This window comes from Lissotriton helveticus, chromosome 4_1 (assembly GCF_964261635.1).
Source record: "Lissotriton helveticus chromosome 4_1, aLisHel1.1, whole genome shotgun sequence".
NCBI classification, from domain to species: domain Eukaryota; kingdom Metazoa; phylum Chordata; class Amphibia; order Caudata; family Salamandridae; genus Lissotriton; species Lissotriton helveticus.
Window position 1 is genome coordinate 522,511,510 of NC_136063.1, and position 72,089 is coordinate 522,583,598.

At 43.5% G+C, this 72,089-nt stretch overlaps 5 long non-coding RNA genes across 5 annotated transcripts; 1 reads left to right on the plus strand and 4 right to left on the minus strand.

Moving 5' to 3' along the window:
- Window positions 1-13,191: 13,191 nt before the first annotated feature.
- Window positions 13,192-13,790, minus strand: LOC144827223 (uncharacterized). Its single transcript, XR_013610084.1, has 3 exons — window positions 13,661-13,790; window positions 13,519-13,577; window positions 13,192-13,440 (listed from the first exon to the last, which is right to left on the minus strand). It is a non-coding gene; the product is annotated as an uncharacterized LOC144827223 (long non-coding RNA).
- A 4,770-nt stretch (window positions 13,791-18,560) lies between these two features.
- On the minus strand, window positions 18,561-19,159 carry LOC144827224 (uncharacterized). The gene is made up of 3 exons (XR_013610085.1): window positions 19,030-19,159; window positions 18,888-18,946; window positions 18,561-18,809 (listed from the first exon to the last, which is right to left on the minus strand). It is a non-coding gene; the product is annotated as an uncharacterized LOC144827224 (long non-coding RNA).
- A 4,770-nt stretch (window positions 19,160-23,929) lies between these two features.
- On the minus strand, window positions 23,930-24,528 carry LOC144827225 (uncharacterized). Its single transcript, XR_013610086.1, has 3 exons — window positions 24,399-24,528; window positions 24,257-24,315; window positions 23,930-24,178 (listed from the first exon to the last, which is right to left on the minus strand). It is a non-coding gene; the product is annotated as an uncharacterized LOC144827225 (long non-coding RNA).
- Window positions 24,529-29,299: 4,771 nt separating this feature from the next.
- On the minus strand, window positions 29,300-29,898 carry LOC144827226 (uncharacterized). Its single transcript, XR_013610087.1, has 3 exons — window positions 29,769-29,898; window positions 29,627-29,685; window positions 29,300-29,548 (listed from the first exon to the last, which is right to left on the minus strand). It is a non-coding gene; the product is annotated as an uncharacterized LOC144827226 (long non-coding RNA).
- A 2,448-nt stretch (window positions 29,899-32,346) lies between these two features.
- On the plus strand, window positions 32,347-32,945 carry LOC144827227 (uncharacterized). The gene is made up of 3 exons (XR_013610088.1): window positions 32,347-32,476; window positions 32,560-32,618; window positions 32,697-32,945. It is a non-coding gene; the product is annotated as an uncharacterized LOC144827227 (long non-coding RNA).
- Window positions 32,946-72,089: the final 39,144 nt, after the last annotated feature.

A 72,089-nucleotide genomic window follows, 5' to 3' on the forward strand; every position in this document is an offset into this window, starting at 1 on the left:
GTTTTCTCACAGCCCTGAGGACGTCCCATCTTGGGACGAAACGTGTCGGCTGTTGAAAGTACATTGTGAATTATGAAAATCTGTCGAAAAGAATTAAAGAAATTACTGAAAAAACTGAGAAGACGTCTCTATGGAATATAATTCATTGTGATTTGTTGTTGCTTATATTTGGTTTTGTATACATGTGATCATTACGCTCCTTCCTTGTTTTTTTCAATTTAACTGGGTTGTGGGGAGGTTGGCGGTACCTCCTAATGGGGTCGAGCGTTTCTATCAGACATTATTTTTGCAAAATTGCCCTGTAGAGTGACAGATTCAAACCCTATATCGCCTAATCCGCATTAGCAGTGTGCAAGAACCTGTTTACAATTTTTTTTTTGCATTGAGTCAATTAGGTTGATGGGCCTGTAATTCGGCCGGAGGGCACGATCTCCCTTTTTAAAAACAGTCACAATTTCTGCTGGCTTCCATGAATGAGGTATATCCATACCTGATAGTATACTATTGGAAAGTAGGTTAATATAAGCTCCCCACACTTTGAGATCTTCTTGAAATATATCACTAAGTATCCTATCCGGACCTGGAGCACGGCCAGAGATACTGGAGCTAAATGCTATTTCTGTCTCCCTAAGCGAGAAATGGAGATCGTAAGATTCAAGTGTTCCCTCCCCCACAACTACAGGGTCTCTGTCATTAGGCATTCTGGATTCATCTGTATATAAACTACTGAAATGTGCAACCCACTCTTCTGGCTGAATACCAAATTCCAACATAGGTTTCATGCCCCTGGACACAATGGCTGCACTGTTCCAAATCTCCCTGGTGTCCCTATTGACCAGGGCATCATGCAAATCTGCCCACAGTGATTCTTCCCACTTTTTTTATTGCATTTTAAGTACCGCCTTATAGCAGGCCCTAGCTTTCATAATCTGAGCCTTGGATTTAGATTTAATTGCATCCAGAAGCCCCCCCTTTGCCACTCTACATGCCTTGGCATACCAGGATTCGGATTTGGGACTAGGATTCTTCTTCCGTCTATTTTTACCCAAAGTGACTCTAATTATCTCCCTTATCTTCTCATGTGTATGGGGTCATTTTTTCATTTCTCAGTGTAGTGGGGAGTTTAGATAAGAGGTCAAGGTCCGCCTTGATATGTCCTTTTACAATAGTTAATAGATCAGGATTTTTGACTACCCAATTCCATTTCATTGTTCGCAAATTATTTACCAGACAAAGTTCCCCCATGTAACTATGCTCCATATTCTCAGGGCGGGATGTTTCTTTGACCCTAAGCGATAGGCTAAGTACATTATGATCACTATTGGAGCAATCGATCACCTCCATGTCCATGACCGTAAGCCATAAGTCAACTTGGACTAGAATATAATCGATTCTGCTGCAATGGGCCAATATATTAAAGGTAGGTTTACCCTGGCAGTCAGAGCTACACCTGCCATTAGTGGCCCTCAGATCATGCTCAAGGGTAAGCGACAGAAGTTGACCTGCTTTGGTTGTCCATTTTACATTGGGTAAATCCAAAATAGGAATACCCCATTGGTTATCCAAGTCAGTAGTTAAATCATTGGGAGCAGCCACTATTGGCTCAAACGTTGTATTCAGATAGTATTAGATCTCGTGAAAACAGATTCAGGAGTTGGTGTTCTAGTTGATAAATTACTTGTGTCTCGCTATTCCTGCCCTCTACCCTATTGTAAATATTTATAAGTTTTATAGACAATCCTGAGGGGAACCTAAGTCAAAGGGCAAGGATATCTTTAGAGCTACACGGCAAAGTTCCAATAGTACACGAAAATAAAGTGTTAACCCATATGCCCAATCCTCCAGAGGGTTTTCCCTTTGTGCTCTTGCTTGCATTAACACAGTAAGATGTATAGCCATTTCTGTGAGCCCGTGCAAGACACCAGGTCTCTTGGAAAAGGCACGCATCAAAGGTGTATATGAATTCACCACATTGGACATCAGGTAAAAGTTTGGTCAATCCTGCAACATTCCAAGAAGCTAATCTCACCACAGACTCCTTAGCCAGTTCTTTCTCACATGAAGTGGATACGATTTTTGGGTTACTGACAATTAACATAGTATCAGTCTCTAGCCTTGTTGACGATTTTTACCCTATTTCGCAGGACTTTGTCAATCCATGAACAGTCTCCCTGTTCCTAGAAAAATCATCTCCTTTTTCCATAGGTGCCAGCAATAAATTCACAGCCCCCTCACTCCCACAAACACCCTCATTACAAGAAGTATTACGCTCCATTTGAACTGGTCTCGCTCTGTTATCAGGGGTCAGCAACTTTTGGATCTCACACTCCACTTGGTTCTTTGGATCAGATATATATAGTTAATCACATGCTTCAAGGTCGGTTAGTGCAGCAAACCTATTCTCCTGCCTTAAACTGTGCCCCCTGAGTACCCCATGTATTCATCCAATCCAAAGGGTCCCACAGTTGAATTCTACCTCCTGATTCCAGTATACGCGGAGATCTATAGAAATAGGCAAGTGATGGAACAGTAAACTGGGAATTCTTAAACAGCACATTACCCAGGTACTGTAATAGGGATCTCACCACAAAGTCATTATTAAAATTCAAAAACACACAATCTCCCATCAGATTCTTCTTTACAGGCCCCACCCACTCTGTCCTTCTGGCCATCATCATTTGATTTTGAAAACACCTAACTCTGCCCCCAACTTCATTGAGATGATTTGTTAACCAATGAAGGGCTTTTGCCATTTGTTGTTCTGTGGATTATGTCTGGCCCTCCCTCAATGGGGGTACATTCCCTAGTACTAATACCAAAGGAGCCGCATCTCCCTAGTTGGATCTATTAGACCTGCGTTGGTCAGCTCGCCCACTCCACCCTGATGAAGATGGTTCCTGACCTGCACTAGCTATATTGGACTGATAAATCTGCCTATTTGTTGTAACTTCCCCTGATACATCCACCTCAGAGGTATCAGAATGTGGTTGGGGAGCCCGAGTATGTGAGACAGTACCGGTATGAAGTTCAGAATTAGTAAATTGGTTAACCAAACCCACCTGAGAGGTATCAGATTGTTGTTGAGGAGCCTGTGTATGCGAGATAGTACTGGTATTTGTATCAGAATTAGGATGTAGGTAGTTAGCCAAGCCAGTACAAAGAAAGGACTTTTTTGAGGTACAATCATCGGGTGTGCTCTAAGTGGAGATGATGATATTTGCGACTCAGATTCAAGGGGGGGATTAATCCTGGTATGCATTCCCTCTAAGTCACGAAAATTGTGTGTAGCCTGAGACTCCAGGTCAGCTAACTGCTCCTCAATCTTGCTTAATCTGAGTGAAATGGGATTCAACAGGTTTGCCACCAATGTTACCATTTTATGACACATATTCTCATTCATCAAGGGGGTCTCAATCTGGTTGGAGATCCAGGGAGGATTTACTCCACATGGGAGAGCTTCTATTTCATCGCTCCCTCCAGTTCTTAATAATGTGGAGACCTTTGCAGATTTCAGCCTCTGTATCGCTGCCCCTTTTTCTCTTCACTGACATATCAGTTCGGGCTCCCACAGGCTTTGTTACAGCAGTACCCCTAGTAGATGCTCTTGTAGCAGTGGTCACCGGAGGTAGCAATTGGGGTATCACTCCCATAGATGGCTCCGCTACGACTTCCTGGACTACTGAGAGTGAATGATAAGGGGTTTTAGAAGACATATCACCCCTTAAGGAGGTTCTTTTGTGAGGAATAGGTTCCAAGGACAGCCGGTGTTCAGTCAATTCTATTTCATGTGCTAAGACTGATATGGCCCTCGCTAAAAAGGAATCAAGTGTTCCAACAATACCCTCTACTGGTTGCTCCCTCAGTCCCTTCCTCGTATTCATCATAGGGCTCAATGAAACTAGTGCTCAAAAGGAGAGGACAAAACAAGAAACACAAATATAGCAGTAAACAGTACCTTTGTACAATCTACCACGTTAGAGGGGGTGCCCAGCCCCCCTTGGCCCAGGCGCTGCCCGCGCACGTCTTGCGCAGTGGGAGCCCGCTAGGGATTTTATCGCGCCTCCTGGCGCTGCGGGAGGGCGTCGTTGGTGGCGTCAGAGGCCACAGGATCGTCTGGGAGTTGGAGTCCCGGCTCCCGGCTCTACTTCAGGCCCACTCTTTCTCCTTAGCACCAGCAAGAGGTAACAACAGCTACGGCGGTCCTGCGCAGCAGGAGCCCACTAGGGATTTTATCGCACCTCCTGGGGCTACGTGAGGGCGTTGTTGGTGGCGTCAGAGGCCATAGCGTTGTCTGGGGGTTGGAGTCCTGGCTCCCGGCTCCACTTCAGGCCCCCTCCTTCTCCTTAGCACCAACAAGAGGTAACAACAGCTTCGGGTGTCCCGCGCAGCGAGAGCCAGCTAGAGATTTTAACACGCCCCCTGGCGCTGCATAAGGGCATCATTGGTGGCACCATTCCTCTAATGCAGACGCTCAAAAAACTTTCAAAAGACTAGTTACTCAAGTACTTAATTCAATTTACCTTTGTTTAAGAGACATTCTTTCTGCACCTCACAAAGACGAAAACACCCATGGGTGCCCAGACACAAACATCAATCAATCAATCAATCAAAACATTTATAGAGCGCGCTACTCACCCGTGAGAGTCTCAAGGCGCTGAAGGGAGGGGGGGTGCTGCTACTGCTCGAATAGCCAGGTCTTGAGGTGCCTCCTGAAGGTGAGATGGTCCTTGATCAGTCATAGGAGTGCGGGGAGGTAGTTCCATGTCTTGGCGGCCAGGTAGGAGAACGATCTTCCTCCGGCTGTGGCTTTGCGGATCCGTGGGACGATGGCGAGGGCGAGGCTGGCGGAGCGGAGCCGGCGGGTGGGAGTGTAGAACGTGAGGCGGTTGTTGAGGTATTCGGGGCCCATGTCATGGAGAGCTTTGTGTGCGTGGGTGAGGAGCCTGAATGGGATCCTCTTGTTGACGGAGAGCCAGTGCAGGTCTCCCAGGTGGGCGGATATGTGGTTATGGCAAGGGATGTCGAGGATGAGCCATGCGGAGGTGTTCTCTATGCGTTGTAGTCGTTTCTGGAGTTTGGCGGTGGTTCCTGCGTATATGGCGTTACCGTAGTCCAGTCGGCTAGTGACGAGGGTCTGGGTGAACATCTTTCTGGTTTCGGTGGAGATCCACCGGAATATTTTTCGGAGCATGCGCAGGGTGTTGAAGCATGATGACGAGACGGCGTTGACTTGCTTGGTCATCGTGAGGGTGGAGTCCAGGATGAATTCCAGGTTGCGTGCATGGTCCGAGGGTGTTGGTGCAGAGCCCAGTGCTGAGGGCTACCAGGAGTCGTCCCAGGCAGAGGGGGATTGTCCGAGGATGAGGACCTTCATCTTGTCTGAGTTCAGCTTCAGGCGGCTGAGCTTCATCCATTCTGCGATGTCTTTCATTCCTTCCAGTAGGTTAGTTTTGGCGGTGGCTGGGTCTCTGGTGAGGGAGAGTATCAGCTGGGTGTCGTCGGCATTGGAGATGATATTGATGTTGTGTTTGCGTGCGATGGCGGCGAGGGGGCTCATGTAGATATTGAAGAGCGTTTGGCTGAGCAAGGATCCTTGGGGTATGCCGCAGATGATTTTGGTGGCTTCTGAGCGGAAGGGAGGGAGGCGGACTCTCTGGGTTCTGTCGGAGAGGAACGAGGTGATCCAGTCCCGGCCTTTCCTTGGATCCCAGTGTTGAAGAGGCGTGTTATTAGGGTGTGATGGCAAACGGTGTCGAAGGCTGCCGAGAGGTCCAGGAGAATGAGGGCGGCTGTTTCTCCGTTGTCCATCAGGGTCCTGATGTCATTGGTGGCTGCGATGAGGGCGGGCTTGGTGCTGTGGTTGGCTCGAAAATCGGATTGGGAAGGGTCGAGCGAGTTGTTTGTCTCGAGAAAAGCAGTCAGCTGTTTATTGACGGTCTTCTTGATGACCTTGGCCGGAAAGGGAAGAAGGGAGATGAAGCGGAAGTTCTTGAGGTCCTTGGGGGCTGCTGTGGGTTTCTTCAGAAGGGCGTTGATTTCTGCGTGCTTCCAGGTCTCGGGGAAGGTGGCTGACGCGAACAAGATGTTTATGACATTCTGGAGATGGGGTGTGATGATGGTGTCGGCTTTGTTGATGATATGATGGGGGCATGGGTCCGAGGGGGACCCGGAGTGGATGGAGTTCATGACATTGGTGGTTTCTTCAGTGCTGATGGGGGTCCAGGTGCTGAGGGTGGTGGTGGGGGTCGTTGGTTCAGTGACTGGAGGCGGAGTCTGGGGTCCGAAGCTGTCGTGTATATCTGCGAGGAACGTGGCGAGGGATTGCAGAGTTCTTGCGATGATGTGATGTCATTGTTGCTGGCTCTGGGGTTGGAGAGTTCTTTGACGATGTTGAAGAGTTCCTTGCTGTTGTGGGTGTTGTTGTCTAGTTGCTCTTTGAATGATATCCTTTTGGTGGTGCGGATCAGCTGGTGGTGTTTGCGGGTGGCGGTCTTGAGGGCTGTCATGTTTCCTGTAGTTTGTTCGTGGCCCCAGGTTTTTTCGAGGGTTCGGCAGTACTTCTTTGATTCTTTGAGGGAGTCTGTGAACCATGGAGTTTTCCTGTAGCCGGTCATGCCTGGGGGGTTCTTCAGAGGTGCGAGGTCGTCGGCACAGTTGCTGATCCCACTGTGTGGGGTTGTGGGCTGCGTCGTTGGTTTCAGCGGTGTTTGTTGGTGGGTTCTGGCTCAGCGATGAGAGGAGCTGGTCTGTGCTGATTTTGCTCCAGTGTCTGCGGGGGATTTGTTGCGTGCGTTGATGGGATGTATTCTTTTTGAAGGTGAAGTGGATGTATCTGTGGTCGGTCCAGTGTAGTCTGGAGGAGTGGCTGAAGGAGACGTGGTTGCTGGCGGAGAAGATGGGGTGGAGCGTGTGGCCAGCGATGTGGGTTGGGGTGTTCACCAGTTGTTTGAGTCCGAGGTTGGCGAGGTTGTCGAGTAGGGTGGTGGTGTAGTTGTCGCTGTTTTTCTCCAGGTGGAAGTTAAGATCTCCTAGGAGTATGTATTCTGGTGAGGCAAGGGCGTGCAGGTGATGAAGTCGGCGATGGTTTCACTGAATTGCGTGCGTGGGCCCGGGGGTCTGTAGATGACATCAGACATCAGACAACAAAGCACAGACTACAGCCACCCGACACTGCACCATAGACAATGTACAACAAAAGAAAGACCCAGACAACAGATATCTCTCCCAAAGACTATTCTACATTCTACAAATGCTTTTCCAGTTATGTACCCTTATATTTTGTATGCCCTTTCGTTAGGTGCTTTTGAGCTCTTCCAGAAGCAAATACGTACATGATTTTGTAAGCTCTACTTCTACAATCTTGCAACAAAAGCACAGAGACCTCTCTCAACTCACCTACATCTACACTGAACGAGTGCTAGTATTCCTCATGCACTACACAGCACACTTCTACATAGCACCTGGTATCAGCATATGAGCAGCATAGGTAACAAAACTATGAAGAGATCATGCTATGTCTGCACGCTGATACCTCATGCAGTAGATGCAGACTGGCTGAATCTGCTTCTTCTGTGCCTTCCCCACGAACCGAACTTGAACCTCCGGGATAGGTGCCCATTTTCCCCGAGTTTACTGCGAACTCTTCTGATCTACTTGTTCTACGCACTAGATGTGAATTGTGCTTATGAGACTGCAATACCATGTCCTGACTGGTACACCACATGGTAATAATAGCCCCTCACCCGTCCTGATGAAGACCCGATAGCAAGGCGTCAGCATCTGCCTGTATTCAGCACCGGGTCGAAACGTCGACAGCTCTCTTTCTGTCAGTTCCCTCCCACATTTATCATTGATTGATGGCATTTTTGGAAGCATGACACACTTTATGTCTAATAATTTGACTTTATTAGTTTAACACCTTTTTCGAATCGATTGATTGTACTGGCTAATGGATATCATTGATTGATTATTGCTAAAGTCATGATTTCTTTCCTGACACCTCCCTTCACACCTTCACTTTCCCCTCCTTTACCTATCTGGGGCACTAACTGTGTTTGAATTTTAGCATTGTCTGTTAGACTGTTTACTATTGAATATATGTGCACATTGTGAATAAACAACAATGTAGCAGCACTCTCTAAAGTTTTATGAAAAAAAAATTGAATTATTGTTGCATATTATTCTGGACCGTGTTCTGGGACCATTTTATCTGTACTATATACTTACCCAGGTCCCAGTGACTTTTTTTGGGTCAACCCGTGTTTACATAACACCTAATTGATATCAGCAAAGGATGAATTGATTAATCACGTCTGTATTGATTTATTGTAGGATGTTGCTTCTTTAACATAACTAAGAAGTGATACCACCATCACTCCGACTGGATCCACATGCAATCCTCTTTATGTGGCGATTGATTGTCTATGAAGTACCATTTAAACTTCAGTTTAAGGAATTACATTAATTTATATAAGATAAAAGTAAAACATCAACATGTGTTCTAATGTATGCTTATTAATGTAGTTTGGGTTCACATATAAAGAACTACGATTAATAAAAATTTTGAGCTTAAAAGAAATAATTTTTTTATAAAGACAAAATAACGTATTTCTGATTGATTTCTTCACACTTTTTTTGAAGAAATACCCACAAACCCTTAATATGAAACGTATTATACTGATTTATTATTCATTAGTGCTAATTAAAATTGAATAATTGATACGTATATGTAATTGCTTTGGGGATGTATATTGTTAGAATGTGTGATCCTTTTCATCTAGGAAATAAAACAGCTGTAGGGCACTTACTTTTCCTTTCCCATTGAGACATGGCACATCTGATTACAGTTAAAATGCATCAACGAATTCCAAAAATGTGTGTTTATCACATTCCGTTCAATGTATAAGATTTGCAAGTTAATATGCCTTTAACTCTTTAGGTTTTTTTGTTGAGGATGTGTTGTATGTGCCAGCTTTACATCGAAAATATATTTTAGTCCACAAAATGAACAGCACATCTAATGCTTTCTAAACAATGTATTTCTTTACATTTATGACCAAATAGTGGTATCTATGGTTAAATGCATTTTGATGTTTTGTTTGTTAAGATTATGCTCTCACATTATCTCTGTCACAGTTTTTCTGAAAACCGAAGTGACAAATCCAGTCCTCCAAGTCCGCGATCTGCACATGGTTTCAGGATATTCTACGTGAATATTATAGCAATATGATATGTGCCATTGCCCCAAATGGCAAACATTCATATAGTCTCTGTTCATAGTGTAAAAATGTAGGTTTTCTGGCTACAGGCTTGAAATATCAGTATGTAGCGCCTATGGTAGTTTCAATGTTTTCACAGAAGAGACTGTCCAGCATATGTAATATTGGGGTACACGACGCCAAGTTTAATGTGACATTCAGGGCATAATTTAGAGTTCTGTGGATGGAATAGTCTGTCACAAAAGTGAAGGTTATCTCGCCCACCGTATTACAAGAGCATCTTAGCGTATGGCACCTGTAATACAGCGGGTGGGATCGCTGTCACACTTGAGAGGAGTATTCCATCCACCAAACTCAAAATCAAGCTCTTAGTCAGGACAGGATCCAAAGCAATATGTCTTCTTTAATGAGCGGTGATGCCTTTAATCAGGGTTTTGATATTTGCATATCCTTACAAGATGTGTATAGGAGCGCTGTTATACAGAATGTCCAAGTGTTATCAACAGCTGCCTCCTTGAATGTCATCATTGGAATATTGGTGCTGATGCTGAGATGAAGTAGAAAGTGAGCCTGTGTGTAAGAGAGAAGAAATGGAAGCAAGGTGCTGCAGTCTTGGTGCAAATGACCGTGGGATATTATGATGCATGTAACACCTGGGTAGCTCATAAAGTAGAGCGTTACAAGGGACTTATTGTGGTTTATTATGAGAAAGGCCCTAGGATGCTGAGAACATAAACTGTGTTTCAATCAACCATTCAACCACCTGCAATACTAAGACTGCCAATGGAGGGGTGAACCCTGGGGTAAATACTGCCCTGGTAAATCATCATTCAGTATTTGACAGCACTGGGGTAATGGAGTTATTTCTTGTTTCTGATTGCAGGTAGGACGGACCGAAAGTGAAGAAAGAATGTACTGCATAGGAGGGCGTTGAAAATTGGAACAGACATTAGCAAAACTCCTATTATTAAAACGTGGTTAGAGAAAGACTGGGCTTCCAGAGACAAAGCTCTCCTACCAAGAGGCAGTAGTCTCACTTTAGAATATTCAGGACATGTTGAATCACTCATGTTTGGAGATAGACTTCCTTGAACTTCACTGGACCTGACTCATAGTCCACGCCAGACTGACTGGTTTCCATCGGCGGCTCCTCCGCAAGTTCGGAGGAACGTCACCTCACTGGCTCAGAGCCAGGATCTGAAAAATAAAACAATATTTTACTAATGTTTTATTTTTCTGTGGCTGGCTCTGAGCCAGCATGTGCTGATAGGGGCAGGGCAGGGCCATGGGACTGGGGAGGGGGAGTTGTGTGTCCTAAGTGTGCATGACTGTTTGACCGACCGCCCTAGGCTGGCCACCAGACATGCGCACTTAGGTTTCTCTGACTCAGCTGTATTGTACAGCCAGGTTAGAGCGGAGCGTAAAACCAGCCTGCTCAGGCCAATCCCCACGGTGCTCTCATACTATCAGAGCAGTGTCTGGATCGGATGGGGAGTCTGTTGTCCCAGGTACTGCCGGGAGCGGCAGAAAGGAGGACCACCCGAAGTGCAAGGTGGCTTCAGGAACAGGTCATTTTTAAATGTAAAAAAGTAACCTCCCCTCCAAATCCCTGACCAACGCTTCTGCTGCCCTGACCCCCGCCCACTCCATAGTGACAGTAGCTACAACTGCCGGTTCCCTAGCCAATTTACCTGCACTTTAAGAACCTTCATAACTTTAAAATACTATATCATTACCTGCAACTGGATGAAATGTGATGTTACAGTGATTTCTGGAAAAGCAGTTCTTTTTCAGAATTTAGGAACTGTAAATGTAACAGGTCAACTGTGGCAAAAAGTCCACTGTAGATACAAACTATGATTGGCAATGGTTTACAGCACTTTATATTTGAATATTACAAGGACAAGTCTTTGTAAAAAATATGTCTAAACATCAATAAATACACTGACTGAGTCCTCCTTGTCTTATTAAGATAATTTAATCTAAGATATTTGTGGTGTGCCTACCATATATCATCGCTTAACAAGTATTAATCGAGATTGTACAGTAACATAGTCAGGTAGAAGAGGATGGAAACTCACAGTGGTGGAATTTGTGTGCACCGTAAATTAGAGATGCATTCAGGACCCTGGATCACCATTTACTCTATTTTTCTCGGCTTCTTAATTTCATCACATTAGACCATACACTGATTTCTGGGTGCTGGCGGTCGTCTTCTATTTTTCCAACTAGGGTTCTTAAAAAAATTGTATATCTATTTCAGTAGGATTCCGCCTACATTTGGAGCAGACTCACATTCCTCAAATTTTCTTTGTATTCTTAAAGAATTCCAAGGATACTCCTGGAACGATGACAGTAGCTGTTTTCCAGGCGTTCTCACAGGCACAAGCAATTCTCGTTTAACACTTTAGCCGCGTCCGTTATTTAGAAGCAGTGCGGCGGTTCCGCAGAGTGGGCGGGCCGCGTCGGCCGTTGGTCGTTCGCAGCACCAGCGAGGTAGTGCTCGCGACGGCCAATGTAGTAGAGTATTGTAGAGTACAGTTGCATAGAATGGAGTAGGGTAGGGTGTCCTACAGTAAAGCACTGTAGAGTGGATTGTTATACACTGGCCTGGAGTGAGTTAAAGTGTTGTGCAGTGGAGTAGATTGGAGTGGAGTGGCATAGCATAGTGTGGAGTGAAGTAAAATAGAATGAATTTGCATATTTTAGAATAGAGTGGCATGGAGTGGAGTAGAGTGGAGTGCTTTAGCAAAGAGTGGAGAAAAGTGTCATAAACAGCAGAGTTGAGTGCTGTGTCATAGACTGTTGAAAAATCCCATAGAGTGGAGTAGAGTGTTGTACAGTGGAGTGTACAGGCACAGAGTGCAGCACAGTGTTGTGCAGTGGCATTCAGTGTAGTAGAGTGGACTTGTATAGAGGGGAGTAGAGTGTGGTAGAGTGGATCATCACACAGTGGAGTGTTGTACAGTGGCGTAGAGTGGGGTAAAATGTCATACAGTATAATTGAGTGGATTGGTGTTGTACAGTGGAGTAAAATATCATATAGTAGAGTGGAGTGTCATACAGTACAGTGCAATGGAGTGGAGTAGAGTGGCATGGCATGCACTCTAGTAAAGACTCATAGAGTGGAGTGGCTATCATACAGTGGAGTAATATGGCATGTCGAAGAAGGAGGTGAAACTGCCATAGAGTGGAGTAGAATGGAATGGAATGAACTGGAGTACAGTGTTGTACATTTGGGTGAGATAGAGTACAGTAGAGGGTGGTAGAGTGTGGTACAGTGGAGTGGCATAGAGTGTTGTAGAATTAAATGGTATACAGTACCATTGAGTGGAGTGGTGTACAGTGGAGTACACTGGAGCACAGTGGAGTAGTGTGTTATATAGCAAAGTAGAGTAAATTGTGGTGGAGCATCATAGAGGGAATTGAGTAGAGTGGAGTAGTAGAGTGTGACATAGTAGCACAGAGTGGACTACAGTATTGTGCAGTGATATAATCTGGAGTACAATATTGTATATTAGAGTAGCATCAAACGCAACCGAGTTTGGTAGAGTGTAGGGACGTAGAGTTTCATAGAGTGGATTAGAAGGTCAGAGAGCGGAGTAGACTGGAGTGGTATAGGCTGGAGTGATATAGAGTGCAGTGTCATACAGTGTCATATCATAGAGTATTTTATCATAGAGTATCATGGTATAGAGTGTCAGGGCATAAAGTGCTGTGCTGTAGAGTGGGTGGTCGATTACAAAACAATTAAACATTCAATTACTTAAACATAAAGGTACACCCACAACATAAGTATCATTTAGATTGCATTTAATTCAACTATTCGCAATGGTTTCCTACAGTTTCGCATATATTATATTTCATATTCATACAATACATGGTAAATTACGTACAATTCTTCAATTAGTGCTCGGTGATTGTCAGAGAAGAAAGGAAATTTAAAGGAGGGTAGGGTGTGTTTGGAAAAGAATAAGGGACAAAGAAAAGGAATTGTGTCCTATAAACAATTCTGTCTTATTCACAGAGCATTTCCAGTCATGTTACAGATCACAGTTGTTCCCTAGAAATACACTATACACGGGAGCTGAGTTTAGCAAGTTTTCGGTAGGGCGTGTATGTGTTGATGATGTTGTCGACGTTTCGACCCCCAAGTTAAGGGCGGGTGGGTCCTCAGTTTGGGGTCTTCCTCAGGACAATTAAAAACAGTGACATTGAGCACCTAGGAAAACAGAAATGTGTATCACTAGATGGAATCATTTGAAATTAAAAAACAGGGCAAAAGTCACGGTGTACCTACATGAGCAGGCGTTCGAGTGGTGTCCCTTCTGAATTAGGACTCGCGCCTGTAGAGTTGTTCTATAGAGGAAATAGATTAAGATTAGGAAGGATATTGATGGCAGGTCGTGGTAAATCAGCCCGAGATAGAAAACATGACTTACTGAGTTCGCCAGTCTTTGAAGAGCATTAGTCTCTTACAGGCGTCATAGATGACGAAACTGGGACAGTATATCCGTGGGTGTGGCGTGCGTCCTACATCCACCGGGCGATAGAATTCAAAGTGTAGATAAGTTACACCATCTGAAAGAACACAGAGATACTGTACTCCTTCATATTTCACCTCATCGTTGAAGAGAGAATTAAATAAAGGTTATTAGTCCGTCAAAAAAAAAAAAAGGAGACCAGAAACCCTACTGGTCGACATCATGCCCGCCTCAGACTATGGAGGACAAAAGAGGAGCCAAATCTCTTAGAGGTGGTATCCCATGCGCATTATTATAAAACGATTAGGAGACCAGCCGACATCCGTAGTGGATACACTGTGTGGATATTATGACAATCATTAGTCCATAACTAGAAAAGTGGGGCTGCCTGAGTTAACCAAGACCGTGAGCGCTACTCCCCGATACTTGGTTGTTCTGACATTGTGATTCGCAAAACAGCGCGGAGCGGACATACCTGTGTTACTGCTGACGGATCGTTCACAGTGACAGCTCGCAGGCGCTCGTAATCCCATACAAATAGCGGGCGTGTCTAGGGGGCGTGTCCCGGCACCTCGCGGTGCTGCCGCTGGCTGCTGCGCGGCTGGAGGACTACGTGGGGCGCATGCGCCGGACTAGTGACACTGTTTACACTACGGACCCGGGATTCCCTGGTTAGATGTCTAAAGGTCTGGTTGAGTTACTATATTACACATCGGTGTCTTTACAACCCGAAAAAGTCACGAACATTATGACAACGCACTGATAATTCATCAGGTGAACATACTCTTTACACATCGGTGTATATACAATCAGACAACACCACGGACATTCTGACAACGCACTGAGTTAAGGAATCGGGTGGAATAACTCTTTACACATCGGTGTACATACAATCAGACAGACCCACGGACATTGGGATAGCGCACTCATTTGATCGGTGGCAGAGTTCAATATGACGGTATAATCGCATAAAGGGAGGCTCATTAGGCATGGGTACTGTGGAAAACAATGGCACTTACAGAGTGAAACGACAATATATGCACATACAAGTATGTATTTAGGGACCCATGATGGTATTATAACATATAGTAATACTAGTGTTCATGTCCATATCACTCCTCAACCTCCTGAGGGATGTTAAGTGGAAGATCTAACACATTATTCTCTAAGTATAGATAGCTCATGTACTTACACTTCCTGCATCGCTATATCATCAACCCATTGATACATTTGTGCAGTTCAAAACAGAGTTCCTGTCCTGGGTCATCCACACATTATGGTTTCACATCTTACTGGTCGGGTACAAGTCCAGCTAATTGCGAGTAAGTCGCATCAAGTTCATTAAGGCCATTGTCAACAGTGTCCAAAGTATACATCCATTTACACTCCCTAACATTTAGTAGTGAGTTCAAATTGCCACCTCTGGGTCCCACCGTGATTTTTTCAATCACCAGCCATTTGAAGGATTCAGGGGTATGTGATTTAGACATGAAGTGTTCCACCAAGGGGGAGCCTGGTGTTTGGCACCTTATCCTGCTGCAATGTTGCAGGATCCGCTTTTTGACATGTTGTTTAGTTTGTCCGATGTATACCAGATCACAAGGACATATGATGGCATAGATAACGTCACTTGTGTTGCAGTTCGTCATTGACTTCAAAGTGACCGTGTGGTTACGATAGTTCCAAACCTTAGTTTCCATTGTCTGTGGGCATGCTTTGCACTTCGTACATTTGAAATGTCCGACCACTTGGGGAAGGTTCCATATGCTTTGCAGAGTGGGGGGGGCCGGAGTTCCTAGGTAGGAGGATACCACTTTATCCCTGATATTTTTAGCTTTCTTGAAAGCATGCATCGGCAGTTGTTCATGGTTGATCACATCAGATACCATATTCCAATGTTTGTTTACCGTCTTCTTAATCAGATTACTCTTCGTGCAGAAAGTCGTAACGCAGATAATCCTTTCGGGATCCACGGGACGCTCTCTGGGTTTCAGCAGGTCTTCCCTCGGGCTGAACCATGCCCTCTTTCTTGCTCTTGTCACCAGTCGTCTTGGGTATCCTCTTTCCATTAGTCTCCTGATCAAAAGATCCGACTCTAGGAAGTAGTCTTCTTTGAGTGAACAGTTCCTCCTTATCCGGAGAAACTGGCCAAACAGTAGATTGTCCCGTAGGCTTCTTGTATGGTGGCTCGTGTATCGTAGGAGGCTGTTCCGTTCGGTGGGTTTTCGAAAGAGGGTGGTGTGGAGGTGACCATTCTGGACTTTGATGCTGATGTCTAAAAAGTCAATGGAGGTCTTACTCATGCTCATGGTAAACTGAATGTCCTGAGACTGGTTATTCAGCCATGTGAAGAATCTGTTGAGTTCCACTTCACTCCCAGTCCATAGCATCAGCACATCATCAATATACCTGCGCCACATCCAAATGTTGGTTTCATATGGATTTCTCATGGTAAGGATATGGTCCCGTTCGAATTCTGCCATATACAGTATAGCTAGGTCAGGAGCAAAGGCTGCCCCCATCGCTACTCCCTTGCTCTGGAAGAAGAATTCATCCTGAAAGATGAAGAAATTTTTCTTCATTGCCACCTCCAGGAGCTGAATGATGAAATCCGTTGGTACCTGAGTTGGTTGAGTTCTTCTGTCCAATGCCTTTCTCATGGTTTCCAAAGCAGGGTCCTGGGGAATGCTCGTGTATAATGAGACTATGTCTAGTGTCACCAATACTTGTTTGTCCTGATCAAAGGCAATATCATCTACTTGGTTAATGATCTGCATGGTGTCTCTGACATAGGTAGGGGTCCCAGTTGCTAAGGGTTTCAAAAAAGTGTCTATGTATTTACATAGCGGTTCCAAAAGGGAGCCACAGCCCGATACAATGGGGCGTCCAGGTGGTTTTGTCATGTCCTTATGTATCTTGGGTAGCGTGTAAATCGTAGGTGTTCTTGGCTGTGCTACATTCAAGTACTCGTATTCTTTCTTGCTCAGGAAACCCTCGTCCCGACCCTTCCCTGTAATCTCTTGTATCAATCTCCTAGTCTCCCTTGTGGGGTCGGCGTTAGTTACGGTATAACTCACCCCATCTCGAAGTTGTGTATAAATCTCATCTTTGTAGTTCTGGACATCTTGTAGGACTATCGCCCCTCCTTTATCCGCAGGTTTGATCACCAGTAGCTTGTTCTTACTCAAATTATCCAGGGCTCGTCTTTCGCCTTGTGTGATGTTATGTTTAACATAGGTGCGTGTGGTACAGATATTCATCACATCTCGCATCACCATGTTTTCATAAGCAAGGATCCGATGTGGTGTCTGGTGAGTTCTGGGGGTGAAGGTTGAGGGAGGTCGTAGTCCAGTTACTGAGGTTGTAGTTGGAATAGGAGAGTGCAGGAAGAAGTGCTTCAGCCTGATTTTCCGAAAGAAACGGGTCAGTTCAGATCTTATATTGAAATGGTTCGGGTAGGATGTAGGCACAAAAGATAATCCTTTATTCAACACACTGGATTCCTCCGGAGTTAGAACATGTTGAGAGAGATTAACAATTGGGCTTGATTGGCTTACCACCTGTAAGTCTTGCGTCTCGTGCTGATTTCTCCGTGGGGCTCTGGTTGGAAACGGACTTGTTTCTGTGGGTTCTCTGGTCGCTGGGTAGTTCCCCCTCTGGCTCGGGTTGGCCAAGATTGGCCTCTGCCTCTGTTCTGATAGTTTCCTCGCCCTCGGGGCGGTCGCCATTGATTCCCCCCTAAAAAAGGGTGCCAATCTGGTTGTGGTTGATACCATTGGTCCTGATAACTGTCGTAGGACGAGGGGCCGGGGGCTCCTGAGTCACTGCCTGAGCTATAGGACGAGTCTGAGAAGTTGGTGAACTTCCTTCTGCCCCTGTAACCAACTCTGCCCCTGTTGGTGAACCTTCCTTGGGTGTCTTGATTATAATAATCCTCTGCTAGATAAGGGTAGGTCTTCTTCTTATCGTAGTTAGCGATGTCTTTGCTAAGTTTGTCCAACTTCTTGGATTGAGCTTCGATGTCAAATTGGTCCAGAGTTTTCTCAAGTTTCTCTAGAGTGTCTCTCGCGTTGGCAAACGCACTATGACTCTTGATCTCGGCCTTGAGTGTGTCAATTTCCTTCATGAGAGTTTCAACCTGTATCTTGGCTGTATCAATGCCCAGCACCATCCAGTGGCGCGAGCATGTGTTTGCAACGAAGCTAAATCCCTCCTTGAACTTGGGATCGTCCACAAATATTGCCGGTTCGTTTTTAACTTGGAGTCCAGTGGGTATTATATTGGCTTGTAGATATTGAGTCAGTGCATATCCATGCAGTCTGGTGCGGACCAATTTCTTCTCCAGTCTTTCCAGTTTGACAATCTTCTCATTAAGCGATTGGTCCAGAAGTGTGGTCTTGTTTGATAGGAATACCTGCCCCGTATCCCCTTCCAGAAGGTTTTGAATATACTCTTCAGTATAAGATAGGGTTTCACGGTCACTCATGATATACCCTAGTTCATTAATTTACAGATTAGAACCCTCGCAGATAGATACCTGCTCTTAAGAGTGGTAGGTAATAATGGGGTAAACCCTTACCTCATCGACCTGGGTCAGTACAATGTTATAAAAAAGGGTGGTCGATTACAAAACAATTAAACATTCCATTACTTAAACATAAAGGTACACCCACAACGTAAGTATCATTTAGATTGCATTTAATTCAACTATTCGCAATGGTTTCCTACAGTTTCGCATATATTATATTTCATATTCATACAATACATGGTAAATTACGTACAATTCTTCAATTAGTGCTCGGTGATTGTCAGAGAAGAAAGGAAATTTAAAGGAGGGTAGGGTGTGTTTGGAAAAGAATAAGGGACAAAGAAAAGGAATTGTGTCCTATAAACAATTCTGTCTTATTCACAGAGCATTTCCAGTCATGTTACAGATCACAGTTGTTCCCTAGAAATACACTATACACGGGAGCTGAGTTTAGCAAGTTTTCGGTAGGGCGTGTATGTGTTGATGATGTTGTCGACGTTTCGACCCCCAAGTTAAGGGCGGGTGGGTCCTCAGTTTGGGGTCTTCCTCAGGACAATTAAAAACAGTGACATTGAGCACCTAGGAAAACAGAAATGTGTATCACTAGATGGAATCATTTGAAATTAAAAAACAGGGCAAAAGTCACGGTGTACCTACATGAGCAGGCGTTCGAGTGGTGTCCCTTCTGAATTAGGACTCGCGCCTGTAGAGTTGTTCTATAGAGGAAATAGATTAAGATTAGGAAGGATATTGATGGCAGGTCGTGGTAAATCAGCCCGAGATAGAAAACATGACTTACTGAGTTCGCCAGTCTTTGAAGAGCATTAGTCTCTTACAGGCGTCATAGATGACGAAACTGGGACAGTATATCCGTGGGTGTGGCGTGCGTCCTACATCCACCGGGCGATAGAATTCAAAGTGTAGATAAGTTACACCATCTGAAAGAACACAGAGATACTGTACTCCTTCATATTTCACCTCATCGTTGAAGAGAGAATTAAATAAAGGTTATTAGTCCGTCAAAAAAAAAAAAAGGAGACCAGAAACCCTACTGGTCGACATCATGCCCGCCTCAGACTATGGAGGACAAAAGAGGAGCCAAATCTCTTAGAGGTGGTATCCCATGCGCATTATTATAAAACGATTAGGAGACCAGCCGACATCCGTAGTGGATACACTGTGTGGATATTATGACAATCATTAGTCCATAACTAGAAAAGTGGGGCTGCCTGAGTTAACCAAGACCGTGAGCGCTACTCCCCGATACTTGGTTGTTCTGACATTGTGATTCGCAAAACAGCGCGGAGCGGACATACCTGTGTTACTGCTGACGGATCGTTCACAGTGACAGCTCGCAGGCGCTCGTAATCCCATACAAATAGCGGGCGTGTCTAGGGGGCGTGTCCCGGCACCTCGCGGTGCTGCCGCTGGCTGCTGCGCGGCTGGAGGACTACGTGGGGCGCATGCGCCGGACTAGTGACACTGTTTACACTACGGACCCGGGATTCCCTGGTTAGATGTCTAAAGGTCTGGTTGAGTTACTATATTACACATCGGTGTCTTTACAACCCGAAAAAGTCACGAACATTATGACAACGCACTGATAATTCATCAGGTGAACATACTCTTTACACATCGGTGTATATACAATCAGACAACACCACGGACATTCTGACAACGCACTGAGTTAAGGAATCGGGTGGAATAACTCTTTACACATCGGTGTACATACAATCAGACAGACCCACGGACATTGGGATAGCGCACTCATTTGATCGGTGGCAGAGTTCAATATGACGGTATAATCGCATAAAGGGAGGCTCATTAGGCATGGGTACTGTGGAAAACAATGGCACTTACAGAGTGAAACGACAATATATGCACATACAAGTATGTATTTAGGGACCCATGATGGTATTATAACATATAGTAATACTAGTGTTCATGTCCATATCACTCCTCAACCTCCTGAGGGATGTTAAGTGGAAGATCTAACACATTATTCTCTAAGTATAGATAGCTCATGTACTTACACTTCCTGCATCGCTATATCATCAACCCATTGATACATTTGTGCAGTTCAAAACAGAGTTCCTGTCCTGGGTCATCCACACATTATGGTTTCACATCTTACTGGTCGGGTACAAGTCCAGCTAATTGCGAGTAAGTCGCATCAAGTTCATTAAGGCCATTGTCAACAGTGTCCAAAGTATACATCCATTTACACTCCCTAACATTTAGTAGTGAGTTCAAATTGCCACCTCTGGGTCCCACCGTGATTTTTTCAATCACCAGCCATTTGAAGGATTCAGGGGTATGTGATTTAGACATGAAGTGTTCCACCAAGGGGGAGCCTGGTGTTTGGCACCTTATCCTGCTGCAATGTTGCAGGATCCGCTTTTTGACATGTTGTTTAGTTTGTCCGATGTATACCAGATCACAAGGACATATGATGGCATAGATAACGTCACTTGTGTTGCAGTTCGTCATTGACTTCAAAGTGACCGTGTGGTTACGATAGTTCCAAACCTTAGTTTCCATTGTCTGTGGGCATGCTTTGCACTTCGTACATTTGAAATGTCCGACCACTTGGGGAAGGTTCCATATGCTTTGCAGAGTGGGGGGGGCCGGAGTTCCTAGGTAGGAGGATACCACTTTATCCCTGATATTTTTAGCTTTCTTGAAAGCATGCATCGGCAGTTGTTCATGGTTGATCACATCAGATACCATATTCCAATGTTTGTTTACCGTCTTCTTAATCAGATTACTCTTCGTGCAGAAAGTCGTAACGCAGATAATCCTTTCGGGATCCACGGGACGCTCTCTGGGTTTCAGCAGGTCTTCCCTCGGGCTGAACCATGCCCTCTTTCTTGCTCTTGTCACCAGTCGTCTTGGGTATCCTCTTTCCATTAGTCTCCTGATCAAAAGATCCGACTCTAGGAAGTAGTCTTCTTTGAGTGAACAGTTCCTCCTTATCCGGAGAAACTGGCCAAACGGTAGATTGTCCCGTAGGCTTCTTGTATGGTGGCTCGTGTATCGTAGGAGGCTGTTCCGTTCGGTGGGTTTTCGAAAGAGGGTGGTGTGGAGGTGACCATTCTGGACTTTGATGCTGATGTCTAAAAAGTCAATGGAGGTCTTACTCATGCTCATGGTAAACTGAATGTCCTGAGACTGGTTATTCAGCCATGTGAAGAATCTGTTGAGTTCCACTTCACTCCCAGTCCATAGCATCAGCACATCATCAATATACCTGCGCCACATCCAAATGTTGGTTTCATATGGATTTCTCATGGTAAGGATATGGTCCCGTTCGAATTCTGCCATATACAGTATAGCTAGGTCAGGAGCAAAGGCTGCCCCCATCGCTACTCCCTTGCTCTGGAAGAAGAATTCATCCTGAAAGATGAAGAAATTTTTCTTCATTGCCACCTCCAGGAGCTGAATGATGAAATCCGTTGGTACCTGAGTTGGTTGAGTTCTTCTGTCCAATGCCTTTCTCATGGTTTCCAAAGCAGGGTCCTGGGGAATGCTCGTGTATAATGAGACTATGTCTAGTGTCACCAATACTTGTTTGTCCTGATCAAAGGCAATATCATCTACTTGGTTAATGATCTGCATGGTGTCTCTGACATAGGTAGGGGTCCCAGTTGCTAAGGGTTTCAAAAAAGTGTCTATGTATTTACATAGCGGTTCCAAAAGGGAGCCACAGCCCGATACAATGGGGCGTCCAGGTGGTTTTGTCATGTCCTTATGTATCTTGGGTAGCGTGTAAATCGTAGGTGTTCTTGGCTGTGCTACATTCAAGTACTCGTATTCTTTCTTGCTCAGGAAACCCTCGTCCCGACCCTTCCCTGTAATCTCTTGTATCAATCTCCTAGTCTCCCTTGTGGGGTCGGCGTTAGTTACGGTATAACTCACCCCATCTCGAAGTTGTGTATAAATCTCATCTTTGTAGTTCTGGACATCTTGTAGGACTATCGCCCCTCCTTTATCCGCAGGTTTGATCACCAGTAGCTTGTTCTTACTCAAATTATCCAGGGCTCGTCTTTCGCCTTGTGTGATGTTATGTTTAACATAGGTGCGTGTGGTACAGATATTCATCACATCTCGCATCACCATGTTTTCATAAGCAAGGATCCGATGTGGTGTCTGGTGAGTTCTGGGGGTGAAGGTTGAGGGAGGTCGTAGTCCAGTTACTGAGGTTGTAGTTGGAATAGGAGAGTGCAGGAAGAAGTGCTTCAGCCTGATTTTCCGAAAGAAACGGGTCAGTTCAGATCTTATATTGAAATGGTTCGGGTAGGATGTAGGCACAAAAGATAATCCTTTATTCAACACACTGGATTCCTCCGGAGTTAGAACATGTTGAGAGAGATTAACAATTGGGCTTGATTGGCTTACCACCTGTAAGTCTTGCGTCTCGTGCTGATTTCTCCGTGGGGCTCTGGTTGGAAACGGACTTGTTTCTGTGGGTTCTCTGGTCGCTGGGTAGTTCCCCCTCTGGCTCGGGTTGGCCAAGATTGGCCTCTGCCTCTGTTCTGATAGTTTCCTCGCCCTCGGGGCGGTCGCCATTGATTCCCCCCTAAAAAAGGGTGCCAATCTGGTTGTGGTTGATACCATTGGTCCTGATAACTGTCGTAGGACGAGGGGCCGGGGGCTCCTGAGTCACTGCCTGAGCTATAGGACGAGTCTGAGAAGTTGGTGAACTTCCTTCTGCCCCTGTAACCAACTCTGCCCCTGTTGGTGAACCTTCCTTGGGTGTCTTGATTATAATAATCCTCTGCTAGATAAGGGTAGGTCTTCTTCTTATCGTAGTTAGCGATGTCTTTGCTAAGTTTGTCCAACTTCTTGGATTGAGCTTCGATGTCAAATTGGTCCAGAGTTTTCTCAAGTTTCTCTAGAGTGTCTCTCGCGTTGGCAAACGCACTATGACTCTTGATCTCGGCCTTGAGTGTGTCAATTTCCTTCATGAGAGTTTCAACCTGTATCTTGGCTGTATCAATGCCCAGCACCATCCAGTGGCGCGAGCATGTGTTTGCAACGAAGCTAAATCCCTCCTTGAACTTGGGATCGTCCACAAATATTGCCGGTTCGTTTTTAACTTGGAGTCCAGTGGGTATTATATTGGCTTGTAGATATTGAGTCAGTGCATATCCATGCAGTCTGGTGCGGACCAATTTCTTCTCCAGTCTTTCCAGTTTGACAATCTTCTCATTAAGCGATTGGTCCAGAAGTGTGGTCTTGTTTGATAGGAATACCTGCCCCGTATCCCCTTCCAGAAGGTTTTGAATATACTCTTCAGTATAAGATAGGGTTTCACGGTCACTCATGATATACCCTAGTTCATTAATTTACAGATTAGAACCCTCGCAGATAGATACCTGCTCTTAAGAGTGGTAGGTAATAATGGGGTAAACCCTTACCTCATCGACCTGGGTCAGTACAATGTTATAAAAAAGGGTGGTCGATTACAAAACAATTAAACATTCCATTACTTAAACATAAAGGTACACCCACAACGTAAGTATCATTTAGATTGCATTTAATTCAACTATTCGCAATGGTTTCCTACAGTTTCGCATATATTATATTTCATATTCATACAATACATGGTAAATTACGTACAATTCTTCAATTAGTGCTCGGTGATTGTCAGAGAAGAAAGGAAATTTAAAGGAGGGTAGGGTGTGTTTGGAAAAGAATAAGGGACAAAGAAAAGGAATTGTGTCCTATAAACAATTCTGTCTTATTCACAGAGCATTTCCAGTCATGTTACAGATCACAGTTGTTCCCTAGAAATACACTATACACGGGAGCTGAGTTTAGCAAGTTTTCGGTAGGGCGTGTATGTGTTGATGATGTTGTCGACGTTTCGACCCCCAAGTTAAGGGCGGGTGGGTCCTCAGTTTGGGGTCTTCCTCAGGACAATTAAAAACAGTGACATTGAGCACCTAGGAAAACAGAAATGTGTATCACTAGATGGAATCATTTGAAATTAAAAAACAGGGCAAAAGTCACGGTGTACCTACATGAGCAGGCGTTCGAGTGGTGTCCCTTCTGAATTAGGACTCGCGCCTGTAGAGTTGTTCTATAGAGGAAATAGATTAAGATTAGGAAGGATATTGATGGCAGGTCGTGGTAAATCAGCCCGAGATAGAAAACATGACTTACTGAGTTCGCCAGTCTTTGAAGAGCATTAGTCTCTTACAGGCGTCATAGATGACGAAACTGGGACAGTATATCCGTGGGTGTGGCGTGCGTCCTACATCCACCGGGCGATAGAATTCAAAGTGTAGATAAGTTACACCATCTGAAAGAACACAGAGATACTGTACTCCTTCATATTTCACCTCATCGTTGAAGAGAGAATTAAATAAAGGTTATTAGTCCGTCAAAAAAAAAAAAAGGAGACCAGAAACCCTACTGGTCGACATCATGCCCGCCTCAGACTATGGAGGACAAAAGAGGAGCCAAATCTCTTAGAGGTGGTATCCCATGCGCATTATTATAAAACGATTAGGAGACCAGCCGACATCCGTAGTGGATACACTGTGTGGATATTATGACAATCATTAGTCCATAACTAGAAAAGTGGGGCTGCCTGAGTTAACCAAGACCGTGAGCGCTACTCCCCGATACTTGGTTGTTCTGACATTGTGATTCGCAAAACAGCACGGAGCGGACATACCTGTGTTACTGCTGACGGATCGTTCACAGTGACAGCTCGCAGGCGCTCGTAATCCCATACAAATAGCGGGCGTGTCTAGGGGGCGTGTCCCGGCACCTCGCGGTGCTGCCGCTGGCTGCTGCGCGGCTGGAGGACTACGTGGGGCGCATGCGCCGGACTAGTGACACTGTTTACACTACGGACCCGGGATTCCCTGGTTAGATGTCTAAAGGTCTGGTTGAGTTACTATATTACACATCGGTGTCTTTACAACCCGAAAAAGTCACGAACATTATGACAACGCACTGATAATTCATCAGGTGAACATACTCTTTACACATCGGTGTATATACAATCAGACAACACCACGGACATTCTGACAACGCACTGAGTTAAGGAATCGGGTGGAATAACTCTTTACACATCGGTGTACATACAATCAGACAGACCCACGGACATTGGGATAGCGCACTCATTTGATCGGTGGCAGAGTTCAATATGACGGTATAATCGCATAAAGGGAGGCTCATTAGGCATGGGTACTGTGGAAAACAATGGCACTTACAGAGTGAAACGACAATATATGCACATACAAGTATGTATTTAGGGACCCATGATGGTATTATAACATATAGTAATACTAGTGTTCATGTCCATATCACTCCTCAACCTCCTGAGGGATGTTAAGTGGAAGATCTAACACATTATTCTCTAAGTATAGATAGCTCATGTACTTACACTTCCTGCATCGCTATATCATCAACCCATTGATACATTTGTGCAGTTCAAAACAGAGTTCCTGTCCTGGGTCATCCACACATTATGGTTTCACATCTTACTGGTCGGGTACAAGTCCAGCTAATTGCGAGTAAGTCGCATCAAGTTCATTAAGGCCATTGTCAACAGTGTCCAAAGTATACATCCATTTACACTCCCTAACATTTAGTAGTGAGTTCAAATTGCCACCTCTGGGTCCCACCGTGATTTTTTCAATCACCAGCCATTTGAAGGATTCAGGGGTATGTGATTTAGACATGAAGTGTTCCACCAAGGGGGAGCCTGGTGTTTGGCACCTTATCCTGCTGCAATGTTGCAGGATCCGCTTTTTGACATGTTGTTTAGTTTGTCCGATGTATACCAGATCACAAGGACATATGATGGCATAGATAACGTCACTTGTGTTGCAGTTCGTCATTGACTTCAAAGTGACCGTGTGGTTACGATAGTTCCAAACCTTAGTTTCCATTGTCTGTGGGCATGCTTTGCACTTCGTACATTTGAAATGTCCGACCACTTGGGGAAGGTTCCATATGCTTTGCAGAGTGGGGGGGGGCCGGAGTTCCTAGGTAGGAGGATACCACTTTATCCCTGATATTTTTAGCTTTCTTGAAAGCATGCATCGGCAGTTGTTCATGGTTGATCACATCAGATACCATATTCCAATGTTTGTTTACCGTCTTCTTAATCAGATTACTCTTCGTGCAGAAAGTCGTAACGCAGATAATCCTTTCGGGATCCACGGGACGCTCTCTGGGTTTCAGCAGGTCTTCCCTCGGGCTGAACCATGCCCTCTTTCTTGCTCTTGTCACCAGTCGTCTTGGGTATCCTCTTTCCATTAGTCTCCTGATCAAAAGATCCGACTCTAGGAAGTAGTCTTCTTTGAGTGAACAGTTCCTCCTTATCCGGAGAAACTGGCCAAACGGTAGATTGTCCCGTAGGCTTCTTGTATGGTGGCTCGTGTATCGTAGGAGGCTGTTCCGTTCGGTGGGTTTTCGAAAGAGGGTGGTGTGGAGGTGACCATTCTGGACTTTGATGCTGATGTCTAAAAAGTCAATGGAGGTCTTACTCATGCTCATGGTAAACTGAATGTCCTGAGACTGGTTATTCAGCCATGTGAAGAATCTGTTGAGTTCCACTTCACTCCCAGTCCATAGCATCAGCACATCATCAATATACCTGCGCCACATCCAAATGTTGGTTTCATATGGATTTCTCATGGTAAGGATATGGTCCCGTTCGAATTCTGCCATATACAGTATAGCTAGGTCAGGAGCAAAGGCTGCCCCCATCGCTACTCCCTTGCTCTGGAAGAAGAATTCATCCTGAAAGATGAAGACATTTTTCTTCATTGCCACCTCCAGGAGCTGAATGATGAAATCCGTTGGTACCTGAGTTGGTTGAGTTCTTCTGTCCAATGCCTTTCTCATGGTTTCCAAAGCAGGGTCCTGGGGAATGCTCGTGTATAATGAGACTATGTCTAGTGTCACCAATACTTGTTTGTCCTGATCAAAGGCAATATCATCTACTTGGTTAATGATCTGCATGGTGTCTCTGACATAGGTAGGGGTCCCAGTTGCTAAGGGTTTCAAAAAAGTGTCTATGTATTTACATAGCGGTTCCAAAAGGGAGCCACAGCCCGATACAATGGGGCGTCCAGGTGGTTTTGTCATGTCCTTATGTATCTTGGGTAGCGTGTAAATCGTAGGTGTTCTTGGCTGTGCTACATTCAAGTACTCGTATTCTTTCTTGCTCAGGAAACCCTCGTCCCGACCCTTCCCTGTAATCTCTTGTATCAATCTCCTAGTCTCCCTTGTGGGGTCGGCGTTAGTTACGGTATAACTCACCCCATCTCGAAGTTGTGTATAAATCTCATCTTTGTAGTTCTGGACATCTTGTAGGACTATCGCCCCTCCTTTATCCGCAGGTTTGATCACCAGTAGCTTGTTCTTACTCAAATTATCCAGGGCTCGTCTTTCGCCTTGTGTGATGTTATGTTTAACATAGGTGCGTGTGGTACAGATATTCATCACATCTCGCATCACCATGTTTTCATAAGCAAGGATCCGATGTGGTGTCTGGTGAGTTCTGGGGGTGAAGGTTGAGGGAGGTCGTAGTCCAGTTACTGAGGTTGTAGTTGGAATAGGAGAGTGCAGGAAGAAGTGCTTCAGCCTGATTTTCCGAAAGAAACGGGTCAGTTCAGATCTTATATTGAAATGGTTCGGGTAGGATGTAGGCACAAAAGATAATCCTTTATTCAACACACTGGATTCCTCCGGAGTTAGAACATGTTGAGAGAGATTAACAATTGGGCTTGATTGGCTTACCACCTGTAAGTCTTGCGTCTCGTGCTGATTTCTCCGTGGGGCTCTGGTTGGAAACGGACTTGTTTCTGTGGGTTCTCTGGTCGCTGGGTAGTTCCCCCTCTGGCTCGGGTTGGCCAAGATTGGCCTCTGCCTCTGTTCTGATAGTTTCCTCGCCCTCGGGGCGGTCGCCATTGATTCCCCCCTAAAAAAGGGTGCCAATCTGGTTGTGGTTGATACCATTGGTCCTGATAACTGTCGTAGGACGAGGGGCCGGGGGCTCCTGAGTCACTGCCTGAGCTATAGGACGAGTCTGAGAAGTTGGTGAACTTCCTTCTGCCCCTGTAACCACCTCTGCCCCTGTTGGTGAACCTTCCTTGGGTGTCTTGATTATAATAATCCTCTGCTAGATAAGGGTAGGTCTTCTTCTTATCGTAGTTAGCGATGTCTTTGCTAAGTTTGTCCAACTTCTTGGATTGAGCTTCGATGTCAAATTGGTCCAGAGTTTTCTCAAGTTTCTCTAGAGTGTCTCTCGCGTTGGCAAACGCACTATGACTCTTGATCTCGGCCTTGAGTGTGTCAATTTCCTTCATGAGAGTTTCAACCTGTATCTTGGCTGTATCAATGCCCAGCACCATCCAGTGGCGCGAGCATGTGTTTGCAACGAAGCTAAATCCCTCCTTGAACTTGGGATCGTCCACAAATATTGCCGGTTCGTTTTTAACTTGGAGTCCAGTGGGTATTATATTGGCTTGTAGATATTGAGTCAGTGCATATCCATGCAGTCTGGTGCGGACCAATTTCTTCTCCAGTCTTTCCAGTTTGACAATCTTCTCATTAAGCGATTGGTCCAGAAGTGTGGTCTTGTTTGATAGGAATACCTGCCCCGTATCCCCTTCCAGAAGGTTTTGAATATACTCTTCAGTATAAGATAGGGTTTCACGGTCACTCATGATATACCCTAGTTCATTAATTTACAGATTAGAACCCTCGCAGATAGATACCTGCTCTTAAGAGTGGTAGGTAATAATGGGGTAAACCCTTACCTCATCGACCTGGGTCAGTACAATGTTATAAAAAAGGGTGGTCGATTACAAAACAATTAAACATTCCATTACTTAAACATAAAGGTACACCCACAACGTAAGTATCATTTAGATTGCATTTAATTCAACTATTCGCAATGGTTTCCTACAGTTTCGCATATATTATATTTCATATTCATACAATACATGGTAAATTACGTACAATTCTTCAATTAGTGCTCGGTGATTGTCAGAGAAGAAAGGAAATTTAAAGGAGGGTAGGGTGTGTTTGGAAAAGAATAAGGGACAAAGAAAAGGAATTGTGTCCTATAAACAATTCTGTCTTATTCACAGAGCATTTCCAGTCATGTTACAGATCACAGTTGTTCCCTAGAAATACACTATACACGGGAGCTGAGTTTAGCAAGTTTTCGGTAGGGCGTGTATGTGTTGATGATGTTGTCGACGTTTCGACCCCCAAGTTAAGGGCGGGTGGGTCCTCAGTTTGGGGTCTTCCTCAGGACAATTAAAAACAGTGACATTGAGCACCTAGGAAAACAGAAATGTGTATCACTAGATGGAATCATTTGAAATTAAAAAACAGGGCAAAAGTCACGGTGTACCTACATGAGCAGGCGTTCGAGTGGTGTCCCTTCTGAATTAGGACTCGCGCCTGTAGAGTTGTTCTATAGAGGAAATAGATTAAGATTAGGAAGGATATTGATGGCAGGTCGTGGTAAATCAGCCCGAGATAGAAAACATGACTTACTGAGTTCGCCAGTCTTTGAAGAGCATTAGTCTCTTACAGGCGTCATAGATGACGAAACTGGGACAGTATATCCGTGGGTGTGGCGTGCGTCCTACATCCACCGGGCGATAGAATTCAAAGTGTAGATAAGTTACACCATCTGAAAGAACACAGAGATACTGTACTCCTTCATATTTCACCTCATCGTTGAAGAGAGAATTAAATAAAGGTTATTAGTCCGTCAAAAAAAAAAAAAGGAGACCAGAAACCCTACTGGTCGACATCATGCCCGCCTCAGACTATGGAGGACAAAAGAGGAGCCAAATCTCTTAGAGGTGGTATCCCATGCGCATTATTATAAAACGATTAGGAGACCAGCCGACATCCGTAGTGGATACACTGTGTGGATATTATGACAATCATTAGTCCATAACTAGAAAAGTGGGGCTGCCTGAGTTAACCAAGACCGTGAGCGCTACTCCCCGATACTTGGTTGTTCTGACATTGTGATTCGCAAAACAGCGCGGAGCGGACATACCTGTGTTACTGCTGACGGATCGTTCACAGTGACAGCTCGCAGGCGCTCGTAATCCCATACAAATAGCGGGCGTGTCTAGGGGGCGTGTCCCGGCACCTCGCGGTGCTGCCGCTGGCTGCTGCGCGGCTGGAGGACTACGTGGGGCGCATGCGCCGGACTAGTGACACTGTTTACACTACGGACCCGGGATTCCCTGGTTAGATGTCTAAAGGTCTGGTTGAGTTACTATATTACACATCGGTGTCTTTACAACCCGAAAAAGTCACGAACATTATGACAACGCACTGATAATTCATCAGGTGAACATACTCTTTACACATCGGTGTATATACAATCAGACAACACCACGGACATTCTGACAACGCACTGAGTTAAGGAATCGGGTGGAATAACTCTTTACACATCGGTGTACATACAATCAGACAGACCCACGGACATTGGGATAGCGCACTCATTTGATCGGTGGCAGAGTTCAATATGACGGTATAATCGCATAAAGGGAGGCTCATTAGGCATGGGTACTGTGGAAAACAATGGCACTTACAGAGTGAAACGACAATATATGCACATACAAGTATGTATTTAGGGACCCATGATGGTATTATAACATATAGTAATACTAGTGTTCAACACCAGGCTCCCCCTTGGTGGAACACTTCATGTCTAAATCACATACCCCTGAATCCTTCAAATGGCTGGTGATTGAAAAAATCACGGTGGGACCCAGAGGTGGCAATTTGAACTCACTACTAAATGTTAGGGAGTGTAAATGGATGTATACTTTGGACACTGTTGACAATGGCCTTAATGAACTTGATGCGACTTACTCGCAATTAGCTGGACTTGTACCCGACCAGTAAGATGTGAAACCATAATGTGTGGATGACCCAGGACAGGAACTCTGTTTTGAACTGCACAAATGTATCAATGGGTTGATGATATAGCGATGCAGGAAGTGTAAGTACATGAGCTATCTATACTTAGAGAATAATGTGTTAGATCTTCCACTTAACATCCCTCAGGAGGTTGAGGAGTGATATGGACATGAACACTAGTATTACTATATGTTATAATACCATCATGGGTCCCTAAATACATACTTGTATGTGCATATATTGTCGTTTCACTCTGTAAGTGCCATTGTTTTCCACAGTACCCATGCCTAATGAGCCTCCCTTTATGCGATTATACCGTCATATTGAACTCTGCCACCGATCAAATGAGTGCGCTATCCCAATGTCCGTGGGTCTGTCTGATTGTATGTACACCGATGTGTAAAGAGTTATTCCACCCGATTCCTTAACTCAGTGCGTTGTCAGAATGTCCGTGGTGTTGTCTGATTGTATATACACCGATGTGTAAAGAGTATGTTCACCTGATGAATTATCAGTGCGTTGTCATAATGTTCGTGACTTTTTCGGGTTGTAAAGACACCGATGTGTAATATAGTAACTCAACCAGACCTTTAGACATCTAACCAGGGAATCCCGGGTCCGTAGTGTAAACAGTGTCACTAGTCCGGCGCATGCGCCCCACGTAGTCCTCCAGCCGCGCAGCAGCCAGCGGCAGCACCGCGAGGTGCCGGGACACGCCCCCTAGACACGCCCGCTATTTGTATGGGATTACGAGCGCCTGCGAGCTGTCACTGTGAACGATCCGTCAGCAGTAACACAGGTATGTCCGCTCCGCGCTGTTTTGCGAATCACAATGTCAGAACAACCAAGTATCGGGGAGTAGCGCTCACGGTCTTGGTTAACTCAGGCAGCCCCACTTTTCTAGTTATGGACTAATGATTGTCATAATATCCACACAGTGTATCCACTACGGATGTCGGCTGGTCTCCTAATCGTTTTATAATAATGCGCATGGGATACCACCTCTAAGAGATTTGGCTCCTCTTTTGTCCTCCATAGTCTGAGGCGGGCATGATGTCGACCAGTAGGGTTTCTGGTCTCCTTTTTTTTTTTTTGACGGACTAATAACCTTTATTTAATTCTCTCTTCAACGATGAGGTGAAATATGAAGGAGTACAGTATCTCTGTGTTCTTTCAGATGGTGTAACTTATCTACACTTTGAATTCTATCGCCCGGTGGATGTAGGACGCACGCCACACCCACGGATATACTGTCCCAGTTTCGTCATCTATGACGCCTGTAAGAGACTAATGCTCTTCAAAGACTGGCGAACTCAGTAAGTCATGTTTTCTATCTCGGGCTGATTTACCACGACCTGCCATCAATATCCTTCCTAATCTTAATCTATTTCCTCTATAGAACAACTCTACAGGCGCGAGTCCTAATTCAGAAGGGACACCACTCGAACGCCTGCTCATGTAGGTACACCGTGACTTTTGCCCTGTTTTTTAATTTCAAATGATTCCATCTAGTGATACACATTTCTGTTTTCCTAGGTGCTCAATGTCACTGTTTTTAATTGTCCTGAGGAAGACCCCAAACTGAGGACCCACCCGCCCTTAACTTGGGGGTCGAAACGTCGACAACATCATCAACACATACACGCCCTACCGAAAACTTGCTAAACTCAGCTCCCGTGTATAGTGTATTTCTAGGGAACAACTGTGATCTGTAACATGACTGGAAATGCTCTGTGAATAAGACAGAATTGTTTATAGGACACAATTCCTTTTCTTTGTCCCTTATTCTTTTCCAAACACACCCTACCCTCCTTTAAATTTCCTTTCTTCTCTGACAATCACCGAGCACTAATTGAAGAATTGTACGTAATTTACCATGTATTGTATGAATATGAAATATAATATATGCGAAACTGTAGGAAACCATTGCGAATAGTTGAATTAAATGCAATCTAAATGATACTTACGTTGTGGGTGTACCTTTATGTTTAAGTAATGGAATGTTTAATTGTTTTGTAATCGACCACCCTTTTTTATAACATTGTACTGACCCAGGTCGATGAGGTAAGGGTTTACCCCATTATTACCTACCACGTGCTGTAGAGTGGGTGTGCACTTTAGTAGTGTGTAACTAAAGAGCATTTAGTGGGATAACGTAAAGTGTAGTGGCGTAAAGTGTAGCGGATTAAAGTGGAAATAGCATACAGTGGAGTGGCATTGAGTGGAGTAGCGTAGACTGGAGTGGCATACAGTGGAGTAGGGTCCACTTGAATAGCATAAAGGGAATTGCTTAGAGTGGAGATGCGTATAGTGGACTAGCGCAAATTGAATTAGCTTATAGTGGAGTGGCATACAGTGGAATAGCATAGAGTGGAGTGGTGTAGAGTGAAGTAGCATACGGTGGAGTGACAGACACTGTAATAGCATATAGCAGAGTGGTGTAGAGGTAGTGGCATACAGTGGAATATCATAGAGTGGAATGACGTACAGTATAGTGGCATAGAGTGAAACAGCATGGAGTGGAGTAGCATAGAGTGGAGAGGTGCACAGTGGAGTGGCATAGACAAGAGTGCCATACTTTAACTAAGTGGAAATTGGTAGATGAAAGTGATCAAACTTAATTCTTATCTATGTCTAAGGCTCTAACCCAAAACACAGGGAAAGTGACCTTAAAACAGCATGGCTGCCTTTAACCTTTGTAAAGGCAGTCATTACCCAATCACGTAATGGCATGACTTCACTATGTACCACAGTAGTTTTGTGAAATATTGCAAAATACAGTGACATTTTGCGAAACTACTGCAACAACACATATAACTAAGTTGAAATGCCTTATAACATACAATTACTTATCCTACTTACCTTTAAAACCAAAAAGGTTCATCTGCACATCATAAGCTACAATCCTGCCATATTTCATGGAAATCCACCTGGCTGCAACGCATAAGTTAAAAGTCTATGGAAAAATGTATTTGCGCCCTAGCGATTTTTGAGACCACCCCTTTGACCAATCACTGCAAAACTTTCAATCCTCTGCCAAAGTGTAGGATAAGCAACAGGTCTGGGAAGTTTAAGTTTTTTGGAAATGTGTAAAATTACTACCAAGTAAGTAGGGATTTCTATGCCTGGGAATCCTAACTATAACTACAGACTGGCAATATATGTTTAGTTAGGGAAAGAAAATCTATACATAGTTACCTTTCGACACTTCGGTCCTCAATAATTTTTCTGTTTTATTAAGGTCCCATGATATTTCCTTCTTGATATTCAGGATGCACATCTCTAAAGAGGTTGGGCCTGATTCACAAGGGCCACGGTACTTGGGGCGGAGGCCCTTCAGTCATCAGGGAGTCTCCGCAATCGGATGGAAGCTCTGCATTGAGAATTCATCCGCAATCCACAATCATCCTGACAGTGATGGAGCGCGGGCCCGCTACAGGACAGCTATCGGCCTTTATGTCTTTTGAATGCAGATGCAAAATCTTGCATCTGCTGCGTTGGGTCCAATGAAGCTTTTGGACAGGAGCTGTGAGGTTCTGCAATGCAAGATGCTCGATGCAAGGTCCTGCATTCGACTGCGTCATGGTGCATCGGTTCTGATGAAGCTATTGATAATGAGCTCAGAGGTGCTGCAATATAAAAGGTCCTGCTTGGGGTTGCTTTGCACTGCATCTGTTCCGATTACACCACCGACCAGGAGCTGTAAGGTGCTGCAATGCAAGTTCCTGCGTCACTCTGCATCAGTTCTGATTATCCTTAAGGTTCAAGAGGGGGAGTAAACTCTGACTCCTGCTATGGGTCTAGGACCAGGGGGGCAATTTTTGGGGATCATGATGACTCACTCTAGGTGCAGTCCAGACAGGGTCAATTGAAGAGGTCAGCTGGGAAATGCAAGGAGGCCTCTGAAGCGTGTTGATTCCCTGTAGCTCACAAAGGAGGTCAGACTTATGGAGTCCCTCTGGGTAGCCTGGGATGATGGTAAGCAGTTCCAATCTTCCTTCTCAGACAGCAAGGCAGTCTTTCAAGCAGCAAGGTAATCCTCTGGCAGCAGGGCAGTTCTACTTCTGTACTTCCACAGGTCTAATAGTGGTCTCAAGAGACACTCTGGAGGTCCAATATTTATACCTGGTGTCAGCCTCTGTGTGGGGGCATTACCTGTCCTCCCTGTCCTACTTCCACATCTGGTTCTGGAAAGCTCCAGACTGTCTGGGCATGACAACATGTAGGTCAGGCCTGGCCTCATGTTCCTTTGTGTGTGCAGGAGGCAAAGCCCTTAGCAGTGCATGTGGGGTTGGATGTAGCCCCTCCCGAGTAATCCTGCCAGGATAGCCCATCCTGCCCACACCTAAAATTCTTTTGGTTGTCTAGAGGCAATACATAATTTGCAACAGCAGAACCATTCACAGTTATGTTACCCAGGACACTGTCAGAAGGCACAGATGGCTGGAACAAGAAATCCCAACCAGAACTGTATCTTAAAATCTGACTTCACAGTTAAAGATGATTCTATTTTTTATAAATATTGTATAATAATGTGATATAGAGTTTTACAACTGTGCTTTTATGGTGTTTTTGTGTACTAACTTGAAAACCGAATAAAGCTAAATTCTGATTGTAAATTATAATTAGTTTGAATGTAAACAGCATACCTCTACCTTCTCACAATCTAAAGTTAGTACTTGTGATAAAGGACAGGTGTTTTTCACTGCCAGAACATACAAAATGTAAGTACACTTAACCTACGTTTTACATGCAATGCACCCTGTGTATTTTGCCAGGTCGAAATGGCAGTTTATAATTGCACTACAGGCTGCAGTAGTATAACTGAAACATGTTTTAAAAGTGCTGCTTTAGTGGTTGGCACAATGAGTGCAGGTCCACTAGTAGCATTTCATCTACAGGCCCTGGTTACATGTAGTACCATTTACTAGGCACATACAAATAAATTAGGGGTCTGATTCACAAGGGGCCTCCGCACACATGGCGGATGCCCCACAGTCATGGGGGAGTATGCACACTCAGAGCGGAATCTCCATAATGAGAATTCTCATTGCAGAGATTACGCCTTGAGTTTATAGAATGCCCACAACGGCAGGGCCTCCACCATGAGTGTGGAGGCCCTCTGTGAATCAGGCCCTACAAGTACCAATTAGGTGTAGTCTAATATTACCATGCTTAAAGGAGAGCACAAGCACTTTAGCACAGGTTACCAGTGGTAACATCACAGAGTCCTAAAGCCAACAAAAAACATATTCAGCAAACAGCAGGGGTGAAGGCAAAACATTTGGGGGAATACCACGCCAAGGATGGCAGTTGTATTAGCCAGACTTAAATCAAGTACAAAGGAACAGGCAATGCAGAAACAGCCAGTGCCAACAACAATGACACTTGAGAAGATAGTACAGGACTATTTGGATAACCCAGAGGCCTACCTGGATTAAGTCCCGTTGGCCTATTGACATGGGAAGAAAGAACAATGGCTAGAATTCCTCAGGCTCGCATTAATGTATCATGTAGGTCCTCTGGCAAGTGTATAGTTGGGGAGCGCGTGCAGTGCAGCTAGGGGCAATTGTCAACATCAGAAGGATTAGTCTCTCTCTGCAAAATGTGGAGAGACTGACAATGATTAACATGAATAAACATTTCATACTCAGACATTATAAGGCTCCAGAAGACATAACCGAGGATGAGGGAAGTTTCTCAGATATCACAAGTGTGGCGAGTGATTATTCCCCCGGACAACTCCTTTGAATTTCAGGATGAAGTCTAATTGCCGGATTGAAAAAAGAAAAAAAAGACAACAGACAACCAGCTATGAATTAGAGAAAAATGGGAAAAAAATTATTTTAGATTTAGTGTGTGGCTAAAGTAAATAGACTGAAATGGACAACAATGCATTACACAGATAAACAATCTCCAAGGATGCAGTCATTTGGCCCAGTGGTGAGTAATGGCAAAGAAGTAAACACTAACTCAACACTGGTGGCTTTGTAGCAAACAACAAATGAAATCTAAGTAAGCAATGGATGCCTCCAGACCATTTCCTGAAAAATCAACAGACTTGCCTCCCATGCCTAACCCTGCATTCCCATTTTCCGCTATAAATGAAGATGCAAAGGACGGCACTGTGAAATTATGCATTGTGCTTTCATGGAAAAAAGAGAAGCCTATGTAGGTAGATTAACACCTCATTTGGAACAAGTTACTATTTTCTATTTTTTCTATTTAGGGGGTTTTGTAGAGCGCTTGGTGACGCACAGCGGCGTGTCCCCGCGCTAATGAGCTAATGTCTACCAGACTGATAAATGCAGAAAATTACTGTGAAAATAGAACAGTCTTCAGCTTGGCTCTGAAGAGTGTTTCTGAGGGTTCTAGTCGCAGTGCCATTGGTAGCTTGTTCCATCTGGATGCTGCAAGGAGCCTAAAAGATCTTCCACCCATCCGGGCTCTGGACACCTTGGGAATTGACAGGAGTCCTGAACCGGAAGATCTCAGAGAGCGAGATGGCTCATAGGGTGTCAGCAATCCTTTCAAAGGGAGCGGAGCTCTCCCGTTGATGATCCGGTGGCACGTGCACAGGGCTTTGAATTCCACCCTGCTGCGAATCGGGAGCCAGTGCAGAGACCGGAGGGCTGCTGCGGAGCCCGCTCTTCTAGGTAGTCTAAGCACTAGTCTAGCAGCGGCATTCTGGAGAACCTGGAGACGACTCAGGTTCTTTTCCAAGGTTCCCAAGTAGAGAAGATTGCCGTAATCCATCTTTGACGTGACTAGTGCATGCACCAGAGTTTGGCGGGCTCTGATAGGTAAGAATTTTAATACCTTCCTGAGACTTTTAAGGGTCCCAAAACATGATCCAACCACCTGATTGATCTGAGGACCGAAGGCAAGGTCAGAATCAAACCAAATGCCCAGGTTCTTTGCTTTCTGGCAAGGGGCAGGTAGTGGGCCCAAGCACGGTGGCCACCACGCCGACGTCCACGCTGATTGGCCTCCCCCCACTACCAGTACCTCGGTCTTGCCTCCGTTGAGTTTGAGGCAATGGCGGACATCCAGGCCGCGAGATCTTGCATGCAAGCTCTGAAGATGTCCGCCGAGGGACCGGGGGTACGTGATAGGGAGATGACCAACTGCGTGTCGTCGGCATATGATACCATTTGGAGGCCGTAGCTCTCTACCAAGGTAGCAATCGGGGCGACATAAAGATTAAAAAGAGTAGGGCTCAGGGACGAGCCCTGCGGCACCCCCTGATCCAGAGAGATGCGCTCAGAGTAATGGTCACCCTGCCTCACTTGGAAACCCCGGCCTGTAAGAAATGAATAAATCCACTTCAATGCTGCCCCTCTCACCCCGCCTTTGCTCAGACACTGTAGCAAGATGGAATGTGCTACAGTGTCGAACGCGGCGCTGAGGTCCAGGAGGATTAAGGCCATGGTTTGTCCCTCATCAGCACCTTGCCTGAGGGTTTTGGTAGCCCTAAGAAGGGCAGACTCCGTAGAGTGACGCGGCCAAAACCCGAATTGCGTAGGGTGAAGGAGGTTACTTTCTTCCACAAATTTCATTAGCTGCTTATTTGCCACTTTCTCCGCGATCTTAGAAAAATAAGGCAGCAAGGAGATGGGACGAAGATTCTCTAGCTTCTCGGCGCTAATGTTGGGCTTCTTACGTAAGGGGAGCACCACAGCCTGTTTCCAGTCCTCTGGTATGGAACTGGATGAAAAGGAGATGTCTAGCAGATGTCTGATATAGGGTTCTAATGTTTCCAGACTGTCTCCCAGCCTCTTTGGAGAGGCGGGATCCCGAGGAGAGCCAGATTTAACAGATCTGCAAATCCCAACTAAATCCACCGGTGGAGGGGTGGTAAAATTAAGTAGCAGATTGTGATCGGCTTCATCACTCAATAAGTCTGCTGACATTTCCGCTGCAGGAGGTATAAGGGGAAAAGCGGAGTAAATCTTGGAGACTTTATCTCCGAAGTAGTTCGCAATGCGATTGCATGCTGCTACTGAGTGGTCATCCTCTAAGGTAGAGGTTTTAGGGGTAGCCAGGGTTTTATATATGCTGAACAGTTCCCTAGACGAGTTCTCTGCCTCGTGGATTCTGTCAGCATAGTATGTGGCCTTCTCTATCCGTATCTTGTTGTGATAGGCACGTCTCTTAACGAGATAGGCCTCTTTCATCCGGTCATCGTATGCCACTCTCCATTGCCTTTCTGCACGTTTACAGTCCCTTTTGGCACAGCGCAGCACCTCGCCAAACCGAGGGGCCGTTCTTTGTCTCTGTGCCCCTTTGGTTGGACGTCCCAGCGGGGCTGTGCAGTCCAAAGCAGCAGTAATACGGTCGTTAAGCAACCTATTCGCTGTATTCACATCATTGCCTCCTGGAGGACCTTCCGCCGTGAGGGCCGTATTAAAGTTTTGTAGGGAAAATCTTGCCCACCTACGCCGAGGATAATTGAGAGGGGTGGGGGCGCTGGCTTTATATTTGGGCAGGAAGATGGCAAATGGGACCAAAAAATGGTCTGTCCAAGGCAGGGGCACTGGAGGAGCAACTGAAACATCCTCCCAGTTTGCAAATATAGGATCAAGCAGATGCCCGCGATTATGTGTAGGAAGCAGCCCCTTTAGTTCCAGCTGTAGGGTGTGAAGTTCATCCCGGAACTCCACCGCTCCTTTATCTGCTGGGTCATCAAGATGTGTGTTTAGGTCTCCTAACAATAGAAACTTATCCCTCCTGATCGCTGATTCAGTCACACACTCTAAAAGATTCCCTTTGAATCTGGACATAGGTCCTGGAGGGCGATAGACTAGCAGACCCTTGATCGTCGTGCTCCCATCGATGTTTATGCTAAAGATACCTGCCTCGCAACCTGCTAGGTTGACTCGTTCGAGTTTGCAGGCCCATTGCTGTTTAAAGGCAATTGCAATTCCTCCTCCTCTGCCTAAGGGTCTGTCCAGGCGCACCATTTGATAGTCGTCTGGTAGAGCCTGGACCACATCAGGATCAGAGTTGGCCTCTAGACAGGTTTCCGTGATAAACAACAGATCGAGATGTTTATCAATAAGAAGGTCATATACATCATGTCTATGGCAGCTAAGCGATCTGGCATTGATCAGGCCGCAGGACAACAGAGAGGCGCTAGCCCTGGGGTTAGCGAGCATAGTGCTAAAACAAAATTGGCAGTGTTTACATCCTTCGGTCTCCCCCACCCTTATGCTATGGAGGCCCGGGGTACATGTGAACGAGGAGAAACTTACTAAATCGCTCTTGCTCCAGGTAATTCTGCCATCGGGGACAGGGGGTGTGGCCCTAGGCCGTGTCCGGTCACGGACGGGCGCAGACGGGCTTGGCTTTGGCGCGGCTTCGGCGCACATCCGGCGCGCCCGCTGCGCCAGCCCGCTGCGCCGTCTGGCCGTGTGACACATTATATAGGGTGTGAGGAGGGTGGGAGTCCGGCGCGACTAGAGCGCAGCCCCCAGCCACACCTAAAATGGCGCCTGCCGCCACCAGCACCTGATCAAACAACACGGCTGGGCGAGGCAGGGAAAGAGAATATAGGCGTGAGAAGAAGTGTCAGAGTGCCTCAGTAAATTCCCAGTTAAAATTCATTAATTAGAAGCCCCCCAGTAAAATTGATAAAAACGATCTATTTGGCTGTTAAAATACAGAATCACAAATGTAAAATGCAGCAAATCAGTTCTGGTACAAAAACGCTCGCAGCCCTAGTGTCTCTCACTAGGGAGAGCACAAGAAAGGCAGCGAGGGCTTTACAGAGCAGCCCTAAGTAGCCTGGGAGGGCGGGAGTCCGGCGCGACTAGAGCGCAGCCCCTAGCCACACCTAAAATGGCGCCTGCCGCCACCAGCACCTGATCAAACAACACGGCTGTGCGAGGCAGGGAAAGAGAATATAGGCGTGAGAAGAAGTGTCAGTGTGCCTCAGTAAATTCCCAGTTAAAATTCATTAATTAGAAGCCCCCCAGTAAAATTGATAAAAACGATCTATTTGGCTGTTAAAATACAGAATCACAAATGTAAAATGCAGCAAATCAGTTCTGGTACAAAAACGCTCGCAGCCCTAGTGTCTCTCACTAGGGAGAGCACAAAAAAGGCAGCGAGGGCTTTACAGAGCAGCCCTAAGTAGCCTGGGAGGGCGGGAGTCCGGCGCGACTAGAGCGCAGCCCCCAGCCACACCTAAAATGGCGCCTGCCGCCACCAGCACCTGATCAAACAACACGGCTGGGCGAGGCAGGGAAAGAGAATATAGGCGTGAGAAGAAGTGTCAGTGTGCCTCAGTAAATTCCCAGTTAAAATTCATTAATTAGAAGCCCCCCAGTAAAATTGATAAAAACGATCTATTTGGCTGTTAAAATACAGAATCACAAATGTAAAATGCAGCAAATCAGTTCTGGTACAAAAACGCTCGCAGCCCTAGTGTCTCTCACTAGGGAGAGCACAAGAAAGGCCTCACTAGGGAGAGCACAAGTATCAATGCATGCCATATTTTGCTCCGTGTGATGAGAAGATGGGCTCAGCTTAGGTAAAGCTGGTATTTAATACTTGGTTAATCATTTGAGTCAGTATGAATGCTAGGAGTGGTATTCGATTAACGATTTGCTATTTTACATGCCCGCATCTCTTGATTCTTCTGAAACATCTCTGTATACCTAGACACAAACTAAAATAATTTTCTTGTTTAACAGGTCTGTCTCTTTATCAAAGAAGATATACAATCTGCATGTCTCAAAAATACAGAAGTCTTCTTCTATGGGAAACAAGAGGACTTCCCTGTTGAGTGTAAATGGCAAGGGGTGAATTGTTATTTATAACAAAGCAGACTAGTGGCTCAAGTGGTAAAGCCTACGTAGTTGTCAACTTGTGGCAGACATAACTCACAATAATTATGGGAACAGACACAGTTAAACATTTTTATTTTTGAGTGTTCAATCTTTCAGGGTACTTTCAGTTAGTTGTCAGGGACAGATGGTATAATACACTGCACTCATACATATCTACCTTGACTCTCAAACACTGTCATTTCTTTTCCCAATCTAGAGACATTGTATTCTGAAAAGAAGTGGAACCTCCCTGGGGGCTCCTGCTCTGTAGTTTACCCCTTATCCTAAGGTAGGCAATGCCAAAGAACACAGTTGCATCATTTGTATGCAGCAGAATTTTCCAAACTGTGAGTTTGGACCTACTGGTGGTTGTGAGCCGATTTACACTGGGACGCGAATGTCATGGGCTATGTGTAAGTAATATATAAAATGATTAGCCCTGTTTGTTAATCAGTGTAAAGTTGTTGAGCAATGTCTCTAGTCCACTTTTAAAACAAACCCTTGCAACTATTGCCAAGCAAGTCTCCAGATGAACCTTCCAGTATTTGTTGCAGCCGTTTGTTTTACTTCACAAAGCCAGTTCAACAGCAAATGTGCTCACTATACATGATCATACACAACCATGCCACTTGTTTACGCCTTTCGCAGATAAATTGGGAAATATGGATGTGGCCTAATGGCCAGAGCTGCTATCTCGGGTCTGGGGAACTAGGATCGAGTCCCAGCATTGGCTCAACATTATTTGATTCAGAGCAAATCACTATATCTCCTGTGCATATAACTGGTGTAATGTAATCTGGTGCTCATGTAAAGTGCTGCAATGGCCTTGGACTTTGTTTGCACTATATAAAAGTGTAAAATATATGTACATGGACTCCAAAATGCACCACTGTGCCTCATTTTAACATAAAATTGGATGTGAGAGGCCTTACCACATACTCAGCTGCAGAATGAATTTCTCATATTTGCTGAAATCTCTGGTATCACCTCCGACGTTTTTCAGAAGGTTTGTAATTTTAGTGAACGATGTCACACGCCTGCACCCCACTATGAAAATTGTTTCAGCTCAAAACTACAGTGCAGATAACCATCGGGCATTTTTTTGGACAGATCAATAACTTTGCCACAGTCCAGTATTGAAGGGTGCGGTCAAGGTCATGATGCTTTACAAACAAATGTTGTAATTCCATTAACATTTTGCCCCTGCTTCATGTCCATAAAAGCTAGGTGGAAAGCAAAAGTTTATTGTTCTCAAAATTGGGTCAGGGGTCTAAAAAAGTCTGGGAAGCAGAAGGGAGAGTGCAACTGCACACATGGACAATAGAGGGCAGGAGGAGGAGTCAGGGGAGCAAGCTGACCACAGAGGGCAGGGCGACATGGGCAGTGACAGCAAAATGGATAATTAAGGGCTGGAGGGACTGAGATATGCACGCAAAAAATGGAGGGTAGGTGGCAAGGGGGCAGGGGCAGCAAGCTGACCACAGAGGGCTTACCAGCATGTGCAGGGACAGCAAGCTGACATAAAAGTAAAGTGGAATGGGGCAGGTTCACACAGAGGAGAGTGGAGGGCAAGTAGGAGGGGTTTAAGGCACGCACATGGAGAACAGAGGGCGGGGAGAGGAGGAAGGGGAAACTGACCATAGAGGGCAAGCCAGCAGGGATGCACAATGGACCAAGGAGGGCAGAACAAGAGGTTCAAGAGTACACAAGTGTAGAATGAAGGACAAGGTGCATGGGGGCAGTGGCATCCCTAAAATCAAAACATTACATTTTTATTATGCATTAATAATTAATTAACTTGGTGGGAGAATTATTTACATTATTTCAAATTAAATAAATTATGTTTTATTTTTAGTTTTGACTTTCATTTTTATTTATTTATTTATTTATTTATTTATTTGTTCTAAATAATTTTATGAACATTATTTCCTATGGGGTTCAATTTTAAGCCCCTACCACTATTGTTTTCTGTGGGAGGATTTTGCAGTAACACCATCTGGTCATGTTTGAGGCTGCATTTACTCCAGCTTTTAGGCAGAGCAATTTACTACAGTTTTAGTCCCTTTTTTGCTGTGGTAATGTTTGAAGTGCAATCTGTGAATAGAAATGCCTTTCTTTTTGAAGAGTGAGTGCATGTTTTGTCCTAAACCCCTCACAAACCCTCACTAAACTCAAGCTTACACCTCACTAAACCCATCCCATTTGGTAGTAAGTGTGTCCCCTTTCCGAGACACTCTCCGGTCCCTCCCACAATTACAACTTGAATTTGTAACAATTTCCCCATTGAAAAGATAGGATAGGTGGAGGTAGAGGTGGAGATTTACACTTGTAGTTTTGTGAATATACATTTTTAGTACTTTATTTAGCAGTACTATTATAGTGCTACTAAGTGTACTACAAAATTATTTTTGAATAGGCTCCATGATGCAGCTTCAGTACAATCATGATTTACAACCATAAAGTTACTACTAGTAGTGACTTTACAAACCTATTTAGTTTTCCACACATTTGGTGAAGACCTCCACGATTAGGGGTTAGATTTCTGTATGATTAAATACAGAGAAAATTATAAAACTTTTAAAAAATGGTTTAAATTTTTTTATGCTACATGTTAATTTGAAATAAATATGTATTTGTTTTAAAAGTAGGACAAGTAAAAAAAGTCATTATTTACAATAATAAATTAATTTTATTCAAATAGTTAATTAATTTACATATATTACATTAAAATTATGATGCAAATATTTATTTTTTAAAAATCCACCTAAAATAAAATGTTTATCATTATTTATTCAAAGTTACTAAAAAATTATGTACAGAACGTATTTTAAATAATGTAATTATTTGTTTAAAACAAATTACTTGTACATCTAATTTCTTAAAAAGAGGTTAATTACAATATTTTAAAAATAAAATTATATTTCTAATTTATATTTCATTTTTAACATGAAAGTAAATTGATATATTTTTAAAAATTTAAATTAAATTAATTTATTCTTCAATATTTCCAAAGGTGTTCTAATTTAAGTCCGTACCTCCAATACTTTCAGTGAGAAGTTCTTGTAGTACCAGTGACTGGTGATTTTGTGCTGGACGTACACCATCTGTTTTGGACCTTTTAGGGTCCTTTTTGTAGCTGTACTAACTATAGAAGTGCAGTATCAGAATACCAATGGGCTTAGGGCCACATGTTCGACCATTTCATTTTGCAAGTCGCAATTTGCGAGTCGCAGAATGAAATGTACAAATGTGTCTCAAACACATTTAGTGATTCCCAATGGGGTTCGCAAATGACCTACATCATTAATATCAATGAGGTAGATCGCAATTTGCAACCCATGGGAATGGCCTGTAATCACAGGTATGGTGACCTGCTGAGGTCAGCAGACCACCAGGTCTGTATTGCTTTTTAAATAAAGCAAATTTTTTTTAAATGCAGCTCGTTTTCCTTAAACGAAAATGGAAAGCATCTATAAAAGAAATATTCAAAGTTGCCTTTTCGTTTTCTAAGAGTAGGCAGTGGTCCGCGGACCACTACCTGCTCTTGAAAAACATTTTCGCTACCATTAAAATAGGGGAAGGGTTCCTCTGGGGACCACTTACCATTTGCGACTGGCTTACCACCTACTTGAAGTAGGAGGTAAACTGCAATTGTTTTGTTACAGCATTCCAGGTCACAAAACAATCAGACTACTCACTATTAGTGAGGGTCACCCTTGGCAAGCCCCTTCCTAATATGGACTCACAAACCCTATTTTGCGAGTCAGAAATCGGTTACTGACTCACAAAATAGAGTTGGTACATGGCAAAAGCCATTTTAGAGATTGCAAATTGCCTGAATCTCCATTAGCAACCGCTGAAAACTGTCATAAACGTGCCCCTTACCTTTTTGTGTATGGCTGCATGTTACTCCATAAAAAGGCTTTTTAGTCCTCCATTAACCCATCTTTACTCCACCATAAACCCCTCCCACTTATTCATAAAAAAAATCCCTGTTTAACTGCCAGTCCCTCTCTCCCTCCTCATTTAATGCTAACACATATACTCTTGTGTGCAAAGATTTGAGGCGGAGATCTCCACTCATAAAAGATAAGCGAGACAGAGGAGGAGACCTCTGCATATAGGTTAGTGAATAGCATTCTATAGTAATTCGTTATATTGCTATAGTACTACTAAATACCAGAAGAAATGTCATACTTGATTGTGATTTTCTTTAAATAGTGTTTACTCCTTTTAAATTATCAGTACATGTTAATATGTGTATAGTAATGTGTAATTTTGAAATTGACGTGATGTACAGCAACATGAAAACACTTTGTGTTGGCATAATTTATTTGGACACAAATGTGTATCTGAAACAAGTACGCAATCAGGGTTCATCGTTTATTACACAGTAGGATAATGTTGTCTTTGGGTAAAAACATTTAAATGATGAACAGCTTTGAGAGTTTTGAATCAGGTAGAAGGTTTCTTAACTCCCTGTTGAAGAGCTGTGCTTAAAATTATTTTTCTCCCTGATGAGACAACCCCATTTCTTACAAGTTATTTACTATACCATGCTGCGTTCTGATAAATCGTATAGGGCTGGGTGCTGGCATTTACCATAAGTAATGGACTCTGCAAAGCCATTTTAAAGTTTAAACGCACATCTCAGCAAGCAAACAATTATGTTGTATGTTTCTGATAACCATTAATCAATCAATACTTCGCGTCCTTGTTGAATTGTCACAGAGCTGCACAACCAGTTGCTGTTTTTTCATCCCCCCAGTTGGAGATAGAAATTGTGACTCCCCACTAAGACACTTGATTTGTTTTATTTGGCGGGGATGTGGTTGCTGTTTGTAAGTCCTTAATTTAGTTTTAATCCTTGTATTCATGGACATTCATTCGTTGATTCAATTTGCAGGTGTGTGTTAGTCACAAAGCAGCAAGGAACAAAGGTGGGCTCTTCTAGTGCAGAGTTTAATGCATTTTACCAATATTTCAACATATCATTCAATACAATGTACGATTTAGACTTCAATCTGTATTATAGGCTGTATGAGCAATAACACAATTCGTTTGCATTAACAATAAGGTTCCATCTTCTACAAATGTTGTTGAAGTGTGATCCTGGCCTCTGGAGTCGACCAGTAGTCACTTATTCTTTGCTACGGAGCGATCATGTGGCAGTAGCACTTACTAATACTTTATTTGTTGGCCTAGCTGAGCGTGAATCATATCACAGATACTTTACATTGATGCAAGTAAATACAGAACATCCCTTTAACATTTTAGCTGTTTTTGTAATAGATGGTGGAAAGGATGGACTTTTGCTGAATTGCAACACTGAAGATGCAAGTGTTGGGTGAAGAAGGGAAGCCATTTCATGGTCTTAGGGGCCAGATGTACATTGTCTTCCATTTGCGATTTCCTAATAATGACTGGCTATTGGGACACTCTCTCTCTTTTTTTCAATATTAGGACATTTTACACAGCTATGTACAACAGTGCAATTGACCTGCCTCACTAATATTCATGAGGTAGGTTGCATTTAGCGACCAATTGGGAATCGCTAAAAACATACTGATGGTGGCCGGCAGGGGATGGCAGACCACCATGTTTGCTTTGCTTTTAAAAAAACCAATGTTTTTTTTGTTAATGTTTTTCTTAAAGAAAAGAGGGATGCGTTAAAAAAAATGAAGCTTTCTTTACATTTTTTAAGAGTAGGCAGTGGTCCATTGTATGAGTTATGCTAGTGATGTATGAAGACATTTTTTTGTTACAACAACAGGAAAAAAAGTCACAAAACCATTTGTTTTCTGTCATTTCTCGTATCCATACAGGTCAACACCCTTCAGAAGCAGGGTATATGTAAAGCCATTGCCAGGAAGGTGCAGTCTTTGGGATCTACAAGCGGCGTATCCATCACAGCAAGAGGTGGGTGGACCTACAATTTTGGGCCCAAAAGTCAGCTGAAGCCCAGCTTGGACAGACCTCCCAATGTGGGAGGCGTGTGTGCCCCATATCCTGATACCCTAATGGCCATAATTCTTGCTGGGGCCTATCTGGAGCTGGATGGGCAGTTGAGGGCAGCAACAAAGGGGTAAGTTCTTATCAGAGTGTTACATGTTACATGACTAATTTATTGTTACAGCAGGACTTTTCACATCAACATTAAGGGTGACCCATGTCCAACACACATTTGTGAAGATGTAACTTTTGCACAGTGTGCACGATGATGTGCTTTGTCTATTAAATATGTTGGTAAGGATACCACTTGGTTCCTGTTTATAGCCATGTTATTTGATGACATGAGGGACAGTTGTACCAAACATGCCAATTGTGTTCAGTGTGTCTGGTGTGATGCTCCTTCACTATTGGGGATGATGTAATGGTAGCCGTATTACATGTGACATAGCATACTAGGCACTTACGATACAGTGGATGTACCAAACATCACATTGGTAAGTTTGGATTCAACACAAACATGTGTGAGTATGTGATCCAAAATGGCTAGTGGCATCAGTATTAATAGCTACATTTTGGAATCAAAACTTATCTAATTGTGTTTAGTATAAAAAAAACAGTTCATACATATTAAAAGTGACAGATTAGCATGATATCGTATTCCTTCCCAAAGAAGTGTGTGTAAGCCAGTCTTCTTTTTGACAAATAGCAGTGATAGGCATTGGTCCTTTGTTATGGCCAGATGATAAAGTATTGATTGAGATAAATGCCAAACATAAACGGATTATACAAGATGGAGCGTCCCATTGCATTTATGTAGGAGTATCCCAACAGGAAAGCTCAAAAACAACTTTAAATCATGATTCATTAGGCAACTGTTGCAATGAATCCCGGTGTAATATGTAGCATATTGTGATGTATATGTCTATATCTTTGAAGTAAGTATTATGTATAAATTAGTGTATGTAATAATTAGCGTCACTGATACAAGTTTTTGACTACAGTGAAAACCAGCATATTTAGTGAAACAAGTTCACTAAGATACAACAAACTTTGAATAACTAGAGGTATTTGGGAGTGAAATGTGAAAATGAGTTTTGTTTTGTGCGGAAGAGAATTAGAAATGTTTCAAGGCTATCTATTTACTTATGCTGTGGAAGTCATTTGTCAATCCATCCACATATTTGTGTCCAACTGCCTTCAACAGTATAGGTATCTACATAGTATGTGATGCATTGCTAAGCTACATCAGTGCAGAAATCATTTATGATTTATGATGGGTACGTCAGACCATGACGTACACACCCTTCTCCACTCTTACGTCCCGGCTCCCCAAAATCCACTAACCACCAACCACATGTCCATCCCAACGATTATCTCTAACCCCCTCAGGCACCAAAAGGATAACAACAGAGGCGCCGTCCCCAACAACCTCACTAATGTACCCCTCACTATAGAATCGTCCTCCACCCTTTGCACCCCTAGCCCTAAATGCATACTTCTCAACTGCAGATCGGCCCAAAGACATTCCACGGAGGTCGCCGACCTCATCATGTCCCTGGAACCGGACCTAGCCATTCTGACTGAAACATGGCTGTCTGATTCCTCTACACCTATCTTGGATATCCTAGTCCCCCCCAACTACTGTATCATTAGACTTGACAGGGCCAAAAAGACAGGCGGTGGAATTGCCTGCATCTACAGAAGCAACCTCTCAGTCTCTAAAGTGTCCGCCCCCTCTCTTACTTCCTGTGAATACCTCTGCCTTGATGTCATCAGCGAAAGCAAACCGGTATGCTCACTACACATTATATACCATCCACCTGGGGACAAGCTCTCCTTCGTCCAACAACTCATGGATACAATATCAGCCAAATCAGGACGGCAGCACACCCAAATTTTCCTTGGCGACTACAATCTCCACTTTAATGACAGCAGTGACACAGTGGTAAACAGCCTCAAAAGCTTTCTCAACGCACTTGATCTCAACCAAATATGCAATAGCCCGACCCATGAGAGAGGTTCTATCCTTGACCTTATCATCTCCAAAGAGGGCGCTATTCAACTGGAGTCAATCCAACCTTGTGACTGGTCAGATCATCATATTGTCTCCTTCCTCATCAATGAAAAAATTAGATTTAACCCAGTTCAACCCCCTAAGCACAAAGCGTGGAAAAGAGACTTGAAGAAACTCAACCCAAACTCCTTACCGCCTAACAGCTGCAATCTCCTACTTCCCCCTCCCGGCGCTACGGACGTTCAACTTCTGACTGACCACTATCTCAATAATATGTCCACAATAATCAATGAGGCGGCGCCCATGCAACTGAAAAGAGTTTCATCCAAGAAGACTTCCAACCCATGGTATGACGGGAGCCTCAATGAGGATAGACGGGCCATGCGAATGGCAGAGCGCACCTGGAGGTCAGCCCCTTCTGCAGTGCACCTAAAAAGTCTAAAGAAACAGAGAAACGCCTACTTCAGGAAAATAAAACGCTCAAAAAGAGATTTCTTCAGCCTCCAGCTCGCCCAAGCAAAAAACCGCCCAAGAAAATTTTTGAGTTAATCAGAACACAATCCAAAGAGCAACCACAGACACTCAGCTCCATGGGCGTTACACCTTCCTGCGAAGACTTCTCTGCCTTCTTTATCCAAAAAACTGAGAGAATAAGAAGAGATCTCCTCAATGACGCTATCCTGTACTCCAACCCCCGACACACAGCAGTGCCTGAACCAAAGAACAATGCTACTTGGTCATCCTTTGGCACCTACTCCGAAGAAGAAATTGCAGATTGCTCAGCACCTTGAAACCATCCAATCACCTCTCTGACCCCCTTCCTGCTAACGCTGTAAAAGACTTTTCCCTTTGGCTTCTCCCACTCTGGACTAAGATTATCAATAGCTCTCTTCAACAAGGATCCATCCCCAACGCCCTCAAAGTCGGGCAAGTCACACCGCTACTAAAAAAAACAACAGCAGACCCCACTGATCTAAACAATTACCGCCCTATTACAAATATTCCCACTCTTGCTAAACTGTTGGAAAAATGCGTACAGCTACAACTGACTAAACACATAGATAAGTTTGATCTCCTCAACGCTCATCAGTCAGGCTTCCGAGCAGGGCACAGTACCGAAACTGCCATGACTCACATAGTGGACGACGCCCTTCAAATCCTAGACCAAAACGATACCTGCCTCCTCATCCTTCTGGATCTCTCCTCAGCATTCGATACAGTTAAACATGAGAACTTACTCGAACTGTTAAACACAAGAATGGGCATATCTGGGACTGTTCTCAAGTGGTTCACCTCATTTCTACACAACCGGACACAAAGAATCAAAAGCAACAACCTGCTGTCCTCTCCGGTACCTGTTTCGCTAGGCGTCCCTCAAGGATCCTCCCTCTCCCCAACACTGTTCAACCTAGTTATGGAACCTCTCACTACTTTGCTACAGACATCCAATGTTCACTTTCACATGTATGCCGACGACACCCAAATTTATCTCAAAATACAATCCCCCAAGGACATCATGTTTCTGAACACCACGATCAGAAACACCCAATCCTGGCTTGCTGAGAATCACCTCAAACTCAATGTGCTGAAGACCGAGTTCCTCCTGATCTCACCTCCCGCTAAAATCTCCACGGCTCAAACATGGCTTAAGCACTTAACGGCTCTAAATGTACAACCCATCGTCGTAGACTCAGCAAAATCTTTAGGCATACCACTTGACGCCAATCTCAACATGCAGCAGCACATCAGCAAGGCAACCAAAGGAGCGAACTTCCAAATCAATACCCTGAGAAAACTTAAACCCTTCCTTCCTGCCATAGACTTCCAGACTGCAGTACAATCTATAGTCATCCCGCACATAGAATACGGTAGCACCGCCCTCTGCGGGCTCCCCCTAACTACAACGGCGCCCCTAAGAGCGTCCCTTAACGCCGCAGCGAGACTCATCACCGGCTCAAAAAAACACTTGCATATTTCCCCGGACTTTAAATCACTGAACTGGCTACCTTTTGAAGCCAGAATACATCTGAAAATCGCATGCATGACACACAAGGCTGTACACATGAACTCACCCGCCTACCTCACTCAAAAGCTGACAATTTCGGGTGGCTCTAGAACTACTAGAAACACAAACAATCTTTTGCTGAAACCTCGAAGATTTCGGAAGGAAAAAACATATAAACGCTCCTTTTCAGGAATGGCACCCAGGATCTGGAACTCACTCCCTCCTGAAACAAGGCTCATCTCCTCCAACACACTTTTTAAGAAAGAAGTTAAAGCGATCCTCATGGCTAAATACACATGATCTACTATTCCGTATTACTCATGAATCTGCTCTGTAAGACCTGCCCGACCCCCCTGGGCTATTGTATTACTTGTATTATCGACTTACTTGATTGTATACGCTCACTCTTTGTATATTGTTATATTGTTGACGCACCTGTGTGACTATGTATATTGTTATATTGTTGACGCACCTGTTTGACTTTGCACACTTTACCCACACCACCTCAACGATCCCTACTTCTCTACTACTGTCGCACCTGTGGGACTATACATCCTGCACCCACCCACCTCAACTATGCCCACCTTTAAGCTCCAAAAATTTTAAACACGCTTAAGCAAGTATATGCTCCTTATTTTTGTACTTTATATTATTGACGCTACTGTTTGTCTTTGCACCGTGTATCGACACTACCTCACCTGTGACCTACCTCATGTTTTTTGACCTACCTATGTAACTAAGCACCTTGTACCTAACTACCTCAAATATTACTTTGTATTATTCCTTCACCCCCGTGTCCTTGTAAAGCGCTCTGATATCTGCAAAGATCTTGTTCGCGCTATATAAAACTTTCAAAATAAATAAATAAATAAATGATTTTTGACAATCGACATATACTTTAGTGACTTGCAGTAAGTGTTGCAATGATGAAATGCCCAAAGGTAACCTGCTTTCAGTTTATGCTAATATTGATACAAAATTGCAGTATTTGTTGATCATATGTATTCATATTTTACTTATTGAGAAGGGAAAGTATGCAGATTTTAGGGCCTACTGAACACACTCTCAAAGGGTAATTTTGGTTGATATTCTTTTGGGTGACATCAGTTCACTATTCTAAACAACAAAGGTCAACCATTCAGAGGTGTGAAAAATTTCTCGAGAGACATAATAATGGACAAGAGACAAGATCATACATGATATTCAAGTGATCATGGGGAATGACATAACTGTGACCAAATGGTTTCTGAAAATGTTGCCTACAGGCATGAGTGTATGCTAATGTAGAACCAAAGTTTGAGAGATTTGATGCAGGTGAAACTTGAAAACTTGGGAAGGGTTTTGCAATCAAAGTTGATGACCTGTTCTATTCAGCATCATCAGGAGCAGGTAGAGGAGACATTGGCGATGGAAGCGAGTAAGCAGTTATGCCCTGTGGTTCTGGGGCAGATACCACCAACACTGAAGGACCCAGTGACACAGAAGGTAAGGGGAATGCAATGGAGGCTACCAGTTATTCTACATCTTCTTTGGATGCCTCCTCCAGGGAACAGTCCCTAGTGGTGGTGGACCTTACTGCATCTGTTACACCTTCATCCTTGTCCGCCACCCATAGTACCATCTCTACCCTGCAACTTGCTCCCCCCAAAATGGTCAAACCTGCCCCTCACACCCTGCCCCTGTCCCCCCGGCTGCTTTGAGTGAGGATGCTATTGGCCTCCTTAGGAACATCTCTGTATTTCAGACTTCACTACTGAATGCCATCCATGGGCTTGGCTGCAAATTGCAACAAATGGTATCCTACCTGGAAGGAATTCACTGTGATATGTCTGGCTACAGAGGTCTTTTCAAGCTTTAGCCTGCTCAGTAGCTGCAGACACCCAACCATCCCAACCTTGTGCCCAACCTCCCGCCCAATCCCCATCTAAATTCGCTATTCCATGACCTGTCCGAAGCACACTCACACCTCTGCACTCAACCACTTACACAGACACAAGCAGCACACCCACATACAGAAAGTCAAACAACATAAAAAACAAAGGCATGCATCCAAACAGACAGGCACTACCTCCACCACCAGCACAGACTCACAGTCACCACCACACTCACATGTACTACCAGCACTACCACCAACACACCCCCAGACACTGCACCAAACCACAGCCAGATTCACCACCACAAGCACACCCTCACTACCACCACCAGCGCACCCCATATACTGCACCCACCACCAAAGCAGCATCTACCACCACAAGCACACCCCCGGACACCGCACCCACCAGCACACTCACATGCACTACCCCACACACTCCCCAGATACCACAACCACCACAGCCACATCTACAACCACAAGCACACCCCAGACCCTTCACCCACCACCACAGCACATTCACTACTACAAGCACACCCCCAGACACCAAACCCACTGCCACAGCCACAGCCACAGCCACATACACCATGACTACACCCAGCAGCTCCACAGAGCACACACACACAAAACAGAAACACCCATAATCACCCACACAACACACACCAGCAAAGCAACACACATCCAAACATGCATGAATTACACCAGACCCACAGACACCAGCACGTTCAATAGACACATGCACAACCATCCTGACCATCCTACCCATTTTCACTGTGAGAAACTTACATTTGCCCTTGCCCTGATCTTGCCACTCTCAAACATACCCCTCCCAAAACGCACACCTACCCCTTCTACCCCAACCCATACCTTCTACTTCTCAACACACCCCTCAAAAGACAGGAACCATCACTGCTTCACCCCTAGGTATCCCTAAAAACCAAGACCCCTTCCTAGAACCACACCCTCTCCCAAACCCAAGACCACCCTCCTAAACCCACACCTCCTTCCCAAACCCAAAGGCATCCCTCACAAACACAAACCCCCTTCCCAAGCAACATCTTTGTGGGTGCTTGCTCTATCCACTAGATGCCCCTTCCCGGAGAGGTTCTCCTGGCAGTGCAATTGGAGGCAAGATAAGTGCCACAACACAGCTGTGCTGGCTGCAGCACCCACTGCAATGCAAAAATGGGACACTACATATCCCTGCACTACATGGCAGGCACCATGCAGTGCCAACCACATGGTGCAGGAATATGTAGAGTGGCACCATAGATGCCACCCAAAACCCACAGCTTTGTGCCAGGGGGGAAGGGGGCCTGCTGCACGACCCCAAAGTCCCTTTCTGCCTGCCTGGTCATGATGGGTTAATCGCCCCTGACAGACAGACAGGAAGGGATATCATTAACACTACACCGGTGCCTGGCAGGCAGCGCCGCCATTGTGTGGGATGCGAGAGGTCCAATGAGCAGTGGGAATCATTCCAACTGTCAGACCCCTGGGAGTCGGTCTTTCCGACCACCACACATCCGCCCGCCATCCACAAGTGGCGGGCAGAAAACGTGATTGTGGTGGCGGTTACTCCGCCACTCATGGGCTGAGGGTGGTGGTCCCACCATCATCGTAATCGGGCCCATAATACACGACTTGTACTAGACAAGGGGAAATACTGCATTGATGATTTTGTAGAGTGCTTCAAATTTGGGACTGCCATTGATTTTCCAGGTCATCTATGAGGCGAGGGTTACAGCTTTTCTACTGCAATTTCTACATGATGTTACATTGCATTTATCTCAATGAAGTGTGATGCATATATATTCCTTGTGCTAATTGTCATATTTTATTTAAGCACACCTGTATTGTGAGTTTTTGATTCTTGATTTGGTATCCGTTTTCTGCAAGTGTCCTTTTTTGGAAGGCAGCTGGCACCAAATGTATGAACACAATGTGGCTAGATACGTGTATTACTTTAACTTTATTAAATGTCAATATTAGAGGCATATGCATTGCACATCGGTATGCTTTTGCTTGTGTGAGTGATTTAAAAAAGTCCTGAGCAAATGTTAACAGTCAAATGAAACGATAACAGGTAATGGGGAGGTTACCTTGGGTTCCGGCGATGACAGTGTTGATTTGTATTGTGAATACCCAGCAGCAGCAGAAGCAGGGCGTGTAGGATCAGGTCCATGGAGGTACAGGAAGTGGGAAAGTGAGCGAAGGTGAGTTTCTGCCTTATATGCATTCCATTTTGCCAACTCAGATGTGGAGGTTACCCCCCCACAGTTGCATCGGCAGGAAGGCACATTGTGATTGGCCCGGCGGACAAAGTGGCTGTACTGCCTCTGACAGTATCTTTTGCCTAGCCAGCCTTTAACACAGTTGAGATTTTCTGGCAATGATGGAGGGTCATTTTGTCTATGCAATTCCCAACATCTATATAGGGCAGGTGGACCGTTGAGCCGCCGGGTGGGAAGACCCATGAAAAAGCCACGGCAGGACCCAATCTGCTAACAGCTAAATCAGGCCCTAAGTAATCTATCCATTTGTTATTTATGAAAAGATTTACTTTAAATTGTAGCATATTCTACAATCTTTTGGTTTGTGTGCTAAGTGTAGGGCCGATTTGGGTGACAGATTGCTCATTCTTAGTTGTTGACAGCTTTTCTCTTTTTGTAATACTTCTATAAAAGTGTATAGTGTAGGTTTGGTTCTGCCTATTGTGTATTGGAAGGCATTGTGCCATTCTTCAACTGTGTAGTTTATTTTGGCTTTCTATGCCAAGTTGGTGTCAGAGACTTTCACCATGGTATTTGGAATATGGGTTGATGTCTGTGTCCTGAGTAATGCAGTCTGTCTTTGAAATAGTTCATAAGGGGGCTAAGTTTGTCTTCATTTTGTTGGGAGAAAGAACTCTCTATTAGTAAATTGTAGTGGTAGGCTACCTCCTCGACAGGGATAATGGCATGCGATCTAGCACATGTGTAGCAAAGAGTCATATTCTGTATATCTGAGTGAATGCTTTGGGAGAAAGTCCCATCCATCATCCGCACTTCACACTGTCTCAATTTTAGAAGTTATCTGCTATAGAGAATATTAGGATTTGTTTTTTGTTCTTTAGGTCATCACGTAAAAGGAAAGGTTCCTCATTACGTGTTATTGTTAAGTGTTCAGTTATGTGTATGTCCTGATATCATCTAGGTGCAGGCGGGGTATCACTGGTGACTCTTTTAGTTTGTGGCATTCAATGTTTTAAAGTGGGGATAGGTGGTAGTTGGCCTGGATTGTTTTCAGGGACTTTAGGTAGTATATCTTTTAAGGTTTTGATTGTGGGTTCCTGGGAGCTAGTGCTTTGCAGCTTCTGTCGTAACGTCTGAAAGTATTGTAACAGTATAAATATATAGAACATTTTAACATTTGTGCGTTTATTATTTTCATTTAAAATTATGCAATCACTTTTATTTTGTAAACATACATGTATGTGTAACAATGTTTCTCACGATTTTGCAGCACTCTAAATATTAACTTGTTGTTAGTTGTAGATGCTGATGTAGTTAGTGGTTGTGTTGCTGGCTATTTGGGTAAGTTTCACATTTTATAGTAAGTTTAATAGTAATTTTGCATACTATTTATTTAATGGTTTTTGCTACTTGTCATTCTCAAGCAGTTTATCGCTGTTTCCACAAGTGTTTTTTTTTATAGGAAGTCTATGTAAACAGATCTCATTTTATTAATTATTTTTTATTTAATGCTTTTACATTTAATGACAAATAAGTTTGAGTGTAAATATAAGCTTTATTTACCTGGTTATGTAGTTGCTGAACTGAGTATATTTTTTTCTGTAATGGTTTGGTGAGAAAACCAAGCAGAGTTTCCTCCTGTTCTAGCATTTGTTGTATTTGAAGTAGTTAGTTTTTTTAAATTAGTGTGCCTTTTATATTGTTGACTTAATTGTCTGTTTGATTTTATTGGATATAGTTGCTTATAGTTTTAGTTCATTGGTTGGTTTAGTTTTAGTCTGAATTTTGTTTTATGTGCTTTTTACTTCTTTGATAAACGCTAACTGAGATATTATGTAATATATTCTGTTACTTTTAAATATGTTAGTTATATATATATATATTTTTTTTTAATTAATATTTACGTTTTAGTTTAAATGTTTTGAGTTTATGATTATATTTTTGGGGGTTTTGTAATATATATTTTCTTAATTTAAGAATTTACATAAAATGTTTTAAGTTTATTATAAGTAATTGTTTTCTGTTAAAAGTATTTTTTATAAATATTTACTAGTGTTTATTTAACTTTTGGAGTGCTATTGTTATCATGATTGTATGTATTGATATTTTTTATGTAGTATATTTTTATTTAAAGGTAATGACATTTTTGTGTCTGATATTTTTGTTTTTGATAGGAATTATATTTTTGTTCTCTATATTTGTGGTTTTACTGGTGAAGTACAGGAAGTCGATATCTGTGTGATCGATATTTAATTTCCTATATTTTTGTGTTTTGATATTGTATGGATAAATAATATGTCAGTGCTCCACGTGAGAAGAGTAATTTTGCATTTAGCACTATTTTTCTTAGCGCAAGAATGCACCCTTGCTTAAAAATTGAAATAGCGCTAACTGCAACAGAACATGAACAGCAAGTAGCTGCTTGCTCTCGCTAAAAATGCACTTGGTTAGGATTTCCCCCCAACTTACTACTGACAATTAGCAATAGTTTCTTAGTGCAAAAAGTACTCTTTCCTCAAACATTGTGCTAAACAGAACATAAACATCAGAGCGAGCAGCAGATGCCCACGCTTGCTAAATATGATCTGACTGTAAGATTTATTCCCCCTCTACTCATAATTACATGAGCAACCGGAATCACGTTATTATTGCTAATTCTGTGTCAAAGAGTTATGCAGAATTACCAGAATTGCTCTGATTACTCAGGCATAATTGAAATTCTGCCCAGGCCTATGAATGAGGAGAACGCTGAAGAAGCTAGCACATAGAAATGCTGTTGCCACAAAAGTGAATGCCAAAGGTGGGGCTGTTTTTACTTGGGGCTTTGCTGGCTGCTTGTCCACTATCGCTTCAAACCCCATATAAATGTTGCATGAGTTCTTTACATGATATATGACAAGCAATATGCGTTAAAAAAATACTTCACTGTTGTTCTAGAAAATACTAGTACAGTACTTACCATTGACCTGACATTGTAATTATCTGTAATCATTAATTCATAAAATTCCCTAATAGAGGGGATTTCGTTTTATGTTGGTACTTGTATAATTGTTACAAGTGCTGTTAAAACTCAATAAACAGAACATAAAAATAAAAAAGATATCACCATGCATCTCAGAACAGACGCTTGTCCAATAGGAAATGGACTTTGTATAGTCACCACTTAGACTGTGGTGTTCATTTATCTCACATTAAGCAGAATTATTTACAATTTGGTTATATTTTTTGCGATTCTGTAGTACCGTCACCAGTACCAAGACACCTTTAGGCATTTGTTGCTCTCTGCAAATATTAATAAAATCAAATCAAGCCAGTGGATCATGCCTTTGAATTCCCTGGAGGTAACCGTTTTTTCATTTCTAGGAAGAGGCTGACAACATGTCTAACGAGTTGGCAGGAACATTTTGAGTTTCCTTCAGCCTCCAAAATCATGGGGCCTCATTTAGGGCATTTTGGCTTAGGACAGCATAGCAAGGCTAAAATGAATGGGCAGGAATGCACTGTATTTAAGCAGTAAGATTAATTCCTGTCCTTTTGGCCTGCGCCGGTGGCGTTTTGGCAGCCTAGCGTCAACGTATGCATACTTACACCATGGTGCAAGGGTGTCCATTGCAGGCAGGATTGTTTATGTGCAATCCCGAGAGGCGTTTTCCTCTTTCTTTGTGTGCTGCAGAATGCAACACACATGGTAAGAGAAAAAATGAGGAGAAATACAAATATTTCTCCTTGTAACGCATCCCCTGGGGAGGCTTGAGGTTTCGGCATTTCCCCAGGTTGATTTGATTAAGTATATCTGGGGAAGAGTCGACACCCATGGGTGTTGTGTGAGAAAACCCACTGTATTGCCCATGGAATGCCTCCCTGGTGCAGAGTAAGACAACGTAGTGGCTTGCACTGCCTTGCCTTACTCCATATCTATGAGGCCATTCAAAGCCAAGCAAAGTGGCTTTACATGGCCCCATGGCAATGGGGTCATGTAGACACCCTGCCACATTTCCTGTAAATATGCCCACCTGCTTGTACATGAGATGCAATCCTGTGTACACCAAGTGAGAAAGCATCTAGTCAGTCTGCATACCAAAAACATATGCAATGTCACAACAAAGTGATCATGTGGCCTACTGGCTAAAAGGTGCATATCCCACAATGCACAGAAACAGCAGACGTCACTCAAAAGGTGTTGTAATACAATGAGCAGGGGGGCTATGCCTACAATATCACAGTAGGTGGACAATGCATAGCAGGAATGTGTCTCCCAAATATGTACTGCATGACTTGTCTGTGTGCTCTACTCACAGAACCACAATGTCCCTGTAAATAAGTATGACAACCAAAGTATGACAACAAGCAAGTATAGCAAAGTTTCTACACATGAAGACAACTAGCCAAATGGCACCCTCACCCCTTAGGTCAAATTGCGATCCTCCACCCTCAATTGTACACATCTGTAATATCCACCATCAAATTACAATTGTGATATTATCACAAATTAATATTAAACTTACACTTCTCAGAGTGATGTACTTATGCAAAGTAGAAACATGCACACAGGGTATGTGTCCGGTGTTTTTATTTGCACACACTGTAATTGTGCACAGATATATTATGGGTAAGGACTGTCAGGATGTGATGTGTTCAGGTGAAGAAATTGTTTAAGATTCGGGGGCATATTATCAAGGGGGTTTATCTCCGCTTTTTTGGCTTTAAAAGCCAAGAAAGCGGAGATAAAATTATCTCCCTATTACCAAGCTGTCGCTAACACCAGTTAGCGACAGCTAATAGGAGATAGCGACCATCTTGGGCCCCGCTTTGCATGTCAGTGATATTTATCACTAATGACATGCAAAGTGGGCGTGCCAAGATGTTAGCGACTAGAAACAGTCGCTAACATCGCTATCTCCTATTACCAACTTTTGGAGATAATCGCGCTAAGCGCGAATATCTCCAAAAGCTAACACCTGCCCTGAACAGTTCTTAGCCATGTTAACCAATGGGAGGTGGATAACATGGCTAAGAGCATTTGCTCGATAATGCATGAATATCGCTGACTTTTCAGCGATATTCATGCATTGCGGCCGTTTTTTATCGCATTTGCGATAAACCTTGCTAATAGCAAGGTTTATCTGCGATAAAAATCGCCGATGTGCGGCGATAATTTTTGTCTCTAAACAAGTTAGAGACAAAAATTATCTCTATTGGTTGGTAATATGCCCCTCAGTTCCTTCGGGCAGTTCCTGCTGCTGAAACTTTGGGGTGTGCTGCACCAGCCTCATCTTCCTCATCATCCTGAGCATCGTCCTGTGCATCTTGCACTTGGTTCTATGGGCCATTGGTGCGTACAAATATATTGTGCAGTACACAACATGCTATGATTATCTGGCACACAACTTCTGGGCTGTACAACAGTCTGCCACCTGTGATGTCAAGGCACTGAAACGTGACTTCAGCATGCCAAATGTGCGCTTCACAAGGGCCCTGGGGCGTCCGAGGGCCAAATTATACTGCCTCTGGGCCTGGGAGTTAGTGGCTTGGAGGGGTGTCATCAACCATGGGGAGAGTGCATATCCTTGATCACCTGTAACATGTAATGGAGAGATGTGTCCATTAGTAGTTATGCATGCTGTGTTGGCAGTGTTAATAGTTTTGTGGTGTGTGATTTGTGCTACTTTGGAATTCATGTTAGCCATGTGTAACTTCTGACAAGTTACCAACATCAATGCAGATTACATTGCCTCACAGCTGCTCGTGCCTCCCCCAAGCCTTTTTAATTGTGTGTGCTGCGCGGTTGCATCATTGGCACTCCAACAGCACAATGATGTCAAGCCCATCTGCGCATGTTCGTAAGCCTAACACCAACACCAGCAGATATCCCGGGTCTCTTGATGTCTAGCGCTACCAATCTTCCTCGCAGTCAACGCAAGGAGAACGTTTAACTGCCAATAGGCCACACCAGACACAGCTCAGGCTCAGTTGTGCTGCTGCCTCAAGACCTTCCACACCGCCCAACAAATGCATTTTCTGATCCAGTTCTGCCACAAGGCAACAGTCAGAGGCACACTCACATGCAGGGCCCACAGAGGCTGATAACGCTTCACCGACACCATCAAAATCATCACACTTCAAGCCATCTACTCCATGGGCTACGTACCCATTCCTGAGCTGAGCCTCCACCTCACATACCACAACAACTCCAAATCCATTACCATCTGGCAAATTTTTGCTAACATCGAACTCACCCAACTCTTCACCACACTGAGCCACAAGGCAGGTCGCACCCTTGGCCCCATCTTCGCATGTGGCAGCTGCATCCACTTCATCAACACCACTAAACGCCCATGGAGTGACCAGCACTGCATACACTACCTCATTGAGAAATCCCAAGAGTCTCTTATTACGAATCGCAAAAAATCGCAATTATACTACGCACAAAATGAAATTGTCGCACATCTGGCCCTCAGTGGAAGTTCAGTGTCTGTCAGTTCGGGGTGAAGCCATAATGATTCATATCAGAGAACAAGGCCTAAATCTGGGTATATATGGAGCTATTTTTGGCAAAGACTGAATTCAAGTTTTTCTGAATTAGTTGAATGCAGGTTTTTAGTCACATAATGGTATTAGTTGCAGAGTATTTGCGAAAAATGTCTGTGTTGTTAGAGTTGTTGGTGGTCTTTTTCTCAATTATATTTTATCCAGGAGATTCTACAGAGATGATAAAGATGGTCTTTGAGCATCTGGCATCCTTGGTTGCTTTGGAATTGATGGGAAGATTCCAGGATCTCCTGATGAATATGAATGCTGCTGTACTAGAATAAAGTTTGCAAGCCTACATATCCAACACCATATGGTCTAGCATTTATGATGCCTCATAATTTTTGGGGCAACGCTTTTGTTCTGTATGCAAGCAAAATGTGCTGTTCCCATGTAATGAGAACATAGGTGGAAACAAAGGCTCTGCATTGAAGATCATCTGTACATTTGTAGAATTTGTATTTTTTTGCTGCAAAGACATGTACTTTTGTCTGTGGTGTTATTGGCTGGACGAGGGTACAATCTGTATCCGCTAATATATTTGGGAAAGATGCAATGGTACAGACATTTCTCTTTGACCTGTCATTGAACTGACTTTCTAGGAGAAAATATCTGTTGTTTGAGACATTTCTAGATAGGGCATTCATCTCCCCTTTTATGATATTTGAGATGCGTGGCCACCAGATTCCACATCCTGGTGCAACAGTATTCTGGAAGATTCCAATGTCATGGAAATGTAGCATTGAAGCAACAGCAGAGTGTCATAGCCAGACTGAAGAGGGAGCGAGTTTAATTTCTAGACTCCTTTAATTCTGGGGTGTCATTTTTTCTTCAAATCAATGTAAGGGTGTACCATAAGCTCTCTATGCCAAGCAGCAGGTCTGAACTAGGTGGTCTTCAATAATGGACAGCAGTTGTAACCAGTGACTTATTGTAATTGTAAATTGTATTTATGTTATGCTTGCTATGGATTATTGAAGTGATTTGCAGCGAATAACTTTCTACTCTGGGACAAGGTTAGAAGTAAACAAGTAGTAGATTAGTAATGTGCTAACCTTTCTTTTCTTTTTAGGATTAGTTGTATTAAGTTTGCACTGTTGAGCTTTCAAGCATGCATACCAGTGTTTTGAATAGGGTTAGATTAATTCAAATGGATTGCTAAATGAAAGATGGGAGATAATATTCTGGTCTACTATATTTTAAATGTTGTCCTAGATGGAGATTAGGGCTGATTCTGTGCCTCTTTCTTGATGGAATCCTGTTGTAAAGTAGGCAGTCATCTTCAAAGATTTTTGACAATCAGGCAAAGGCTGCTCTTTCTTAGTTTGCTTAGGAATGGTCTTTTAAGTCTTTTGGAAAAGGTTGTTGCATTAAAGCATTGTTGATCAGTGTTCTGCCTGGGATGGCAGCTGAGGGTGTTTGAAGAATGTTTTAGAATATTTTGGGGAGCGGGAGGGAGGGGGTTTGTGGTCAGAAGGGAAACCTGCTTGCCTGCTAGCTTTAACGGGATCCGTACATTTAGTTGGTTATATTTGTTTGAAATAAAGCAGAGGCTGGGTTAACCTTCCTCTGGATGGATTTTTTTGCAAGCAAGTTTGTGCTGTTTGTTTTTTATTTTGAATGTTAATTATGAATCCAACAGGAAATAGCCTTTACCATGTAGTTTTTACAACGAACTACAATTACCACACATTTTTTACACTGAATTTACCGTTTCTACGTAAGTCATTACAACACAAGATTTACCACGCAAATCCACATCAGCTCCCTGAATCGTAGTTCATATTTATGTTTGTTTTGTGTACGCAGCCACATTTTATTATTGGATTAATTTATTTTAGGTTGTCTGCTCGAAATTGTCTGTTTTTATGCACAAAAACCTCTTTGACACTCAACAACATTGTTGTAACGGGCATTTGAAATATGGAAATGCAAGCGAATATTATACCAACCGGGTGTTTTGGGGATGAGTTAAGCAGTATATGAAGACAGCAGAATTTATCTGATAGAACGTGAGTATTTGGTAAGCATTTAGTGCATAGTATATTTAATTACTAACATTTGTAAATAGGTATTTAAATTAGTATTATTATTTACATTCATCAGACGGTGGCAGTGTTACTCTACATGTAAAGTATAGTGTTAAAAGCATAATCTTTACTTTTAATGAAAGCATTTTTCAAATTTTGAGGTATAATCAACATTGGCAATTTAAATAACGTATAAAAGTATTAATATTAAAAATCCAATGTAATGGTATGCCTGGTGGAAGTGTGCATGCTAGTCGTTTGCGTGGTTAGTGCATTTTTTATGTATGTGAATGTATAAGCATGGTAATGGTATATGTTGTAAAGCTCTACGATGTAAAGACGTACATGGTAAAACCAAGCGTGGTAATGCAACCAAATCCAACATATCTGCTTTGGTTGTGCAATGAGTTGCCAGTTTATGATGAAATTCCTAAGAAGTAAGACTAATTCCTTCAGTGAACTTTGGATTCCAAACTTTTGTGAGAATTATGTCAAATTCTTTATTGGGGCATTTTACTATGTGGATTCTGCTTGATTAGCTCTTTGTTTTAGCTTTTTTGATTGAAGAAATTGCAAATTATAATACGTATGTGTAAGTATACTTGTTATTGAGGGTTGTTTATTTTGAACCAGGTCCACTGAAGCTGTGCAATTTTTTTTAGCTCTTTTACATCTGCATTCATCCAGTGGCATGTATTTCCTTTGGTATGTTTTGACATTTTTGGAGGTATTAATATACTCAAATATTCATGGAGTCACCCATACGTTTTTTTTTTTAACTGAGATTAATCTGTCCGCAGTAGTCTTGAAAGTAAGGGGCCCATTAGGACAACGGGCGGACTTTGTCCTCCCGCCATTCCATCGTATATAGTGACCACCCGCCATAAGGGCAGGGGTCCCATGCCTGCAATTAGGATGCGCCCACCATCCTAATGGGGCCCTAAGTTGGGTTTCAAGGTTCTCTAAATTCACCTTGTCCAAGATCGATATGTATTTGCAGGTAGACTGAGTTTTTCTGAGGTGAGGGGTGGTTTATTGTTTTGGAAAGCAACCAGGTAATCACCTGACTACATAACTGGAGCAGGCTTTTGGAGTGTGACTAAGTCTGGTTTGTCAAAATTACTATCTAAGGTGTGTCTTGCAATGTGTGTAGGATTGGGAATGAGCTATTGTAGGTTGAGTATTCTAGGCCTGTGATTATTGTTCTGTGCTGAAGCATATTAGGTTTGTCAAATCATATATTAGGGTCATCAAGGCCACGTAGAATTGATTATTTGGTAAATAGGTTTGAAACTGGGCCATTCATCCACTACTCGTTCTCTTTCTCCTTTGAGCTTTGAGCAGCTGTTCCTGATCTTCATATTGCTCTCCTGCAAAGACCAGCAAACATCGGAACTCCTCCTAGGCAGGAAAGACACAGATGCAAAGTCTATAGTGAGATGAGAGTGCAAGTTGGACAACCCCTGTTTAAATTACAGTCTAATAATGTACCACCTGCTTTAACGTTCATCCAAAACTTAGCCTAGCCTGTTAGAGACTTAAGCACATTTTTTGGAGGCATAAATCCTGGATGTAGGCAGAGGCTAAAGTAGATAATACCTTACTCGCCATTTGTGGTAGTGTGGGCGAGCAGTAAGGTTATTTCAGAGGGTAGTGTTATTTATTTATTGTAAACTCTCAGGTAAGAAATGATTTCACATACTCAAAGACTGAACTCTGACCAATTGATTTGTGAAAAACGTTTTCTTTGTTGCCTTTTTGTTTTAGAACCAATCCAATCTTGGTGCAGGTAAGTAAAAATAGTACATTTCTGATAATACAATTGAATACAGTTGAATGTAGATGCTGGTAGGTCAATTGTTCAGAAACAGTTGGAATAACTTTTCAGTTACTTTGCAATTACTTTTTAAGTTACTTTTAAGATTATTTTTGCTACTCAGTATGATATGCCTAGCTATCACACTGGGACATTTCCTGGATAAAAGGTGAGTAAAACTGTTCATATCAAAACAAAGGGGCCCATTAGGATGGCGGGCGGATTGCCCCCGCCAGGCCAGCGGTGGTCATCGCCGGCCTGGTGGGGGCAATCCGCCCGTCATCTGCTCCGGAATAACCCCCCGCCATATTAGTATGGCTGGGGGGTCCACGGCGGACGGAAAGACCGTCCGCCGCTTTTCCGCCCCGGTCGCAAGGCGACCGGGGCGGAAAATGGTTTATATGGTGGCGGTGTCTATCAGACACCGCCATCCATATTAGCATGGGCTTTAAACAATGCCTTTCTGTGGCGGCAAAGGCATATGGAGACTCCCTGCAGGGGCCCGTTGCGGGCCCTCAGGGACTCCGGTGGGGGTTGGGGGGTGCACATGGGGGGTACCTATGGTACCCCCAGCAGTTCCATGCAGAGCATGGCAGGCACCGCGCGGTGCCTGCCATGCTGTGCATGGAAGTGCACAGCATGCCTTCCTGCCATTGTAGCGGGCGGTGCTGAGTGCACCGCCCGCCACAATGGTAGGAATGCAGGATGCGCCCACCACTGTGGCGGGCGCATCCTTATTGCTGCCCGCGGGACCCCCGTCCTTATGGTGGGTGGTCCCTTTCACCAACAGGATGGCGGGCGGTCAAAGTCCGCCCGCCATCCTAATGGGCCCCTAAATTTTTTAGGTTTCCATACAAACCACCTGGTTATCGTTTTATTTTAAGTTAACGGTTTTGATGGTTGAGTTTCTGGGGTTAGAACAAGGGTTCCCCCAGGGTAAAGGATGCCCTTCAAGAGCACCCTCAGTGGCACTAAGGCGGCCGGTTACAGAGTGCTGAGGCCCAATGTTATCCAAAGAGGAAAAGGGGCCTCCGGTTGGTGGCTGCTCACGAGCAGGCCACACGGTGCTGGGAGCAAAGCTTCTGGAATTAAGCTCAGTGCATAGAGGGGTTCAGGTTTGCACACAACGGCCCAGATGTACGACCATTTTCAAAATTGCGATGCGAATGAATACTGACTCGCAAAAAATTTGACTGGTTTTTGCGTTCAGAAAATAGCAACTCGCAATTTGCAAGTTGCTAATGACAATGTACAAACCATTCGCAAATAGCAAAAATACGCCCCATTCCGCATGCAATTTACCACTAACCAGAAACAGGTGGTAACCAGGGCAAGCACCCAAAATATCGAATTTGAAATATCGACTGGCCAGAATATGGAATAAAAAATATAGAGAGGCCAGAATATCGAATTACCAAAATATAGTTGGATAGAATATCGAAATTGAGGTATAAAATATCGATTTCCATAATGTCGTATTTAAAATATCGTTTTCCATAATATCGATTTTCTTTTAGTATTATATATGCTAGTATATGTGTTAAAATTATATATCATTTTTGTTTAATTTTTTTAAAGTAATAAATGTTATGGTATTTAATTTGTGCATGATATATTTACGTAGCGGGTTTGTGGGTTCATAGGGGAATAGGGTGGGAAGTAATTTAATAATAGTAATTTAAATATTAATTTTTATGAATTATTAATTAGTTTTAATTTAATTTTGTGTTTTAGTTCTGTAGCGGGTTGTGGATTTATAGGGGAATAGGGTGGGAAGTAATTTAATTGTAATTCAGTAAATATGAATTTTACCCTCCCACTAGCCAGCCAAAGATGCTTGTTTCCGGTCCAGGGAAGACATGGCTTGTCAGTTCGGGCTGGACTGTTCCCATGAGGCACAGGGCAAGACTGTTTTGCATATGGCCATGTCTGAACTGGGGAGGTGGAGTGAGCTAAAGAATGATGATGGATTAAACCCATATCAGTTGACTGGGGGTGAGTGTTTGATTTTCTCAAGCACTCCGTCCATCATCACCTTTGGTATCCGTAAATGAGAAGAGTATCAGCTTGATTGAACTGCGCCTTGCTTATATACGTCCTCAGCTATACAGCATTCAGGCTTAGGCCGTCGCAGCCTGTGCAGGTAGAAGCAGTGGGTGGTGGGGCTGGGTGAGGTGGGGATTTTGACCGATGATGATGAGGGAAAATTAAATAATTAGTTAATTTTCCTTCATCGAACCCCCCCCCCCCCCACATGTACCCACTGCTCCACCGGTATTACCTGCATGGGCCACTGCTGGGCTTAGTGCCTTCAGTTAAATAACATCAATTCTTCATATGGGTGCTTTACCAGGCAGTAGTCGGTTGTGAGGGAATGCACTGGGATTGTCAACATCTTTTTCCATCAAGTGCATAGCTTCAGACCCATAATACACAGATCAACATTCTTCATTCCTTATATTATTCAGAGCATGTTTGATTTCTAAATGTAACTGGCCAACAGGCTATAAACTTTGATATCCTTTTGTTTTCTATAAACACCAGCAAATAAGTTCCACTTTTGTGATATAATTTTGCAAACAAGGACCCAATTACATAAACTAATCCGCTATCACTTTTCAGTGGCACATTTTGCATGAATATACATACAGTAAAGGGCTCATTAATTAGCTTTGTAATGCTGTACAGTGCAGCAAGTCACCTTGCTGTGCTGCACTGCATGACAGGGAAAGGGCAGTAATGCACCGTATTTAATAGAAGAAGGGGCATTCTTGTCATTTCCCATGTTCCTGCGCACAATGGGATGACTAGCGCCAATGCAGGCACACTTGCACCATGATGCAAGGGTGATAGCAATGCATGCAGGATTGTTTTTGTACAGGACAGGACACCTTCCCGCTCAAAAACAATCCTGGGAGGCACATTCCTTTTTCTATGTGTGCTGTAGACTGCAGCTCACATAGAAAGAATAGAAAATAGGGAGAAATAGAGATATTTCTGCTTGTTACGTCTCCCCTGGGAAGGTGTAAGAATTTGGTGCATCCCCAGATTTACAAGTTCTTGTAAATCTGAAATTGCGTCAAAATCCTTGGGGGTCGTATGGGTACGCCCACGCAATGCCCATTGAATGCCTTCTCACGGCACAGTAATGCAACGCAGCAATTTGTACTGCGTTGCATTACTCCAGATATTTTAAGCCACTCAGAGCCATGTAAAGTGGCTTTGAAAATCGGACTTAGAGGTTTGGGACACTCGTGTACCATATTGGGTGGGGCAAACGTGATGCAACCCTCTCATCAAAAAGACCCTTGAAGTCTACTGTTTTGCACCATTTGCATTGGCAACGGTCAGTACTGTTTGCAGCCAAAATCATTCTTCACATTTTGTCTTCGCAGGCAATACACATATCTGATAATGAAACACCATAAAATATAACACACTTAAAACATGCAAAACAGTGCTAAATAAAGTACCTTGGTGCAAATGATTACATCCCTAACCATTTGTTGAACATCAGGGTTCTGTCTTCCTTTTTTCAGATTTTTTTAAGTGAATTCTAAGGAAAACCTGCTACAACGTGAAACGCATCGCCATTTCTGACTTCTTGTGTGCTCTTTAGAAACTCTGGGAAAAGTACAGGACTATGGTGAGGGGAAATTTATTGAATGAGTTTGAAAATAGCAAATTGAGTGCCTAGAGCAGTAATTGAGTGCGGAAAGCAGCAGTACCTTTCCGGAATGTAGTCTTCGCATGAGATATAATCTTTTGTCCGCATAATAGGCATGTGTATAATCTTACAAGACAAATTACATTATGAATTCCTTAAGAACATCAGAAAAGACATTATGTCCCTAGCGTGGATTGACATTGGATATATGAAGTGCTGATCTGGCAAAGTGGAGGTGGTAATAAAATTGCCTTTACGGCTAATTAAATTGTAGAAGCATTTGCACAAGAGCTAACCGCCCCAAATGACTTTCATTTAGCCTCAATCAGTCATCCACGTTGTTGTGGAGCATTCTGTTCTTTACATTGAGAAAGTGAAGTTACAAATTATAATTGCAGGTCAACTATCACTGTGAAATAGACTTACCTCAATGATAAAAATATGGAGGAGAGATACAATTTTGAAAAGGTCACAGTTATTCCATACTGCTAAATGCTACATCAGAATCCATTTACTAAGCTGCTTAGCCATAGGCAGGTTCGAAAGGCAACTCCATATGATAATTAGGGTCAAGACTGCCCATCAATCATCTTAGTTACTTAATCAAGCATTTTATATTTTGCTACTTGTCACTCTGAGAAACATTTGAGCTTTGCACAGAGAACATTTTCACACTTTCAGGAATATCTTAAACAAGAGTTATTCGATACAGAGAAGTTTGGTGGAAATGCAGCATTCAGATGTGGGAACTTTTTAAGGAGTCCAATGGCACTCAGAATGCTCAGTTTGGAACAATAAGTGCCTTTTACAACTAGTGGCCTGAAGCCTAATCATACTATGGAACCCAACACCGAGTTCACTCCTTTAGCACTTGACCATGCGGGCAGTTAAATCGAGCAGTCCAAGGCTCTCGCAGAGAGTCAGTGTAGGGTAGACACACAGAACTCAGTAAAGCATATAACAATCAAGAAAACATTGTCCAGCCAGCGCTTCACAAAAGTATTTTATATTCACTATACAACACAATACTGTACATAACATTCACAAAGCAACATTCCAGTAAACACTTATCAAGTGACTGACCATTGTGTGAGAGAAGCATTAGGAATTAGCGTAGGCTGTTCCCAATGTTAAGGTAATAATCAAATAGAGATAAGACAATATGGGAAAAATTGCTTCCTAGACTCAAAGTTGTGGGTACAGATTTTTTGATACACCTCTGAGTTCTTTATTTACCCTACCACAAAGTGATGATGTCTAGGTTTTTCGTAGAATTTGAATTATCCCAAAGTCAGAGATCTAACTGCTATGTATCCCCTCTGCAATGTAGCTTCAATTAGTCATTGGTAGGTGGGGCCCACTTCTGCTGGCTAAGGTAGGGACTGGGCCGTTCTCAATGGTATTCCATCCCATACAGCACACTAGGAGAGGTCACACCGACTATGACCGAGTGTGGTTGATGCTGTTGCTGCCTCCAGCCTTTGTGTGCTGTGCTCCGGCATGCTACTCTGGCTGATAACAATGGTTCTGTCGGGTGCGTATTATCTCTTCAAATTTTGCTGACTATTCAGCCAATTGTTCATTTCCAAACAGATCTTTTCAAAGAATAAATCACAAGAAATGCTAAACCAAACCAACTAGGGTATGACAAAAGATATTTTATATAAATTGCTTCATTTATAAATACCCTTATTTAAGTATATATACATGGCTGTCAATAATACATGGTGGTGCATCATATGTGAAAGAATTGGGACATTCGGTGCTCAGTGATATTGGTGAAAGTGTAATAGTTACAGTGATATTTTGGGACAAGAAAAGGGGGAAAGAGGGAATCGGCCAGTAGTACGAGGTTTTTCCAGATAGTTCTGCAGACCACAAGTGTTAGTTTCAAATATCTCTTGTCATACCCTAGTCGGTTTGGTTCTGCATTTCTTGTGATTTATTCTTTGAAAAGATCTGTTTGGAAATGAATAATTGG